This window comes from Rutidosis leptorrhynchoides, chromosome 7 (assembly GCF_046630445.1).
Source record: "Rutidosis leptorrhynchoides isolate AG116_Rl617_1_P2 chromosome 7, CSIRO_AGI_Rlap_v1, whole genome shotgun sequence".
Taxonomy (NCBI): domain Eukaryota; kingdom Viridiplantae; phylum Streptophyta; class Magnoliopsida; order Asterales; family Asteraceae; genus Rutidosis; species Rutidosis leptorrhynchoides.
The window spans coordinates 47,539,858-47,611,946 of NC_092339.1; the positions used below are offsets into that span (position 1 = coordinate 47,539,858).

A 72,089-nucleotide genomic window follows, 5' to 3' on the forward strand; every position below is an offset into this window, starting at 1 on the left:
AATTCGAATGGAAGTCAGAGTTGATTTGTTGAAGCTGTGACAAAATTGGCTAATTTGAAAAAGAGTTGCAATGTTATTTTCGGTAGTAACAATGCCAAAGGAGCTAGCACAGGTATGTGTTAAACGTTTATTCAGATTCCGAGTATTTACAGGTGTATAACTATATGCATCAATCTTTTCTTTCGTAAATGAAGTGCAGTTGGTTCGTACTCTCGATTGAAGTGTTTTCAAGAATCAGGAAAGGTTTGAACGCAGATTGTAATCGTCATGATATAAATGAGGTTTAAGAAGAAATAAAGTGGCAACTTGAAGAATTGTTTAGTTTCATATGTTATAATTGTAGTGACCCGAACTTTTCCATGTTTATATATATATTAAATGAAATTGTTATTTACATGATTAAGTGTTTCCAACATGTTAAGCAATCAAACTTGTTAAGACTTGATTAATTGAAATAGGTTTCATATAGACAATTGACCACCCAAGTTGACCGGTGATTCACGAACGTTAAAACTTGTAAAAACTATACGATGACATATATATGGTTATATATATATAGTTAACATGATTTTATTATAAGTATGTATCTCATTAGGTATTTTAATAATGAGTTATATACATAAAAATGAGGCTATTAATTTAAGAAACTCGAAAACGATATATATAACGATTATCGTTATAACAACGTCTTACTAGGTACATATGAATCATATTAAGATATTTATACACTTGGTTAATTATGTTAAATGATAAGTAAATATATTATTAAGTGTATTAACAATGAAATACATATGTAAAAATAAGACTACTAACTTAATGATTTCGAAACGAGACATATATGTAACGAATATCGTTGTAACGACATTTAACTGTATATATATCATACTAAGATATATTATATATCATAATATCATGATAATATAACAATTTAACATCTCATTTGTTATAATAAACAATGGGTTAACAACATTCAACAAGATCGTTAACCTAAAGGTTTCAAAACAACATTTACATGTAACGACTAACGATGACTTAACGACTCAGTTAAAATGTATATTCATGTAGTGTTTTAATATGTATCCATACACTTTTGAAAGACTTTAAGACACTTATCAAAATACTTCTACTTAACAAAAATGCTTACAATTACATCCTCGTTCAGTTTCATCAATAATTTTACTCGTATGCACCCGTATTCGTACTCGTACAATACACAGCTTTTAGATGTATGTACTATTGGTATATACACTCCAATGATCAACTCTTAGCAGCCCATGTGAGTCACCTAACACATGTGGGAACCATCATTTGGCAACTAGCATGAAATATCTCATAAAATTACAAAAATATGAGTAATCATTCATGACTTATTTACATGAAAACAAAATTACATATCCTTTATATCTAATCCATACACCAACGACCAAAAACACCTACAAACACTTTCATTCTTCAATTTTCTTCATCTAATTAATCTCTCTCAAGTTCTATCTTCAAGTTCTAAGTGTTCTTCATAAATTTCAAAAGTTCTAGTTTCATAAAATCAAGAATACTTCCAAGATTGCAAGTTTACTTCCAAGTTTTCTAAATCCATTCCAAGTAATCATCCAAGATCAAGAAACCTTTGTTACTTACAGTAGGTTATCTTTCTAATACAATGTAATAATCATATTCAAACTTTAATTCAATTTCTATAACTATAACAATCTTATTTCGAGTGGAAATCTTACTTGAAATTGTTTTCGTGTCATGATTCTGCTTCAAGAACTTTCAAGCCATCCAAGGATCCTTTGAAGCTAGATCTATTTTTCTCATTTCCAGTAGGTTTATCCAAGGAACTTGAGGTAGTAATGATGTTCATAACATCATTCGATTCATACATATAAAGCTATCTTATTCGAAGGTTTAAACTTGTAATCACTAGAACATAGTTTAGTTAATTCTAAACTTTTTCGCAAATAAAAGTTAATCCTTCTAACTTGACTTTTAAAATCAACTAAACACATATTATATATCTATATGATATGCTAACTTAATGATTTAAAACCTGGAAACACGAAAAACACCGTAAAACCGGATTTACGCCGTCGTAGTAACACCGCGGGCTGTTTTGGGTTAGTTAATTAAAAACTATGATAAATTTTGATTTAAAAGTTGTTATTCTGGGAAAATTATTTTTATTATGAACATGAAACTATATCCAAAAATTATGGTTAAACTCAAAGTGGAAGTATGTTTTCTAAAATGGTCATCTAGACGTCGTTCTTTCGACTGAAATGACTACCTTTACAAAAATGACTTGTAACTTATTTTTTGACTATAAACCTATACTTTTTCTATTTAGATTCATAAAATAGAGTTCAATATGAAACCATAGCAATTTGATTCACTCAAAACGGATTTAAAATGAAGAAGTTATGGGTAAAACAAGATTGGATAATTTTTCTCATTTTAGCTACGTGAAAATTGGTAACAAATCTATTCCAACCATAACTTAATCAACTTGTATTGTATATTATGTAATCTTGAGATACCATAGACACGTATACAATGTTTCAACCTATCATGTCGGCACATCTATATATATTTCGGAACAACCATAGACACTCTATATGTGAATGTTGGAGTTAGATATACAGGGTTGAGGTTGATTCCAAAATATATATAGTTTGAGTTGTGATCAATACTGAGATACGTATACGCTGGTTCGTGGATTGATTCAAGATAATATTTATCGATTTATTTCTGTACATCTAACTGTGGACAACTAGTTGTAGGTTACTAACGAGGACAGCTGACTTAATAAACTTAAAACATCAAAATGTATTAAAAGTATTGTAAATATATTTTGAACATACTTTGATATATATGTATATATTGTTATAGGTTCGTGAATCAACCAGTGGCCAAGTCTTACTTCCCGACGAAGTAAAAATATGTGAAAGTGAGTTATAGTCCCACTTTTAAAATCTAATATTTTTGGGATGAGAATACATGCAGGTTTTATAAATGATTTACAAAATAGACACAAGTACGTGAAACTACATTCTATGGTTGAATTATCGAAATCGAATATGCCCCTTTTTATTAAGTCTGGTAATCTAAGAATTAGGGAACAGACACCCTAATTGACGCGAATCCTAAAGATAGATCTATTGGGCCTAACAAACCCCATCCAAAGTACCGGATGCTTTAGTACTTCGAAATTTATATCATATCCGAAGGGTGTCCCAGAATGATGGGGATATTCTTATATATGCATCTTGTTAATGTCGGTTACCAGGTGTTCACCATATGAATGATTTTTATCTCTATGTATGGGATGTGTATTGAAATATGAAATCTTGTGGTCTATTGTTACGATTTGATATATATAGGTTAAACCTATAACTCACCAACATTTTTGTTGACGTTTAAAGCATGTTTATTCTCAGGTGAATACTAAGAGCTTCCGTTGTTGCATACTAAAATAAGGACAAGATTTGGAGTCCATGTTTGTATGATATTGTGTAAAAAAACTGCATTCAAGAAACTGATTTCGATGTAACATATTTGTATTGTAAACCATTATGTAATGGTCGTGTGTAAACAGGATATTTTAGATTATCATTATTTAATAATCTACGTAAAGATTTTTAAACCTTTATTTATGAAATAAAGGTTATGGTTTGTTTTAAAAATGAATGCAGTCTTTGAAAAATGTCTCATATAGAGGTCAAAACCTCGCAACGAAATCAATTAATATGGAACGTTTTTAATCAATAAGAACGGGACATTTCAGTAATCAATATTTTAATTCATTTTAATTGTCCAATGTTGGCAGTCCACAGTCGATAGTCCACAGTTAACAGTCCAATAATTCATACATAGTTTAATATATAATATTCGAATTAATTAATTCATATCGTGACCCGTGTACATGTCTCAGACTCGATCACAACTCAAAGTATATATATATTATTTGAGAATCAACCTCAACCCTGTATAGAGAACTCGATCATTACTGCATATAGAGTGTCTATGGTGATTCCAAATAATATATATAGATGTGTCGATATGATATGTCAAAACCTTATATACGTGTCCCGATATTTAAAGTGCGTAAAAATAAATAACAGAAATTTAAATGACGATAAATAAAGTGCGTAAAGTAAATAACTAAAATTAAATGACGATAAATAAAATTGCGAGAATGTAAATTGCGATAATTAAATTGCGATAAATAAAATGTAATCAGTTAACTAGGAACAATTAGCTAGGAACAGTTAGCGTGGATTCTTAACAAAATTTCTCATAGTTAATTTGTTTGTTTCTAACAAATTTTATTTTGTCAAATGTTTTCTTCATTATGCCACTTGTTAGATTCTGATAAATCAAAATCCAAATATAAAATTGGATGAATATGGTTATTCTGTGGTGAATGGATTTGTATATCGGTGGATGTAAGTAGGATAGTATATGACTGTTGAAACAGATTCGAAGAACGTACAATGTAACTTATTAATGTGAAATTTAAATATTCCTCGGGTATTACCTACCCGTTAAAATATTTTCACCATTAACAGTTTGTACAAGAGAATTTTTAATTACAATCTTTATGAAAACATATATACATATATATTTTATTCAGATGTATTCATGGATTTAATGAGTTAATATGATATTAAACTCATTTGCTTTTCGGTTGGAACTAGAATAAATAATCTCTAAAACTTTAGAGATTACATATTCGCCATGTCGAACGAAGATAAATGAGGTAGAACGATACGTAGAATGAAGATCATACTCAAAGTACAGATGATGATATTGAAGCATGGATTGTTGATGGTACTGGTGCTGTTATTGATGGTACTGTTGGTGCCGGTGATGTTGCTGAAGCTGGTACATTTTGCATCATATTCTCCGAATTGATTATTCGAGCGCGAAGTTCGTTGACTTATTACTCCAGGATGATTGTCGGTCGGAACGAGCGGATGAATAAGGTTCAGAATTGTGGATAGAATATAATCTTGTCGAGTTACCCTGGAAATGAGACTAAAAATGGTGTCTCGAACAGGTTCGCGGTAAACGCTTCAGGTTCATTGTCAAGAGGTGAATTCGGTTGGTGGAAGGGATTACCTTCTGCGCGTTTCCATTAATTAAGTTGACTACGAACCCATCAGATGAATTGATAATGGCTGATTGGTTGATTCATGCCGATGACGCTGTTTTCGGAGCTTAGGTGAACATCTATGTCGGAATAGCTGTCGGAATAACTATCGGAATAACTATTGGAATCTGAGGGACTCGAACTGGTTGCAGGATTCATCTCGTACGATCAGATGAAGGATTTTCGATAAGAAATAGATTATAGGATGTAGATTAGTACCCTGCAATACATAATTTAAATATGCATATATAATACTAAAATCCCATAAGTTACGGAGGAATCTGCAGAAGTTGTCAGGCAAAGTTACAGTAACAGATACGCTAAGATATGAAGTAGCAGATACGCTAAGATATGAATTTTGTCTATACACTATTCATGCAGTCAATGCAGTAAAACGTGTATAGACTAAGAATGATAAGCAAGTGATTCTCTAAGAATGATAAGCAGGTAATTTTTGACACAAAATGATAAGCAAAACTTTTGACATGCAGACACGGTCGAAGTCCAGACTCACTAATGCAACCTAACGACTTATCAGTTAGACACACTAATGCAGACATGGTTCGCTAAGACCACCGCTCTGATACCAACTGTGAAGACCCGTCCTAATCCATCCGGACGAAGTCCATATCGATTATAAATGATTCACAACAGTTGATTACATTGCGAGGTACTTGACCTCTATATGATACATTTTACAAACATTGCATTCGTTTTTGAAAAGACAATCTTTCATTACATTGAAAGTTGACGGCATGCATACCATTTCATAATATATCTATCTATAATTGACTTATTAATAATCTTGATGAACTCAAAGACTTGAATGCAACGTCTTTTGAAATATGTCATTAATGACTCCAAGTAGTATCTCTAAAATGAGCAAATGCACAGCGGAAGATTTCTTTCGTACCTGAGAATAAACATGCTTTCAAGTGTCAACCAAAAGGTTGGTGAGTTCATTAGTTTATCATAAATAATCATTTCATAACTTTTAATAGACCACAAGATTTCATATTTTCATTTCTCATAAACATACGTCCCATACATAGAGACAAAATAATCATTCATATGGATTGAACACCTGGTAACCGACATTAACAAGATGCATATAAGAATATCCCCATCATTCCGGGATCCTCCTTCGGACATGATATAAATTTCGAAGTACTAAAGCATCCGGTACTTTGGATGGGGCTTGTTGGGCCCGATAGATCTATCTTTAAGATTCGCGTCAATTAGGGTGTGTTTGGACAAAACTATCGGGAGTTAGAGCTTGTAGTTGGAGCTGAAGCTTATGATCAGAACTGAAGCTTATTTTTGTAACTTGAAACTAGAGCTTATTATTTTCATAAGTGTTTGATGAAGTAACTGTAAATTAACTAAAAAGGATCACATTCATAATATAATACTATAACAATATAATACTATAACAATATAAATGTTCTAGGAAGACTCTATAATAATAAACAAGAAATAGAAGTCAAAAAACTAACAGCACTGATATGTAATAATCTATTGCATAAAGTGATTTATAAGGTTGCTTAGGTTGACCCGAAATAGTTTTTGTCAAAAAAATAATTTTTAATAATATTAAGTGTGTAAAAACTTATTGCAAGCACTGATTTAATATTTAATAATCTATTGCATAATAAAGTGATTTATATGGTTGCTAGGTCACCCATACTAAGATAAATATAGAATCTTGCTGTGAATGAAAGTTAAGTAAACTAAGTATATGAAACAAACGATTGAAAATAGAATGTGTATTAGATTTATTGTATTGCCTTCTTCAAATGGTTACATGCTTAAATACTATGTTAAAATGAGAAAAGTAAAGATATACTTACAAACCACATTAAAGACACACACATGGCACATACTACACACACACATCATAAAACACACATGACACATACTACACACACATCATAAAACACACATGACACATACTTTAATCATTTTGCATTACTTATTTTAACACTCCCCCTTAATGCAAAATCCCGATCAACTATCCCTAACGCCTCTCGAAACTCTATGAACTTGGTCTTCCTTAAAGCTTTAGTAAAGATGTCGGCTACTTGAGCATTTGTCCTTACATTTTCTAGTTCGATTTCCCCGCTAAGAGCCTTTTCACAAATAAAATGATATCGCATTTCTATATGCTTAGTACGAGCATGAAAAACAGGATTCGAAGCAACCTTGATTGCACTTTCGTTGTCACATTTTAGTTTGACAACATAATCTACTTCTTGAAGTATATCACCAATCAATCTTCTTAACCAAGTACATTCTTGAGCTGTCATAGTTGCAGTTATATATTCCGCTTCCGTGCTAGACAAAGCAACCACATCTTGCTTTTTACTACACCATGAAATAACAGCGGAACCTATGTTGAAACAGTAGCCCGAAGTTGAATGGCAATCATTGACATCACCCATCCAATCTGCATCCACGAAACTAGTCAACAAATAAGCATCACACCTTTTGTACCACAAACCGTGACCAATTGATCCTTTCACATAGCGAAGGATCCTTTTAGCTGCATCAAGATGAACATTAGTTGGACATTGCATGAATTGTGAAACAATGCCAACTGAGTAAGCAATTTTCGGCCTTGTGATGGTTAGATAGATCAAACTTCCAACCAATTGTCGAAACAACTTTGCATCCTTGAGCTCCTTTCCTTGACCTTTCTTCATCTTGAGGTTTGGTTCCATTGGAGTGGTCATAGGCTTTGACTCACCCATGTTGAAACGTTCTAAGAGACTCCTTGCATAACCTCTTTAAGAGATTAAGTAACCATTTTCTAGCTTATCAACTTCCAAGCCAAGAAAACAACCGATCTCCCCCAGATTTTTCATTTCAAAACGAATCGAAAGATCATCACTTAAACGAGAGATTTCTGACTCGTTTCCTCCGGTGATAATCATGTCATCAACATATAATAACACCAAAACATGGAAACCTGATTCTTTCTTTACAAACAAACTAGAATCCGTATCAGAAATCTTAAAACCACAAAAGATAAGGTATTGTGCAACCTTACCATACCAAGCTCTCGGAGCTTGTTTCAAGCCATAAAGAGCTTTCTTTAACCGGCACACATATTCTGGAAATTGATTTGAAATGAACCCAATAGGTTGTTCCATGAACACCTCACGATCAAGTTCTCCATATAGAAAAGCATTCTTCAAATCAAGTTGCCACAATTTTTACCCTTTGTAAGCCGCTAGTGAGATTATTGTTCTCACCGTTACCATTTTAGCCACGGGGCCAAAAGTTTCCTCATAATCAAGCCCATAACTTTGATAAAAGTCACGAGCCACCAACCGAGCCTTGAACCTATTAATGGTTCCATCTGAGTTCTTCTTCAAACGGTAGACCCATTTGCAAGTAATCGGTTTACATGCTTTCGGTTTCTTGACAAGCTCCCAAGTTTCATTCTTTTCCAATGCATCAATCTCCTCTTGCATTGCTTTTCTCCAATTTGGAGAATCTTTAGCTTCTTCATAACATGTTGGTTCTTCGGTTAAGCCACCTGAAAAGAAATAAGTTGTGACTGTGTTCACCTCATAGTCACTTAGATGTCTTGGTTGTCTCTTTTCTCTTGTTGACCTTCTAACTTGAGTTGGTACTTCTTCACTATGTGTCTCTTCTTGAGTTTGAGAAACACCATCATTCTCACTTTCTTCTTGAGTGTCAAAGCTAGGAAACATAAATTTGTAATCTCTATTTTCTTCACCATTTTTGTTTGATTCAGAAAATTGAGAAGACACTTCATCAAATACCACATCTCTTGAAGTGGTAAGCTTCTTTGTTTCTTGATCCACATACCTCCAACCTTTCCTGTGATAATCATAGCCAACAAAAATACACTTTCGAGCTTTTGGGTCAAGTTTGTTTCGGTTAGCTTTTGGAACATGAACATAACAAATAGAACCAAACACCCTAAAATAGCTTACATTTGGCTTTTGACCATAAGCTAGCTCAAAAGATAATTTTTGTGTACCTGGTCAAGATGGTAACCGATTATACACATGACAAGCACATTGAAGTGCTTCCGCCTATAGCTCCCTAGGCAACCCTTTGTCATGTAACCAAGATAAGCATATTGAAACAAGATAAGCAATCTTTCTTTCTGAAACCCCATTTTGTTGTGGAGTGTCCGGACAAGTCATTTGGCGAGAAATACCATTTGTTTTACAATAAGTAAAGAAATCATTTGACATGAATTCTCCACCATTATCACTCCTAAGAGCTTTTATCTTTCTCCCAAATTCTGATTCTACCGCGTCTTTGAACTCTATGAACTTTGATAAGGCTTCACTTTTCTCCTTTAGGAATTTCACCCAAGTAAACCAGAATAGTCATCAATTAATACCATTACATAGCAATGACCGCTATAACTTGGTGTTTTTGTTGGCCACATTAAGTTCGTATGAATCAAGTCAAGCAAACCTTGTTTTCGATTTGTTGACTTCTTATATGGAAGTCGGTGTGACTTTCCATATTGACATCCTTGGCATATTACTTCCTCACGAACATTCTTTAATTGAGGAATTCCATCAACTAGCTTATGTGAGAATATCTTTTGCAACATTTGATATCCCACATGGCCTAGTCTAGCATGCCAAATAGCCCCATTGTCGGTTTGACTTGTTTTCTTCACAAAAGCCTCACCTGCGGACAACACAAACAAAGAACCTTTCTTTTCTCCCGTGAAAAGAACATCACCCACAATCTCCTTGACATTTTCAAGGACTTTCACATCCGTTGGACCAAAAAGAACATGTTTTCCAGATTTGGTAATTTGAGGTACCGAAACTAGATTCTTGGTCAATTTAGGAACGAGATAAACATCTTCCAAAGTAAAAGTATTATTATTAACATCAATAATAGCATTACCTTCCTTTTAACCGGATGAGTTAAGTTGTCGGCCGTGATTACAACTCGATTTTGATTGTGATCTCTAACGTCATGAAGAAGAGTTCCATCACCGGTCACATGATGAGAGCAACCCGAATCAATAATCCATTGATTCTTCTTAACAACAGTATCAACGGTAAAACATTGCTCCCATTTGACTTCATCATCATCGTTGCTTGAACAAACAACGTTTTCTTTTGTGACTTAGAACGACAATATCTCTTGGTGTGACCAACCTTCCTGCACTTGTAACACGTGGGAGGTTTCTTCTCATAGTTACTTTTGTAACTAGTTTGCTCTTCTTCTTTTTCTTTGCTAGAAGAACCTTTCTTGAAGTTCTTCCCTTTTGAAAACAATACCGCGTCATTTTCAAATCCTTTGAAAACAATACACTTTGTATTATAAACTCACAATTATACCCTTAAATTAATCTAGGGAGTTGAACTTACATTATTTTTATAAGTAAAAGTAAGGATATAATAGTACATTAAGTGTGTGTGGATAAAAAATGATGTGTGAGGATCATCCCTTCAACAGAAATGTAAAACTGATACCGAACATTAAATTCACTAGCTCGGGTCATGTTGCACAATGGAAGGAACTACAGTAGGCTAGGAAGGAAGTACGAAGGGGAAGAACATAGTGCTCAAAAGACTGATCATCTTAAGATGTCGAATAAAACATGGTAACTTCAAAAGCTTAATCCGCATATTATACTCCACAACTATACGTGACAGGTGGCACTAGAAGAAAACAATATCATGATTAAGTGGAATCCAAATGAAAACTATGCAACAACCATGTTGGAAGCTTCGACGAGCCCAACACACCCACTATAGAGGATCTAGACTATACTAGACTCACTACACCAACACTTTGACGTTGATTAGCCTTTAATTTTATGAATTCTTAGTGCACAATAGTACTTAGGCGACAGTGTCGACCATATATCATTTAGGCAGTATAACCAACCATGTATCACTTAGGCGGCAGAGCCGGCCATATAATAAGAACAACACAAGTGCACTAAGAACTTAAACACAAACTAAGGCTTAACCGGGAAACTTAACAAAGAACACTTTTATTAATACAAAATACAATTACAATATTACTTACTTACAAGCTTTTCTTCTCTACTCACACTCTTCTCACTTCTTACTTCTTCTCTACTTCTCAACTCACTCTTTTCACAACTTACTCACACCTTACACAAATGAACCCATCACCTATATTTATACTACTCCATGGAAGTTTCTAGAAACTAGATATTTCCATGGATATTTATAAATATCTAGATATTTTTATACATATAAATATCTAGATATTTCTTACACATATAAATATCTAGATTTTTCTTTACATTTTAATATCTAGATAATTTTCATATACATATTAATATCTAGATATTTTACCCATATACATTTACTAATTTCATATTATTCTAAATTTGCATTGAATTTTAACACTCCCCCTCAATGCAAATTTTCTTCTAACGATGTCTTGCAGATCATTCCAAGTGCTTCTCTGAATTTTATAAATTTTGGTTTACTTAGGCTCTTGGTGAATATATCTGCAACATGTTCATCTGTCTTTGTTGGCATCATCTTGATCTCCCCTTCAACGACCTTCTAGCGAACATAATGATAGTGCACTTCTATATGTTTTATTCTTGCATGAAAGACTGAATTCTCTGCTAGTCGTATAGCTGATAGGTTATCGCAAAGAAGATTTACTTGATAATCTATTGATTGATGAAGATCTTCCATTAGTTGTTTCAACCAAGTAATTTCTTGTGTCGTTGATGATGCCGATCGATATTCTGCTTCAGTGCTTGATAAGGATACTGTTGGTTGTCTCTTGCTGCACCATGATATTACTCCTGATCCAAGACTAAACATGTATCCAGTTGTTGACCGTCGTGTATCATAGTCTCCAGCATAATCGGCGTCACAATATCTAGTCACATGACATTCTTTTGTTTTCTTGTATAAAATACCAAAGTTGATAGCGCCTTTAACATACCTTAAGATGCGTCGTACAACATCAAGGTGAGGCTTCTTCGGATTGCTCATGTATCGACTAACCACTCCAACTGCATAAGATATGTCTGACCGGCTTAGTGTGAGATAAATAAGACTTCCGACCATCTTTCGATACATGGTAACATCTTGAAGAATTTTTCCTTCATCTGCTCGTATTTTTGTATTCGGATCCATCGGAGTTGAGATAGGTTTGCAATTAAGCATTCCGTACTTTTGTAAAAGATCTCGCGCATATTTCTGTTGTCCCAGAAATAATCCTTCTCTTTTCAGCTCTATTTCGAGTCCAAGAAAATGTTTGAGTTCTCCAAGCTCCTTCATATGAAATCTGATAGACAGATTCTCTCTTGTTCTTTGGATCTCCTCACAGTGATCTCCCGTGATGATTAAGTCATCCACATATACTAGCACTATGGCTAGTTTTCCTTGATCTTGTTTCACAAATAAACTAGAATCTGAAGGAGCAACTGTAAAACCACTTTGTACCAAGAACTCACCAATTTTCCCGTACCAAGCTCTTGGAGAATGCTTCAAGCCATATAGTGCCTTCTTTAATTTACAGACATGGTCAGGATGGAACTTGTTCTCAAAGCCTCTTGGTTGCTCCATATAAATGTCTTTGTCAAGTTCTCCATGTAAGAAAGCGTTCTTGACATCCATCTGCCACAACTTCCAAGATTTGCTAGCGGCTAAAGCTAGTAGAGCTCAAATCGTTGAGATCTTCGCCACTGGACTAAACGTTTCTTTATAATCCAGCCCATATTGTTGAGAAAAACCTCTAGCAACAAGTCGAGCTTTATACCTTTCAACGGAGCCATCTGATCGAGTCTTCACCTTGTAAACCCATTTACAAGATATTGGTTTTACATCTTTTGGCTTTGAAACTAAACTCCATGTCTGGTTTTCTTTTAGTGCATTAATTTCTTCTTCCATCGCTTTCTACCATTCTCGACTTTGCACTGCTTCTTCATAAGTAGAAGGCTCAATAGGTATTGATTCATCCACATGAGCAGCATTGGCATACCTTGGATTAGGTTGCCTCGGTCTTGTTGATCTCCGTAATTTTTGTACATGCTCTTCGACATCCATTTGGCTTGGATGAACCTCCTCAGATACAGATTGATGCACACCAGTTTTCCATGGACTCGTTTCCTTAGAGTATGACTCTTCCCCTTCTTTAGTTGGATCCACTATTTGCTCTTTACGTTCTTCTTTTTCTTCTGAAACTTCTTCTAATCCATGAGATTCTGGAAGATCTATCTTTTGAGGTGACCACCATGAAGAAGATTCATCAAATACCATATTTCTTGAAGTATGGCATTTTCCAGTATTTGGATCACAACATCTCCATCCTTTTCTTGATTCATCATAACTGACAAAAATGCATCGGATTGCCTTCTTATCAAATTTTTTTCGTAGGTGATCTGGTACGAAGACGTAGCATACACATCCAAAAACTTTGAGATGGTTGACAGTTGGCTTGATCTTCCATAATCTTTCATACGGTGAAATATGCCCCAACTTTGTTTGTGGAAGCCTATTTATCACGTATGATGCCGTTCTCATACATTCGGCCCAAAATCTTCCTGGTACATTCTTACCATGAAGCATACTTCGACAAGTTTTGACAAGGTGGTGATTCTTGCGTTCCGCCACTCCATTCTGCTGTGGAGTATTGGGGCAAGTTAATTGCCTTCTGATTTTGTGCTTCTTAAGATACATATTGAACTCAGTCGATAAATTTTCTCTTCCATTATCTGTGCGTAAGCACCGGATCTTAGTATTGAGCTCACTTTCTATCTTCTTCTTAAACTCTTTAAACTTCTGAAAAGTCTCCGACTTCTCCTTCATGAAGTAAACCCACACATACCTTGAGAAGTCATCAATGAATGTCACCATATACTTCATTCCTCCAATTGATGTTTGTTTCACTGGGCCAGAGACGTCTGAGTGTATGAGCTCTAGTGGTGTCTTAGACTGATGTTGTGACTCCTTGAATGGCAATTGGTGAGCTTTTCTAAATTGACATCCAGCACATATTGTATCTGTTCGGATATCAATTTGAGGAAGGCCATTTACTATGTGTTTCACCATCATCTCATTTAACTTGTTGTAGCCCACATGCCCAAGACGTTCATGCCAAAGATCAGTCGTCTCATTCTTTCGAGTCTTATCGACATATGCCGTTTTAGCAGATAATAAATAGACCGATTCTATTCTTCTTCCATGCATAACTGGATTGCCAACCACCTTTACTCTCTTGAATACGGACACATCTTCTGGTCCAAAAAGCACATAATTCTCTTCTGCTGTCAATTATGGTACTGACAGTAAATTCTTCTTTAGGCCAGGGACAAGATACACCTTCTCGAGTTGGAGCTTATGAGAGCCGTCTTCATTTGGAATTATTGTCTTTCCAATGTGAGAAATAGACAACCTTGAATTGTCGGCTGTCAACACGACTCTCTTTCCTTTGTAATCATCCATTTCTTGCAGCTTCGTCTCATCATTGGTCATATGATTTGAGCACCCAGAATCGATGATCCAATCATCTTTGTAGTTTATTGTTGACTTTAAGGTTGCTGCAAGAGCTTGATCATCCATGCCAGCTTCAACAGAAAATCCAGCTTCTGCATCCCATGTTTCCTCATTAATGGTTGCTTCAAATGTGACCTCTTTCTTCTCATCTCTTGCGGTGGCCACATTTCCTTCGAAAGTTCGCCTTCTGGGGAATCTACAATCTCGAGCAAAATGACCCTTCTTTCCACAATTGAAGCATTCACCATTCTTTCTCTTATCATTTTCCCCGTATTGTTGGCGATGATCTCTTCTTCCTTGTTGAGCTCCCCCTGAAGCGTTGCCTTTTGATTTTGGGTGACCCTTCCACCCATATGTCTTACTTTCTTTCATCGCCTCTTGTCTTCGAGATGTTGCTTTCTTCTTATTGGTGAAGAGTACATCTTCTCCGTATTTTATGGTTACTTCATTCATCTGCTTGGCTAATGCCTCTTGATTAGCCAATAAATTCTCCAGCTCTATTAATGATGGTTGAGTAGGCCATCCTCTCACAGCTGCTATAAATCCATTATACTCGGATCTTAAGCCGTGGATGATAATTCTCTTCATCCTTGCATCACTCACTTTCTCTTCAGGAGCAAGTTGAGATATCTCACGACAAATAGATTTCACCATGGTGAAATACTGAGAAATAGATAGACTTCCTTGTGAGATAACTACGAGTTCATTTTCCAAGAGCTGGAGGCGTGCTTCATTCTTCTTTGAAAATAATTTTTCAAAAGTTTCCCAAGCTGCCTTTGGTGTTTTCTCGTCACGGATGTGCTCCAATAGATCCTCCTCGATTGTAGTCTTCAATATAAATAAAGCCTTCCCGGCCTTGATGTTCCATTTTCTCAAGGCTTCGGCATTTTCTTTCGGTGGAAGCGTTGTGTCACTGCCAGCAACTATTTCCCATAAATCCTGTCCTTGTAGGTAGGATTCTATGCAAGTCCGCCAATAACCATAGTTGTGGTTATTGAGACTCTTGATTCCAGTGCTCGTACTTGCAAGATCTGCCATTATGACGTCCAACGTCCAATAAGCTTGGTCCCAGATCGATGAGCTTTCACAGTTCCTAACTGTGCTCCGACAGAATCTCCCTTAGAGCCTTGGTGAAAACAAGTCGATGTAAACGTCCAAAGTTTACCGATGATTTCCTCCACTAGAGATGGTCCCGAACGATCCGCTCTGATACCAATTGTTGGAAGCTTCGACGAGCCCAACACACCCACTATAGAGGATCTAGACTATACTAGACTAACTACACAAACACTTTGACGTTGATTAGCCTTTAATTTTATGAATTCTTAGTGCACAATAGTACTTAGGCGACAGTGTCGACCATATATCATTTAGGCGGTATAACCGGCCATGTATCACTTAGGCGGCAGAGCCGACCATATAATAAGAACAACACAAGTGCACTAAGAACTTAAACACAAACTAAGGCTTAACCGGGAAACTTAACAAAGAACACTTTTATTAATACAAAATACAATTACAATATTACTTACTTACAAGCTTTTCTTCTCTACTCACACTTTTCTCACTTCTTCTCTACTTCTCAACTCACTCTTTTCACAACTTACTCACACCTTACACAAATGAACCTATCACCTATATTTATACTACTCCATGGAAGTTTCTAGAAACTAGATATTTTCATGAATATTTATAAATATCTAGATATTTTTATACATATAAATATCTAGATATTTCTTACACATATAAATATCTAGATTTTTCTTTACATTTTAATATCTGGATATTTTTCATATACATATTAATATCTAGATATTTTACCCATATACATTTACTAATTTTATATTATTCTAAATTTGCATTGAATTTTAACATTCCCTACCATTACCATAATCCTTAAGCTCCCACACTCGATAACTCAAATCTTCCCAAGAAAAATTAGCATACCTAAGCAAACCATTTGTGATACGAACAAGGGTCAAAGAAAACGGTTAAAGAAGTAGCATAGATAGATATGTTTATACGCATGGGCGTTAATATTAAGGGGTAGAGGGGGGCAGTCGCCCCAAGTGAATTTGCAATTTTTAGTGTAAAATTTTTGAATTTTTCGATTTTGCCCTGGGTGAATTTTTTATTTTGCCCATAACTCTCCATAATTTGCCCCAAAAGCCTCCATATTTTGCCCCAAAACCTCTAAATTTTGCTCAAAAATTTCCAAATTTTGCTCAAAAACGTTCAAATTTTGCTCAAAAATCTCCATATTTTGCCCTAAAAATTGCTACGCTTTAAAAAAAAATTCGCCCCCTGTGAAAAAATTTGCTGCTTCCGCCACTGTTTGTACATGTGGACAGTGGGTTATGATCAGACACGTAGATCATACATGCTTCCCTACGTTTCCATTCATGCACTAAGTTATTCGTTATTTTGCATTGTAGTTTATTAATTGTTATGCATGCATTATTAGTAGTTATTAGAAGTTATTTTTACCTAGTCAGTAACCGTTGTTTTAGAGTATAAGTATGTACTTTTGGTTTGTTTGATTATGAAAAGTTTGGTTTAGTCCAAAGACTCTCTTCTTAATCTATTGTTCTTGGAAGATTAGCCATTTCAAATTGGCTTCTATCACTGGAGTTAACGGTCGACTCGAATAGACCGTATCAATTTGACAGCCTTAAGAATTGTAATGGCTCACTTGTCTCATGTGGAAGCTCAATGGTTTTACATTGACCATTGTGAGGATCGTAAGTAAAAATACTACAAGTTGAAAGTGTATCCTAATGTAACAACCCATTCCACACGACATCACTATGTGATCGAAAATTGCAAAAGGTGTTTACAGCGATTCGCCAGCAACGAGGGGGAATTTGTTGATGCATATTTTATATTACCTTCGCTGGGCGAATAATTTATTAACGTTTATCATTATGTTGTACACATTGAAAGTAATACACGTGTGAAACTGATCAATTACAGGAGCATATGTGATATGTGACTGTTGGGTCATAATGTTCATAGGCCCATTTGGGTGACTCAAGCCTAGGTCTATATATATATATATATATATATATATATATATATATATATATATATATATATATATATATATATATGTGTGTGTGTGTGTGTGTGTGTGTGTGTGTGTGTGTGTGTGTGTGTGTATATATATCAGTTTACATGCATCCATTAGGGTTACTGTGTTGACGATCCATTGCTAAGGGGAGATCATGCTCGATCTCCCCTAACCAACCGATGTTTCTCTGTTTAAGTCGATTGTAATTTTAGTGTTTATTTATCTCTTTCGTCTTCGATTTTGCAATAACAAGTATCTGTCGATGCTTAGAAACAGATATTTTTTGGAAAAGTTGATGAAACCATATGATGAATATTATTTAACGAGCTATTATATATAACGAGTGTTAGACTCAAAGACTGGCCTTGTTTAGTTGGTAGAAAGTAAGAGATGATCCATGTATTTTCAAAAACATAAGGACTATCGGTGTAATTACACGTAAACCACAGAAGCCTACACTATAATTTATTATCCTCGTCTAGCTTGTTGCCACCCTGGAGGAGAATGCATGTATGTGATGGATACTTGAGGTAGTAATATCTACCCATTTACATACAGATAAGATTGATTCAAGCATTGTTTCTCTAGAAATTCAAGTTGGCAAAGAAATACGGAGTAATCAGCTAAAAAGAAACAGGTCAAACCGGCCAGTTGAAATGCATGAGAACCTCCTAAATCATTTTATGAATAATACTAATACTGTTTTGGCCGACCAACCCATTTCAGTAAGTACCAAAAATTGCCACTTATACTTTTGGTGTAATTCTTTCATAGTACTACCTCTAGTTCATATTCATATTCATATTCATATTCATATTCATATTCATATTCATATTCATATTCATATTCATGTTCATAGCTATCTCAAATGGAAAGTAGAAAACTACTGTGAAGACATCAGAACTTTATCTTATTATGAAGCAACATTACCATGGTAAGAGGTAAGTGTTTTATTCAAACATGAGTCTAATATGAAATCTTATTATTAGATGTTGATACTCGTATTTAATTCGACTAATAAAGTTTCAAATTTTCGGTCTTATGGCCGCACCTTTCACAAGTAAACCTCTCTTCCAAACTCCGCCTTCATACTCATACAAGGAAAACTCAACACATCCTCCCCTTTCTTCTGCTATAAACTCGCCCACCGGGATCTCAAACCACCTGGATCTTGGCTTTTCCATCAAGTATTCTTTATGTTGTTGTTTATTTCCATCTGGTAGAGTGAGTCTGATATTAACTGGAACTTCCCACCCATAAGCAGGATCTTTCAGCATCACTACAAACACAACCTCATACTTGATTCCTGGTGTTAATTTGGTCATTTCGAATCTTCCATGAATTTCCAACCAGCAAACATTTAGTATTTCAGCAGCATCTATTACCACTTCACTGCATTAATAAGGGAAATTTGTATTTTAGTGACAACACTTTTGAAATTCTTTCAATATGTATTTGTCAACTATAAATTAAGATATAAGAAGGAACTCATCGAATGGGGAAAACATGTCCAAAAGATCGAAAGCGACAATCCCCTTACTGTACTGTGTATATATATAAATATAGAGTGTGTAGTACTGATATTTTGTGGTTGGCGTCCTAAGTTCCTTGGAATAGATCTCAAGTTCGAATCCTGTCTAGGATGAATACTTTGTGGTGACCAAAGAAGGGTTGGAAACAGCCAGGGAGTAATCATGTTGGGCTGCGTACATCAGTACGAGGTCGGATTACTCGCTCTCGATCTTAGGTAGCCCGAAGAGGGAAAACCTTTTACCTTTTACCCTTTTATAGTGTGTAGTAGTCATACAACCTTGTACAGTGGTTTATTCAAAATGAATTATTAAAGTTAACTTAGTGCAGAAAATTAGCCAACTTGATCCGTTGTAAAGTCAACCATTTGTTTAATGCTTTGTTACTTTACTAATCTGATAAATAAATATGTTCAAATTTACATTAAATGATATAGTTTCACTGTCATGTGTCATGTTCCCAAACTGATGACCTGACCCTTTAGATCAATTTCAGTTATGAATAAAGTCACCTTGTTTCTTTGATGTTGGGCCATTGCCAATAACGATTGTCTTCGCCCCAGGTGATGGAGAGATCTCGTGCAAACACCATGAAGCAGTTGGCATGCGATACATTGTCAACCCAATACTTCTGCTTCGTCCAAAAATAATAGTGCATATGAGAATACTTTTCGCCTTTTTGCTAGAAAGCAAAAACGAAAATAACGCACAATATTTCGATCTATCTACTGATAGATGGACTTGATATGAGTTATATTAACTTTATTATAGCAGTTAGATATTAATTTTGTTTTTTAAATCATTTTAAAACATTATTTTCAACTAAAAAAGGTGTTAGTGACCAAAGGGCTTCTGGCCTAATGGAATCAAGAGATCTAATTAATCATGAAGTTGTGAGTTCGAGTTCCGTGTAGAAAAAAATGGTGTGTGTGTGTTTATTTGTTGTTAAAAAAAAGGTTAGTGTCCATGTCTAACGCTATCCAATTTTGACATGTTACCCAAACTGCATATATTGGCTCGACTATTTACATGATCCAACAGTTTATTTACAGCAAAGATAGTCAACTTTCATGTAGGATGACTAATTTTAAATAAAAAACATTCGAAAATTGAAATAGGAAAACTATAAAAAAAAACTAATGAGATTTAGATTGAAACAAGACTACCTTTCTCTTTTTGTTCAAGAATACACCAGCATAGAGCTGGTCAATTGATGACTTGTCAACCACAGTATCTGCATCCTTTAAAATGGCTTCATAGTCATGAGGTAAGTTACTCAACTGTGTGCTTGTAGATGTAACTGTTGTTTTCTTATCATGATGGTTTTCATGAGCTTGTGACTCGGCTTCCGTGGACGATACTCCAATGTGTTGTTGTGTATCTGCAGCTTCGTGTGACAATCCGGAGCCCATAATGATTTTGTATTTTAGGTACTGACCGAACGTTGAATTACTCTGTTCGACAACTTCTTTTTGTAGAGCACAGGGTCTGGTATTTGTCACAATCACTTTAGCCAAGAGTTGCGTTCTATTTCTTAAGGGAATTGGATTCCATAAATCAGTAGGAATGTTATGCTTGAGGGAATATCATGGAATATCATTCTTTAGAGCTAGACCTGCCTAATTAGAAAAAGGTACCCAAACAATATGAAATTCATATTGTTTCATTATACATTATTCCTTTTGGATAGAGATGTTCAAAATGGCTGTGTCCTAGGGATGCAAAGCGGTTTTATAGTTAGATGCTACTTCAATCTTACGAAGAGCAATTAACATACAAAAAATTCTCAAAGAAACCGAATAGTTGTCATATCATTATATTTAAACTATTCTTTAACTAAGGCAACACTCCTAGCTTGTGAAAACAACTATTTCTTTAATCAAAACGACACTCCTAGCTTTTTAAGAAAAAGTTGTTGAAACTCTTTATAATCAATACTCTCCAAAATATCATTATCACTAGTTATCGACGTCAATCCGTTACCACTCTTAATTAAATTATCAAATGATCATTGAACACGTTTACATGAGTAAAAACTTAATACACCATCAATTAACGTGATTTGCACATATCTTTTTTTCTTCTTCATAATCTTTGAGTTGGTCTCCAACTTTTCTATTAATTGCGCAAAACTATTTTAGAATTGATGTATTTTTAAATTCAATCATGGAAAGAATAATATATGGATGTTTCAAAAATTTAGGCCCTTCAAAAATTTTAGAACCTTCGAAAAGTTTGGACCAGGCACACTCGCACACCTTTTAAGAGGCCCCTAAATTTACTGTATTTTGTTTTATATGTGGCTGCCAGAAACTAGACAAGTTAGATAACAGTCAATATTAGAGGAGGAAGGAAGAACATATCACAACATATTTGATGGAGGACTTGAAGAGTAACTAAAGTTACCTGGCAATATCAATTTTAATATTTTGTACACTATACATAATATATACAGAGTATTAGTTTTAACGAGGTTTGGGGAGATCCGCGCATTGCGGAGTAAATGTATTAATATGCACAGACGGACTTCATTGTTGGTTACTTCAATTTGGTCAGATATTCTACTACGTATTATATATATAAAACTGCAATACACAAAATGGTCACCCTTAAAGTAAAATTACAGTAGTTACAATATCAAAGTTTAAGGCTAATTAAACACTTCATACATACCATTCACTCTAGAGTGAAACTGCAGTATAACTAAAATATAAGTACATACCAAATCCATAAATTATTTAACAAAAGAATTAACACCCATGTCCAAATTATTTATAAACATAACTCATTAGATGAGTTGATCCTCATAAAAATGCATGGTCATAATAGTCCTGCAGCCTCATGTGCAATGGAGTTTCTCGTTACTGCAAAGGAGATTAATGTTAGTGATGCTGTTAATTAATCAACGTTATGGGGCCGCATTCTCATAAGCTGTTGCAACGTCGCCTCTCGATCTTGATGAAGATAATCTGGATTGTTACAAGAACCCTATTACCGACAATTGTAAAAAACCCAAAAAATGCACATCTCCAAGAATTAATGAGAGCCAACGAGCCACAAAAACTACAAAACCCAAAAACAAAACCAGACAAAATGCTAGCATAAAATTCTTTACTTGTAATCTTGTCATCAAATTCTTGTTCAGCAATATCTTCATGCTTAGGACTACTACCTCTTGCCTCATCACCTGGGCATCCATTGGGCAATGGGAGCCCACAAAGTGCTGGATTTCCAGTATATGACGCCACGTCAAAGCTCTGTAACTGTGTGCTTTTCGGAATTCTTCCTGACAAGTTGTTAAACGACAAATCCAAGACGCCGAGATTACTCAACTGTGAAAGGCTTGTAGGGATTGCACCAATCAGATTGTTTCTCGATAAATCAAGGAAATCCAACTGTCTCAGTCGACCAATGTCTTTAGGTATTTGTCCGGTTAACACGTTTCTTGAAAGGTTCAAGGCGACTAGAGACAAAAGACTTGTGATTTCACCTGGTATCTCACCGGTTAATCTATTGCTAGAAAGATCAAGGCTAACGACTAGACCCAACGTCTTTTGGTACGTGGTTTCCTTTCCTTTCCATTGCAGCAATGCTTTGAACACATAACGGGCTCTGGTTGTTAGTCGGGTTCCGGCTAAACCGACGTCATTGTACTCGATACTTGCATCTGGGCTAATCTTTTCTTTTAAGGCCATCGCCGAAACATTATTGAGACAATTCGGGATGGCCCCGGAAAAATTATTAACCGATAGGTCTAAAATCTGCATATTCTTGAGCTTACATAAGCTTGTAGGAACGTTTCCATTGAAACGATTTGATGATAGGCTAAGAACAATCAACATCGACAAGCTTTCACCAACCCATGCCGGTATCGTTCCTGACAGTTGATTTTCTCCAAGATCAAGAAGCTGCAACGATGTGCAGTTCTTTAGCGACAATGGCAGCTCTCCTGTTAATCTATTGCCTCGCAAACTCATCATACCAGTATAAACTAGAGCTCCCATTGAGTCAGGAATTGTCCCAGTGAATTGGTTAAATTCGAGGTTCAGAACATATATCCGATAGATTTCCTTCCAGCAATTCGGAAGCTTTCCCGAAAGTTTGTTATTTGAAAGATCAACGATATCTAACTTAGTCAGGTTACACAAGGAAGCAATAGACCCAGTGAACATGTTATCATTGAGTGATAGTGAAACGGTGTCAAAAGGAAATAAAGGTATGTTACCTGTGAAGTTATTCGAGCTGATATCAATCATTGGTGAATTCCCCAAACTCAAATTTGGTATATTCACCGAAATCAAATTTGGTACCGTCCCACTGATTTGGTTTAGAGAAAGATTTAAATAACCAATACCCACCAGATTTAAAGATTCCCAGAACCAAGTGGGAACAGAATCAACTATTTCAGCATTAGATATATCAAGTACGGAATAGTTCTTTTGATTTTTTAGCCATCCCGGGAAAGAACTCCCGAGTTTGCATGAAGATAACGAGATGATGTCGAGTTGAAAAGTCGGAGACCATTCAGGATCAATATCTAAAGCTAAAGAGTTATATGCAAGATCAAGGTAAATTAAACGAGAAAGATTGGTAACATGTGATTCAGTGATTGTACCATGAAAAAGGTTAGAAGATGCACCCAAGAATTCAAGCTTGGAAAGTGGGCCCAACTTTTCAGCTAAAGTTCCGTTTAAGAGGTTTCTTTCAAAATATAACTCCCGTAAGGAAGCAAAAGAAGAAAGATTAGGGAGAAATCCGTTAATACGGTTATCAGCCAAATCAAGAATCAAAAGATTTGATTTTTGCTCGAATTTTTCCGGGAATGATCCACTCAACTGATTTGATACTAGGTATAGTTCCTTCAAAGCTGTGAATTCTGTAAAATCGGGTAAAGAACCACTTAGTTGGTTCCCTGATAAATGCATAACCTTCAACGTTCTTTCAAAAAGGTTGTCGAAGAAACTGGGAAGATCTTGATTCAGATTGTTCCCAGATAGAAGAAGTTCACGTAAGTTGACCAAGTTCCTAAATGATCTCGGGATACCACCTTCGAGTCCATTGTTGGTCAAGTCTAAGGTTTGGAGGTTTTGAATTGTACCAAAAGCTTCAGGAATTGTACCAAGTAACTCGTTGTCATATAGGTTGATATCCGTAAGACTCGCGCTGAAGTTAAATAACCAAGGGTATATTGTAGAGGATGGAAGATTGTTAGAATTGATATCAAGAACAGCGAAAGAATACGATAAATTGGTCACTGTACTAACAAATGACTTGGCACTATTATTCGGAAGATAACAGTTTACGAGGTGCAACTCTACTAAGGAAGGTAATACGATGGCATTATTTAGTAGGTTTACTGACTCACTGAGGTCAATATAACTAAGATTTAGGTACTTGAGTGAGGAAAGACGAGAAAGCCACTCTGTGTTCTTGATTGAAACTGATGAATCTGTAAGATCGAGAGTCTGTAAGTTTGAAAGATTACCTAATTGAGGTGGAACTTCGGGTGAATCAAACTCGATGTCAGCAAAGTTTAGGTACTTCAAATTCTTGAAGGAACCAATGAACTCGGGGATACGAGTGAAGCTGTTTCCGCTCAGGTCTAAATTTTCTAACGATCTTAATGAAAGCAACGAAGAATCTATTTCACCTTTGAGACCAAGGAAACTTACATCGTCTTCAGACAAAAATCCAGGAAGAACAAGTTTAATGACTTCACCTGTGCCATTTCTGCAACTTACACCTCTCCATTGGCAGCAATCTCGTGAAGCATTAGAATCCCTCCATGAGTTAAGGAGGGCGTAATCGTCCGTAACCCCTTTTTTGAATTGCAAGAGTGCTATTCGGTCCTGCTCAGCGCACCTTGTTTCGGCGTAGTTTCTTCTGGGAATAGCAGAAACAAGGTTAATGCTGCTGCATATGAAAATTGATACTAACAAATACAAAGAGAGGGGTTGTGGAATCATTATATTAAATTGCATGAGTGCTGAATTTGGTTTTAAGAAGATAAAAAGGCTTATAGTATCAAATGCTTTTACTTACCAGGTTTATATAATGTTTAAGTCTCAACCTGGTATCATTTAAGGTTATGTCTTATTATATATGTAGGGTCAACCCTTAATTTAAGAAAACTATCAGCAATATATATCATTTACAAATATAATTTTGAATATGTACTCAATAATGTCAACATTTGGCACTGGAACTTCGGCTATTTTTAATATTTAGAAGAGGCCTGCAACAACAAAAAAGTCCTTTTCATATAGGTTGGTCTGCGGAAATTTAAAACCTTGTGGTATTTTATTTAAAAATATACGAAAAATGATACATATCATTATTTAAATCATTTGTTGGTTCAAATGTTACAACTCTTGTCTATAGCAACAAGATATAAACAAAACTACATGACCGTTGACCAAAATGTACCCGAGATAACAAAGGATTCGCAGTGCCTGAAAAAAATCGAAGTCTATTTATGTCCTTTTTAGTTGGGGCTTTTCTCAAATTGATTTATAGTCAAGAAGTTAGGCATAATTTTTTACACGTTGGTGAGCATTTGTGTACCCAAACTCACATTTTCTTTGTAATTGACCCTGCAACTCTGCTTCCACAACAGCAGATACAAGTATGATTACAAATATCTGTAAAACTATAACAACTATGAACAATATGTACTTATACACAGGTAAGAACTGTAATCACATATCATATACATATACATCACACGCAGATAAAAAAAAAAACTAGTGATTAATTTATTATGAATTACTGTACAGTTAATCGGTATTAACAAATCTGTAAAAAACAGGCGAAACGCAATGATCAGGTGAAGTAGAAATCTATATACACATAAAATGTGAGAGTTCAAAGCATATATATACATATACATATACATAAAACTATAAAAGGCAATCTGAAATAGATTGAATTTAAAAAGGGAAAAAACTGACAGTTAAGCGGTTGGTAGTAGAAGAAGGGATTGGCAGGACGAAATTGATCGGCAGCAACGAGATTTGCAGATGAATACGCAAGAGAAACCATTGGCAATTAGCAACGGTTAGTACTGTTATAGAATCACAAGGATTGCAGGAGCAGCAACAACAAGTGATAGTACGGTTGATTTTAGGGTTCTGAAAAATAACAAAACAGTTGAGAATGGATATGGATAGAGAGATTATGGACATACAAAAATTTACAAAGATATGAATAATCAACATGAACTACATTAACACACTAAAAATATATCTTTGTTGTAAAAAAAAACCTAATCTATAAAATAGCCTAATCTATAAGAAATCTCGTAGATATGAATAAAAAGAGAGGATAGATAATATATAAGAATGAAAATACAACATTTACATAATTCTCAATCACACAAATACATATAATCAACATGAACTACATTAACACTTTAAAAATATATTTTTATTGTAAAAAAGTATAAATGGACTTATATACAGTATTTAGTACTTATATATAATACGTCTCGATTCTTATTTTTATGTTCCCTGATTATGTTGATGCACCCTTTATATATACCTTTTGTTAATCTTTTATTTCTGTATCTCTTTCTTTAGTACAAAATTAATAATCAAACGACATACTCGCTCGCCTATGGATCTTAATGAGGATAATCTCGATTGTTACAAGAACCCAATTTCCGACTATGGTAAAAAAACCCAAAAAATGCATATCTCCAAGAATCGATAAAAGCCAATGAGCAATAAAAACCCAAAACCCCGAAAGCAAAACCAACCGCAATGCTAACAAAAAATCCTTTACTTATCAACTTGTCTTCATATTCTTGTTCTGCAACACCTTCATCCCTAGGCTTACTACCTGTTGCCTCATCCCCTGGGCATCCAATGGGTAACGGAACCCCACAAAGTGCGAAATTTCCAGTATATGACGCCACTTCAAAGCTCTGTAACTGCGTGCTTTTTGGAATTCTTCCTGACAAGTTGTTAAACGACAAATCCAAGACGCCGAGATTACTCAACTGTGAAAGACTTGTAGGGATTACGCCCATCAGATTGTTTCTTGATAAATCAAGAAAATCCAACCATCTTAGTTGACCAATGTCTTTTGGTATTGGTCCGGTTAACCCATTTCTTGAAAGGTTCAATGCGATCAGAGACAAAAGACTGGAGATCTCACCTGGTACCTCGCCGGTTAATCTATTGCTAGAAAGATCAAGGCTAACGACTAGACCCAATGTGTTTTGGTACGTGGTTTGCTTTCCTTTCCATAGGAGTAATGCTTTGAACAAATATTGGGATCTGGATGTTAGTCGGGATAAACCGATTGCAGTGAATTCGATATTTGCTTCGGGGCTACTGTTTTGCTTTAGGGTCATCGCCGAAATGTTATTGAGACACTTCGGGATGGTCTCGGAGAGTTTGTTAACCGAGAGGTCCAAAATCTGAATATTCTCGAGCTTACATAAGCTTGTAGGAACGGCTCCATTGAACCAATTTGATTGTAGGCTAAGAACAATCAACATCGTCAAGCTTTCACCAATCCATTCCGGTATCGTTCCTGACAGTTGATTTTCTCCAAGATCAATAAGCTTCAACGATGTGCAGTTCTTTAGTGACAATGGCAGCTCTCCTGTCAACCTATTGCCTCGCAAACTCATCATACTAACTCGAACTAAAGCTCCCATTGAGTCAGGAATTGACCCAGTGAATTGATTAAATTCGAGGTTCAGAATAGTCATCCTTTCAAAGTCCTTCCAGCAATTTGGAAGCTTTCCCGAAAGTATGTTATTAGAAAGATCAAGAAGATTTAACTTAGTCAGGTTACACAAGAAAGAAACCGGCCCGGTGAACCCGTTGCCATTGAGTGATAGTGAAACTGTGTCAAAAGGGAACAACGGTATGTTACCCGTCAAGTTATTCGAGCTCATATCAATTACTGGTAAATTTCCCGAAGTCAAATTTGGTACCGCCCCACTGATTTGGTTTAGAGAAAGATTTAAGTAAAGGATACCCGGATTTAAGGATTCCCAAAACCATGTGGGGATAGAATCATTGATTCCAGTCTCAGATATATCAAGTGCGGAAAAGTTCTTTTGATGTTTCAGCCATCCCGGGAAAGAACTCCCGAGTTTGCACGATGATAACGAGATGGTTTGGAGTTGAAATGTGGGAGACCATTCAGGATCAATATTTAAAGCTAACGAGTTGTATGCAAGATCAAGGTAAACTAAACGAGAAAGATTGGTAAAATGTGATTCAGTAATTGTACCATGAAAAAGGTTAGAAGATGCACCCAAGGACTCAAGCTTGGAAAGTGGCCCCAACTTTTCGCCTAAAGTTCCGTTTAAGAGGTTTCTTTCAAAATATAACTCTTGTATGGAAGCAAAGGAAGAAAGATCAGGGAGAAATCCGTTAATACGGTTATCAGCCAAATCAAGAATCAAAATATTTGACTTTTGCTCGAATTTTTCCGGGAATGGTCCACTCAACTGATTTAATCCAAGGTAAAGTTCCATCAAACTTGTGAATTTTGTAAAATCTGGTAAAGAACCGCTTAGTTGGTTCCCATATAAATCCAGAATCTGCAACGATCTTTCAGAAAGGTTGTCAAAGAAACTGGGAAGATCTTGATTCAGATTGTTCCCAGATAGATGAAGTTCACGTAAGTTAACCAAGTTCCTAAACGAACTATGGATACCACCTTTGAGTCCATTGTTGCTTAAGTCTAAGGTTCGGAGGTTTTGAATTGTACCAAAAGCTTCAGGAATTGTACCAAGTAAGTCGTTGCCAGCTAGGTTGACATCCATAAGACTACCGCTGAAGTTAAATAGCCAAGGGTATATTGTAGATGATGGAAGATTGTTAGAACCGAGTTCAAGAACAGCGAAAGAATTAGATAAATTGGTCTTTGTACTAACAAATGACTTAGTAGTATTATTCTGAAAATTACAGTTTATGAGGTGCAACTCTACTAAGGAAGGTAATCTGATGGCATTAATTAGTAGGCTGACTGACTCACTGAGGTCTATATAACTGAGATTTAGGTACTTGAGTGATGAAAGACGAGAAAGCCAGTCTGTGTTGATGATTGAAACTGATGAAAATGCAAGATCGAGAGTTTGTAAGTTGGAAAGATTACCTAATTGAGAGGGAACTTTGGGTGAATCAAACTCGATGTTAGCAAGGTTGAGGTGCTTTAAATTTTTGAAGGAACCAATGAATTCAGGGATACGAGTAAAGCTGTTTCCGCACAGGTCTAAATATATTAATGAGCTTAATGAAAGCAACGAAGAACCAATTTCACCTTTGAGACCAAGGAAACTTCCATTTTTTAAAATTGCAGGAAGATCAAGTTTAATGACTTCACCTGTGCCATTTCTGCAACTTAAGCCTCTCCATTGGCAGCAATCTCGTGAAGTGTTAGTATGACTCCATGATTTCAGAAGGTCGTAATCGTCAGTAACCCCTTTTTTGAATTGCAATAGTGCTATACGGTCCTGCTCAATGCACCTTGTTTCGGCGTAAACAAGGTTAATGGTGCAGCATATGAAAACTATTAATAACAAATATAAATAGAGGGGTTGTGGAATCATTCTATAAACTCGCATGAGTTTGGTTCTAAGAAACTAAAAGAATTAAAGTATCAAATTCTTTTACTTGCCAGGCTTATATATGGCTAAGCTTCAACCTATATCAGTCGAGGTTGTGTATTATATTTAAATTATATATAAATGTAGGGTCAAATCTTAGATTGAGAAAACTATCAGCAATATCATTTACAAAATAATTTGAATATGTACTCAATAATGTCAACATTCAACACTGGAACGTCGGCTATATTTTATATTTAAAAGAGGCCTGCAACACCAAAACTGACCTTTTAATGTAGGTTGGTCTACGGAAATTTAAAACCTTGTGGGATTTTAGATTAAAAAAATGTATGAAAAATGATCATGTCATTATTTAAATCGTTTGTTGGGTCAACTGTTACAACTTTTGTCAAACACTCAATCTAGTATACATGAACACGGCAGTTGACGCAATCTAATAATCAATAATGATCAACAAGAAAAATATGTTAGGGAAAAAAAGAAAAAAAGATGAACACCACCAAATATGTAAAAATGACGTGACAAGATTATGAGGTCAGATGGGCCTGGGTAGAGCTTTATAACATGTCCATACTAATCGACTAGTTGGGTTTGATCCGAAACACTTTTTGTCAAAAAAAAAAAAAAAATAATAATAATAATTTTATATATATTGTGTAAAAACTGATTACAAGAACTTTCCAATTCTGATTTAGCCCGCTTTGAAAGGAATGCATAACCAGAACTAAATTGCAGCCTATAATGTTAACAAAGTCAAATGAATGTGTTACTACTTAACAGTAACAAAAGGGCAACGAATAAGTTCAACTAGACCATATATATGATACCAATCGTATGATAAACTCATAAAGGTATTAAAAAGTATACTTGCATAACTAAGACAACAGAAAAGTAAAATTGATACCGACCATGATCTTAACTAGCTCGGGACTGCAGTAGGCCATGGAGGAAGTACGAAGGGGAAGAACATAGGGCTCAAAAGACTGATCAACTTAATAACATGTTGAATAGAACATGGTAACTTCAAAAGATTATTCCACATATTATACTCGACGGATGGAACCAGAAGAAAACAATATCATGATTAAGTGGATGTGGTAAAAGCAAGTCCATAAAGTCCTTGTTAATGTTTGGAGCCCTAGATTCCATTTCATCCAAATGAAAACTTTGCAACAACAACCACCATTCCCCACCAATAACATAATCCTTAAGCTCCCACACTCGATAATAAGCAAACGATTTGACACCCTAAGAATAGTAATGGCTTACTTATCTCATGTGGTTTTCCAAAGTAAAACCTCGTTCCTTACCACATGACTATGACACATGTAAATCCATCCATAAAACAATTCATAATCAGATCTAGAACTCGACATAAAGTACTCTTCGGTCCATCTTCCTTGCACGGAACAAAATACTTCCATCATCATATATAATCATATTGTGGATAACAGATAAACCCGATATAAACAGTTATAACATTACTATGAGGCAAAGGCAACCTAACATACTGTTTCGTTAACGGAACGGGACTACATAAAGCTGTGCAAGTAATACACAGGCCAGCACTAATCCGTTGTTTGTTATTCGAAGTAAGTATTGCAAAGCGTGTTGCTCTAGTTCATGATTATCATAAGTAACAAAAGATAAGTTAAAACAAGGAGACTCGAAAATGGGGGATTCAGATATCAAATCTATTCTCATGACATAAGGACGGATCAAGTTACGATATCTAGGGTTTGACTGATAATAACGAGCAAAAGGATTGTTGAAAGGATAATGATTCTGATTATGATGATTAATGTAACATTTGATAAAATTGAAATTAAAGAACGAAAACGAGATGAAACGCACTTACAGAGATTGGCTGGTTTTAACTAATGGGAGACGAATTAGGATTTCGATTAATAATAATAATAGCTCGTCATTGAGCTTATCGAATTGTGAAGATGATAATAATAAGATTACGAATTTAATTAAATTATTATTCATGTTTATTTACTAATTGAAGAATTGTTAAACGGTACATCTGATTCCGTCACGACTAGTCTCAACGAATTTAGATTAGATTGGGGGAAACTGCAGAAACCATTTATATTTAGATTTAGATTTAGATAAAACGAGGTAAATAAGAACACAAAGGGCTTTTTTGTAAATTCAAGTATCAAGTATATACACATGATTTGGTTAGTAAAAAAATAAATAAAAGGAAAATGATGAAATGCTGAAATACAAAGGAAATATAATAGTGAATGAATCCACAAAGAACTAAGTGTGTGAAAGAATTCATAGAACTCACAAATTGAGTTTGATCTGTACAAAGATTGAGCTCAATCTTACACAGATTGAGCTCAATCTGCACCTTTGTATGTGAGTTCTCTCTGGATCCTCACCCATAATAATAATTATATAATTAGAATTTCACAAATATACAAACATTAATTTTTTTCGCTTGTGTAAAACATTTAAATCAAACAAGTGAAAATGATATTAATCTACATGATTTCGGGGTTTTAATTGTTAAATCGATATCGGGAGCTCATGTTTATATAGAATATATTACCAATATAACTAATATACAAAATTTGTCTTATTTGTTATGAATAGTACTATTCAATTTTTTATTTTTTACAAACCAACCCCTAACTTTCATTAAAATACAAATCGAACCCCCTACTTTATACATATATTATAAATTATTATTTATCCCATCACTAACACCAAAAACACCCACCACGCTTTACCGGCTTCTACAATGCGCTCAAACAGTAGGACCCACATAGGCCACTACTGTGCTACATTTTTTTTTGTCTCCAATGATAAAAGAAACAACTTTCTTAAAAGAAACAACCCTTCAATGCTACCAAAAGATGTCGAAAATATTTTTTTTTACAAAATAGATCAACTAACTTTAACGCTAAAAGAAGTAACTTTCACAAAAGGAACAACCCTTCAATATTAGATGTCGAAAAAAAAATCTTTTTTACAAAATAGATCCACAAAAGGAAAGACTTTTTTTTAACTCGCATTTAAAACGGAGCTCCCGGCGCGAAGCGAAGGCTCCACAACTAGTTTACAACTGTTTAATACTTGAAAATCTTGTGGTATATACATTTATATATTACATTACACCCATGATCTCACCAACATTATTGTTGACATTTTAAACATGTGTTTCTCAGGTCCCTAAATAGGAGTCTCCATTTTTACAGGTTGGCTTTTGGAATGTGGTCAGGATGTCGAGATGTCTTTTTGATAATATATCATGATGTACTTTGTCTAGTGATGTACTTTGTTTTATTTTGGATGTATTTGGATCCCAACATGTAACCCTAAAACATGTACATGTACATTTTAATAAAAACGTTTCCGCTATCGTCGTTAGTAATCGTTAACTATAAGTGGGATACCAATCACGCCACGTTTCGATGTCCGAAATGGGGGTCGTGATAAGGCTCAACGTCATTATAATTGTAATTGTAATTTAAACGGGTCGGGTATACGTATTTGGGTCAATTTCGAGTATACGAGTCGAGTCGAGTACACGGGTTTGTATCTAAAACCAGACTGGAACCATAACCCGCAAAAAAAATTAAAAACATACCCATACCCGGCTCTGTATCTGAATACCCGGCCCTGGACCCGGCCTAAAAAAATCGAGTTTCGAGTTTTCCCATTGGGTACGGGTTTTTTTCCCCTAGTAGAGCTATGGCCTTGATTCATACCGTGTTTTTCTTTGTTTGGGTGATGAAGATATCGAAGTACTCCTACAGTGAGAATCGAAAATACTTTGGTGTTTGATGTTTGCAGTCTTATATTTAGCATACACTATAATTAATTAATACGTCTTAATTCTCATTTCTATATTTCCTGATAATCTTGATGTGTCCTTCCTTTTTCTTAATTATTAATGTACTATATTTCCTGATAACGTTGATACTATTGGAGTATGGAGACATTTAAACAAAGTTGGAAATGTCGCCACAAAAGATGAGTTAAAGTGTTGCACGGATTTTGCAGATTTTGGGAAGCGTGAAACAGAGCAATGCGGCGCATCACTCTAAGGATGCGGCGCATCCATGCAGCAAAATTGTCCGAAGGTTTTGGATGCGGCGTTTCAAGCTGATATGGCGCATCAAAGGGCAGAGATGCGGCGCATCACTTCTAGATGCGGCGCATCTGGAGCTGGTTCTTGAATCTGCAGTCGTGAAAGCAGGTGATGCGGCGCATCACTCATCAGATGCGGCGCATCTGGTGTCTGACAGCAATTTGGTAAGTTGCAACCTTTACATCCGAGCATGCTTTGGCCTCCTTTCACTTTAGGTGCAAAGTTGATCACTTTACACCTAAAATTAGGGCTGTGATCATGCCAATACAAGGTGAAAAGCATGGCTAGTTGGTTTATCTTTCATGATTGCTAGCACACTTGAAGATCAAATGAAGTTTCATGGTGTTCTTGTTTTCTCTATATATAGAACTCATTGTATGCAATTGTAATATACCACTCTCAAATATTCAGTAAATAAACGATCTCTAGTTGGTCCGTGGACTAAAGCAATCACAACGATTGCATATAACCACGTTATATCTTGTGTCAATTTATTGTTCTTGCATATTATCTTTCGTTCATTAAGTGGGTTGAGTGATCTTGATAGTATCACTACTCGGCTAGTAGTCTTTTAGAATTACTAGCGTTGTTTAGTTCCTAATATCCTAACAACTGGTATCTAGAGCACAAGGTTTCGTTAAGGGAACGATGGCGGAAGATGAAAAGTTTAGAATCGACCGATTCGATAGGAGAGACTTTGGCTTTTGGAAGATGCAAATTGAAGATTACTTGTATCAAAAGAAGCTACACCAACCCTTGTTAGAGACCAAGCCCGAAAGCATGGACGATGCCAATTGGACGCTTTTGGATCGTCAAGCTTTGGGTGCTATTCGTCTTTCATTTGCTAAGAACATTGCATACAACGTTGTGAATGAGAAGACGACGTTTGCTTGCTTGAAAGCACTCTCTAACATGTATGAGAAACCTACCGCTGCAAATAAGGTATTTCTCATGCGTCAATTGTTTAATACTAAGATGAAGGAAGGTACGAGTGCAACGGACCATATCAATGAATTTAATAATATCGTTTCAAGACTTGAATAGGTAGAGATTAAGTTTGATGATGAACTAAAAGCACTTATCTTGCCTTCATCATTACCGGAAAGTTGGTCGGGTATGGTTACCGTGGTTAGTAGCTCTACGGGAACTACTAAGCTAGCGTTTAAAGCCATAAGGGATTTGATTCTTGGTGAAGATACTCGTAGGAGAAACTCGGGAGAATCAACGTCCGGTTCTTTGTTAAGTACCGACAACCGGGGTAGGAAATTTGAACGCGGTGAGAAGAAGGGTAGGAAGAAGTCTAAGAAGAGGAATTCATCGAAAGATAGAAGTGAAGTTACTTGTTGGGGTTGCAATCAAAAAGGGCACTTTCAAAGGAATTGCAAAAATGGTTCCGCGAAAGGTGTAAACTTGGCCGAAGGGGAAAGTGATGATGCACTTTTGTGTAGTGTTGAAAATTCTATGGAGCCTTGGATTTTGGATTCAGGAGCTTCTTTTCATGCTACTCATGTTAAAAGCATGATGAAGAATTTTCGTTCATATCAAGGCAAGGAGAGATTGGCGGACAACAAGCAACTCAACATAGAGGGCATTGGAGATGTTGTTTTGAAGACTACTCTTGGTTCTAATTGGATCTTGAAAAACGTAAGGTACATTCCTAAATTGAAAAGGAAACTTATTTCGGTTGGTCAATTAGATGATGAAGGTAACGCGATTACTTTTGAAAACCGCCAATGGAAGGTGGTTAAGGGTAGTTGTGTAGTGGCTCGTGGACATAAAAGGGGAACTCTTTATATGGTTGAAGTGTTAGATGAAGACACGGTGGTTGCTACGGTTAATTTTGAGTCCGAATCAACTCTATGGCACCGAAGACTCGGGCATATGAGTGAGAAGGGTATGAAGATGCTTGTTTCGAGTGGGAGAATTCAGGATTTGAAAAAAGTAGAACTTGGGTTTTGCGAACCATGTGTATATGGGAAGCAAAAGAAGGTGACTTTTGGAAAATCGAGGAATGCACCTAAGTTGAAGAAATTGGAGCTCGTTCATACGGATGTGTTTGGTCCAACCAATGTAGAATCACATTGTGACGATCGCTCCAAATCCATATGGACGAACACGTCATTCATCGATTTCATTGTGAGGTATTTGACCTCTATATGATATGTTTTGTAAACATTGCATTCTTTTGAAAAGGCACACCATAAATGAATATAAAATCAAAGGTTTTCGACATCTGATGATTTCTACATATAGACAATCACCGTAAATAATAGTTTACAATAGTACTTCTGTTGACAATGCAGTCAAAATAAGATACATGGTGATGATTTGGTGAATGCAACGTTCTCTTGAAAAATATGCCATGTAAGACTCCATGCACATAGCTTGTCTAACATATAAGCAAACAGCGGAAGACTTCTAGGGAACCTGAGAATAAACATGCTAACAAGTGTCAACACAAAGGTTGGTGAGTTCATAGTTTTAGTGTTTTGCATAATCTGTATATAAAAGTGGATCACAAGATTTCAGTTGTTTCATCCAGAAACGTTTAGTAATAGATTATACATAACAGAGCACCCTGGTAACTAAACTTTAACGTTATAATGATAAATACCCCATTCGTTTTAATACACGCAAACCAACGTGTCTTAAACTCAAATAACACACGTCCGTTAAAAGGCTAGTGCTCTAGCTCGGACGGGGATGTCAAGCCCTATGGATCCATATACTGTTATTCGTGCCCACCAGTCCATATCCTATGTATTGGCAGTTACTAGTTACCAAAGCTAAGGGATTTTCGGTTTAAACTCAGCGTAGAATTAAGTATGTACTTGTATCCACTGCGTTTAAATACATTGCATGTATTCTCAGTCCAAAAATATAGATTGCAAAAGCAATTAAAAAGGGAGCAAATGAAACTCACCTTAGCAGCACATAAAGTTGTTCACCAAAACGTGACCGAAACTCAGAATATCAAATAACCGTAGATCTCAACCTAGAAAACATATGTTGGTCAATAAATGTCTATCAAGCTAGGTCAGGTCATAGTGTATCACAATCCTAATGCTCGAGATCGACATACAAAAGTTATCCAAAGTCGTTTCAAAAAGTCAATTTTGACAATAGTTTACAAAACGAGACGTACCTTATATAAGGATTCATTTACTCGGTTGGTAATATTCAAAAATCCAATTTATCAATCTTACAAACAATTTGTTTAAATATTAATTGCAGATTCAAAAGCATTTTCAATTAACGTCAATTATAATTCAGTTGATCATATCTTTTAATCCGTTCATCGAAACTATTCGATATCTAAATGAAAAGTTATTGATTTTTCGCCAGCTTTCCAAAAACATGTATATCATATACCTTTTACCAGTAATATATGTATTTAATTTGTGATTCATTATAAACTGTTTAACGACAAAATTTAGCATACAAGCATGTATCAATATATACACTCGAGCACTAGTCAGGGATATTCTATTAATATATAATAGATAAGGTATAAATGCTTACATATCAATATTGTGATTCAATATTGTAGGAAAGTATGTAGACGTAACAGAGATGATAACACTAGGTTTATCTTGCAAACAATATCCATGAATATTACCCATAGCCCCCATAGCTATAACCCATAATTTCCTTAGTTCTATCCCGCTCGAAAACCTATTTTTGAAAGTGACACGCTCATAACCTCGTCGTAGTATTTTATGTGTAATACTAATTAATAATACTAATAATGATAAGATTAATAATAATATTAGTCTTAATAATAATAATAATAATAATAATAATAATAATAATAATAATAATAATAATATAAATAATAATAATAATTACAGAGGGAGTAATATGTATTCGGATATGTGTGTGTGTTAAAAGTGCAGGAACCAGCTCGATTTATTGATGTTTGCTGAATCTGATGCCCATGCCAGTGCATGGGATTTTAGTTCAAATCTCATGCACTTGCATGAGCTCATGCACTCGCATGGGTTTTATGCCTATTTTCCATGCGATCGCATGACCGTCAGATCCAGCTCACATATTTTTTGTTTTCTTGTTTGTCGACATAATTAAATATAATATATATAATTTAAATAATTAATTATATATTATATTAAATTCATGTGCATAGTTGACTTGTAATTTTCATTCCGATGACTCATACGTTGTCACTCGACTTATGTCCCGGTTCCGGTTTCTCGAACGCATTTTCGTACGCTTAGAAAACTCGCAATTTACGTTTTGTGACTCGTACCTTTGTCAAAATATAGTCTTAAATTATCAATAAACTATATCATTCAAAGTGTATCTTAAACTTTCGAGTGTTTTGGTCATTTACTTCTATAAATCATTGTCTCGCTATTTGTTGACATATATATAATAACAAATCGTTTTATGACCAAGTTAATATATATTTTCAACATTCATAAACACGTTTTAAATATACATCGCAAGTTATTCATACAATTAATATTCCAACTTATCATATATATTCAAATAAATATTTAAACCAATAAGTTTAATGTACGGTATCAAACAATTAATAAATTGTTACGTTTTTAAGTTATAGTATATATATATATATATATATATATATATATATATATATATATATATATATATATATATATATATATATATATATATATATGTATCTTTATACATATAATTATTCGCGAATTGTCAAGAACAACCGAAAGGTATTTGAATATATGAAAGTAGTTCAAAAATTTTGAGATTCGGTTTTACAGACTTTGCTTATCGTGTCAGAAATATTAAACCATATCGAGAATTTGGTTCAGAATAAGTCGAAATTTTTCGGGTCATCACAGTACCTACCCGTTAAAGAAATTTCGTCCCGAAATTTGAGTGAGGTCGTCATGGCTAACAATAAAAATGTTTTCATGACGAATATGAGTCGATAAATAGAGTTTTATCACTGTTTGAATAATATGGATAAAACAATCCAATTATTCGAAGCGTATGAGAGAAGTTATCATAATAGAGTGAAATGGAGATTCGTCTTATCTTTTGACATAGTAACGATTGGTTTCCGGAATTTAAGGAATAGAAAATCTTCATAATAAGATTTGATTCTTCAAAATTTAAGGAAATTACGATTTCCTTTGATTAAATGCGTAATCTGCCTCAATTGCTATGTCTGATATTTCGCTATAAATTAACCACTTCCGTTTCATTATTTTCACCACTCCTACATCTTCTTCCTTATTTCATACTTCAAAAGATTGTGAAATGCTTCATCCAGTTCTGATTCTTGATATACTCTTAACTTTCATATCTGTCATTCTTCTTTTTCATCTACCACCAGAGGAAGTTATTTTCTTCTACCATTACCTTGGGGTTATAGTGTTTTTCATTCTCCCGTGTCTTTATATTGCTATACGCATTGATATACACGGTTTGTAATTTCGGGGTTGTTATAGGGCTTTATATTCTCCATTATATTTCGGAGCTTCATGCTTTCGTTTTCTCTTCCTGACTTCAAGTCAAGCGAATAATAGTCCAAAATTCATAAGTATAGATTTTGAAATGATCATAGTTAATGTTCTAAGAAGGGAATTGTAATGGCACGATCTTGATTTGTCAAATTACCAGAATATCTGGAAAAGACCGAATCATCAAGAAATATATTTTCTTGATATATTTAGAGAGTATATAGAATGAAAGAGTTATGTAACATGGTTCATGATGAGGGTGGGATCTTTGAATCTTTATCACGTTCCATTAGAAACTCAGCATGACTTACTGTAATATAATCACGTTGATCAAGTGTCATTATATTATACTAATTCATGCTTCAGTTCCCAACACTACTTCAAAACATTAAATTTTTTGAATTTTTCAGATGTTAGAAACTAAAATAGTTTGTTTTATGATGTAACACAGATAGCGCGAAGAGATGAATGATTTCGGATGAAGACATCTTCAGAAATATTGAAGATATTTATAATGAAATATATGATAATATCTTAGAATTTCTAATATTCAAGATAAGATGATGATGATGAAGAATATTGTCCGTAAAGGTTTTAGAGTAAGGAGCAAGGTATTTTCTAAGGATTTCAGCAGACACTGAATCATTTGGATTCTTTGAAGGTAGGTTCAGTCTTTATGATTTATCCACGGCCTCCTTCATACTTTGCTCAATCCGTTTTCCAGTTCCAAACCTTCTCTTTTCCTGAGCTTTGCCAGCACACTATTCTTTATTGTTAAGGTCGTTTACAGTTTTTGCTGCTTCATCAACATTTTTCCAATTTCGGAGAACCAGTTTCGCAGTTTGGGATGTTTTTCAGAAACTTCACATTCGAAGTATGTAAGTCCAGGAGATAGACGTTATTTGTACACATATAACTGTTGGCGTAGACGTGCTGCAAGATTTCAAAATACTGATTGCTAATTCTTGGTAGTTGGTATGACAATTATTGTTACAAGACGTGAATGAGTACATGATAGGGTTTCAATGAGTATAAGGATTTCTCGAAAGGTCAAAGATCAATGAAGTTATTAGTAAATTTACTGCTAATGTGGTGGAACATAAAAGGTTCCCCAGTAACAAAAACATATATACCAAAGTTACAAGTCTGAAAGGTCGTCGTTGACTGGTTAAATTGTTGATAATACTGGATACTTTGAAAAGGAATTGCAAGACTATTTTCGGTAAAAACAACGCTAAAGGATCTTGCACAGTTTTGAAGTCAAAGTATAGCTTTGAAAGATGTAGAGATCTAAGAATGATGTCACCGGTTCAGAGTTATGACTTGGATTCTGATCCGTCAATACCAGAATATGTAATTGAATTTGTATGAAAACGATTGTATATCGTTGTGAGCATGATTAATATATTTGTGAATCAAAGTTGAAGAATGTACAGTATAACATATTAATTGTGAACTTATATATTTCCCGAGTATTACCTACCCGTTAAAGATTTCACAATTAATACTTTGTACAAAAGAATTTATATTACCGTTTTTATGAAAATATATGTATGTATATTTTCTTCAGATGTAATACAGATTTAATGAGTTAATATCATATTAATCTCATTTGATTTTCGGCTTGAATTAGAAATGAATAATATCTAAAATATTAAAGATTACATAATCTTTGCGGAGTATTTCGCTAATGAAATCAATACTCCATTATTTATTCTTATTGATATTCCTTGGTGAAGGGTGTTGATATTCGTGGAATTCTTGCAAACTTCGCAAGGTGCAAATGATGTTTTCTAGAAAGTTTCGAGTGCATCGAAGATGAAAGTGTAAAATCAACCATATTATTGAATAATACACTTGGTTTATTATGAAACGGAATTCATTGGATTGAAACAGAGATTGTTGTTAACGAAGGTTAAGTTGTTAACGAAGGATGTACATCATAGCATATTAGTAATATGAATTTAACCGAGTAGTATTTACCCTTTTTCAATTCATACTTAATAGCTTAGTACGAAAAGATTTATGATGGTTTTAAAATTTATATATATAAGATATACAAATAAATTCTTCAGAGGGAATGAGTTAATATATCATAACTCGTTGATACAAATATACGCGTTGTTGACTTGTAATAATATCCAAGGTGCTTTCTTGAACTTGCGGAGCTTGTGATGTTAGAGGTGCTGATGATTCTAATGATGTTGATAGCACTGACTGTGTTGGTGAGGCTGAGAGTACTGTTGATGCTGTTGGTAAAACAAGTATAGCTTATACCTTACGCATCATTCTTGTCAGGGTTACGATTAGAACTGGGATAAATAATCTCTAAGATTTTAGAGATTACATAATCGCCGTAGAATATTTCTTCGATGAAGTTATGAATCAATACTTCATCATTTATTGTTGTTGGCACTCCTTGGTATCTATGGTGCGTATGATGTTGATATCCGAAGTACAGTTTTTAGATGTGATATTGAGGTGTGGGATGCGAATGTGGTTGTTGGTGGTGGTAATGATACTGTTGGTGTTGATGATGGTGGTACAGGTTATGCTGCTGGTGCTGCTGCTGGTGTTTGTAACCTTCGCACCATATTCTCCAAAACCACTACCCGAGTGCGAAGCTCGTTGACTTCTTCTATTATACCGGGATGATCGGTTCGGACGAGGGGATAAATAAGATCTAAAATTCGATGTAGTATATAATCGTGACGAGAAACTCTGGAAATAAGAGAGAAAATGGTTTCTCGAACAGGTTCGCCGGTAAGTGTTTCAGGTTCTTCGCCAAGAGGACAATGTGGTGGATGGAAGGGATCGCCTTCTTCTTGTCGCCAATGATTAAGTAAGCTACGAACCCATCCCCAATTCATCCAGAATAGATGATGACTAATTGGTTGATCCATTCCGGTTACACTGCTTTCGGAGCTTGAGTGAATATCCATATCGGAATAGCTGTCGGAATCTAAGGAATTCGAACTAGATACATGATCCATTTTGTGTAATCGAGGAAAAGATTTTTGGAATGAAATAGATTATAGGACTAATTTGGTACTCCTTAATACATAGTTTACATATGTATTTATAATATCAGAATCCTATAAGTTACGGAGGATTTTACGGAAGATGTCAGGAAAAGTTTACTATAATAGATATGCCAAGATACGAATTTTTGTCTATACCATCTATGCAATTAATGCAATAGGACACGTTTAGACTTAAGATGGTAGACAGGTAATTTTTGATAAGAAATGATAAGCAAAACTTTTGACATGCAGACACAGTCGAAGTCCAAACTTACGAATGCATCCTAACAACTATTAGTTAGACACACTAATGCAAGACCTGGTTCACTAGGACCAATGCTCTGATACCAACTGTGACGATCGCTCCAAATCCATATGGACGAACACGTCATTCATCGATTTCATTGCGAGGTATTTGACCTTGATGTTATGCGAGGTGTATATAAAATAGCTTTATTTTTACAACTAAATACTATTAAATACGATACAATTTTACACAAGATATTTATTTATTTATAGAATGGATATACTTAAACCTTGCTACAACACTTATAGGCAGTGTACCTAATCGTACAGTAGTGTAGTTTTTAGTAAGTCCGGTTCGTTCCACAGGGAAAATCTTTAAACAAAGTTTAACGCTATATTAGTTTTATTTTATAAAAATACAAATATATATATAAGTAATATTATTATTATAAAGGGAGATTTTTACCGTTTAATGACCGGTTTGTCAATTTTAAAACTTAGTCGCAGTTAAAACCTAATGTAAATTATTAAAAATAAATAAAAGACTTAATTTAAAGCGTAAAGTAAATAACGATAATGAAATTACGATAAATAAAAGTGCGATAAAATAAAATTGTGATAATTAAAAAGTACGATAATTAAAAGTGCAATTAAATACAATGACAATAAATAAAAGTGCGATAATTAGAAGTGCAATTAAATATAAAATAAAGGAAATTAAATATGAAATAAAAGAATTATGCTTATTTAAACTTCCGTAATCATGATGTTTGACGTGTTGATTTTAGTTTTATGCCCATGGGTTAATTGTCCTTTGTCCTGGATTATTTAATATGTCCGTCTGGTTTTTGTCCATAACAGTCCATCAGTCATAAATATAAAGTGCGAGTATCCTCGTCAAATTATCCTTATACCCGAAGTCAAATATTCCAATTAATTGGGGACTTAAATTGTAACAAGGTTTTAATACTTTGTTTAATAATTACACCAGGATGTCGACTGCGTGTAACCCAAGGTTTTAATACTTTGTTATCAATTACGCCAAGTGTCCTTGTACATAATTTCACCCATGTTTTAATAATTCCATAGACTATTAATTCATTCCCGTATCCGGTTAAATGAACGATTATTCGTACATATAAATATCCCGCCCATCGTGTCCGATCGAGTGTATATGGTTATTTATAGGGACGTCCAATTTTAAATCTTTATATTAAAATTAATAAACTATCATTTAGTTAAACAAATATAAAGCCCATTAATAGCCCATAGTCTAATTTCCACAAGTGTCGTTCTTTTGTCCAAACCCCAATTATGGTACAAAGCCCAATTACCCAATTTTAGTATTTAGCCCAACATCATGATTACTTCGGTATTAAATAAGCATAATAATAACTTAGCTACGAGACATTAAATTAAAAAGGTTGAACATAACTTACAATGATTAAAAATAGCGTAGCGTTACACGGACAGAATTTCGACTTACACCCTTACAACATTCGCTAACATACCCTTATTATTAGGAATTAAAATTAAAATAAAAATTAAAATATAAATTATATATATATACGTTTACATATATAGAGAGATATGATATATGGATATATTAAAACTCGTCGAATGCGTTGGCTTTTATAGGCAGTTTCAGAATTGGGGACTCCGCGAGTCGCGGCATTTTTGCTCTTCAAACTCCGCAAGTCGCGGAGTTCGCAAAACCAGCTCACACAAGTTTGGATCCTAGTCTGCCGACGGTTTTAATATAAATATAATATATATATAATTTATATAATTAATTATATATTATATTATATTTATATACATAGTTAACTTGTAATTTTTAGTCCGTTGCGTCGAGCGTTGAGAGTTGACTCTGGTCCCGGTTCCGGATTTTCGAACGTCCTTGAGTACAATTTAATATCTTGTACTTTGCGTTTTGAATATTGTACTCTTGTAATTCTGAGACGTTTCTTATCAATAATTGGAACCTCTTTGATTGTATTTTGTATGTAGCGACCCGACAAAATCGTCATTGACGGCTCCGTCTACTTAGGTCCCGTTACGTGGTCATAAGTCTTTAAAACAACGTTTGACCAAAAGATATGTCGCATTCATTTCAAATGTAAAGATTGTTCAAAGTTTACGAGAATAGTTCCACCACAAGTTACGTTACAAAGTTATAAGTACAAATGAAACTTATGCGACACAATTTAAAAGTAGCCAAAAAACTCTCCATGTATGCATATATACTCGTCATCCAATGCAAGTATCAAAATAATGAGCGGAAGCATGTATCATGTATCGTTCAAGGACCTGAGAAAAACATAGAAATCTGTCAACGAAAACGTTGGTGAAATCATAGGTTTAAGTAAGTAAGTACAAGTGAACCACAAGATTTGCATCAATGAAATAATAGTAATACATTCCAAAAGTTTGTTTCACGAGCACCCAATTATCAATGCTTAACATTCCTTCCATAGAACCCCATCACTTAGTGCTAGAACATACACTGTTTCTCGAAAATATATTTCATTCGTAAACGGTAGCGAACCGTTTGAATGAGGGTTTGTCAAACCCATATGGATCCATACAACATAAGTTCTCGCTTACACCCGGCAAGTGTAACTAATGATAATCGAATTGAGGATTTTGTTCTAAACTCGTATGTAGAATGTTTGTTTTCCTGTACTTGTGTTCACTTAGTAAAGAAATGTTTATGTTTTCTCATCCCAAATGTAAGTTCAAAAAGAGTAAAAGTGGGACTATGATCTCACCTTGAGTGCACGAGTAGTAAAGTACTTCAACAAGTAAACGTGTGCAAAGAACAATGCTAGTCTTGACCTAAACAATAGGTTGTATCAATAACGGTAAACACGATAGGTCAAAGATGTTCAATTAGTCCTATGGCTCATTAAGACTCGATCATAATAGCATGTGAATCAAATTGTCATGTTTCATGCAAGGTACATATATAAAAACATGTTAGAACGATTGCACAATTATTTGGTTAAGTTTGATTAAAAGTCAACTTGGTCGGGTCAAAGTCAACGGAAAAGTCAACGGGGTCGGGTTGGGTATCCGACAATTTTTCTAAGTTATATAATCATATATGAGCATGTTGGCCAAGTTTCATGTTAATCGGAGGTCCGTAGCATAGCAAACATTTTTATGTCAAATGACCAAAGCAAACAGCCAGTTTTAGTGTATCAGGACGGTGTCCCAAAATCAGGACGGTGTCCCAGTATGAAGAGTGGGACGGCGTCCCAAAATCAGGACGGTGTCCTGATATGAAGAGTGGGACGGCGTCCAAGAGGGTGGGATGGCGTCCCAAATGGCTTACAGGTCCTGTTTGCTGAATTACACAAGTGCACGACCCAAACTTCAAATAATCATAACTTATGATCCGCAAACAATTAGAACATGTATTTTATATCAACGGAAAGCTCTTTCGACAAGGAACACAACTAGATACATTAACTAAATTAAATTTATCATTTAAGACAACAATAACCTCGTCGAATGTTCGTTAAACGTCCAAAATCAAAGTTTCAAGTTCATCAAGATGCATTTCAAGTTCCGGGAATCCAATTTACATGTATGATATGCCGTTTTGAAGGTAATGAAACATGTAATACAACTAAACACTTATCAATAACATTAACAAGCATTCAATGCATCAAAAGTTCGTTTTAAAGCTATCAAACCCTAACCAAAAGTTCACAAAATCAATAATCGCGTTTATGAAGTTTCTTTAATCAATCTATACATCAAAATGAAGCTAATGATACTAGTAACACTTTTAAAACATGCACATTAACAATCTAATAACATTTGATCATCCAAAATCAAGGATTTAGCAAGTAATTTTCATAATGAACTAGTTACACCAAAAACAACAAATCGAGCATACAAATTACATACACGACATCACAATGAGCCATAGACACTAATTAACATACTTTTAAGTCAAGAACACAAATTTAAAGAAAACTAGTGTTTTAGAAATGTTACCCAAACGAGATGAAGTTGGTACCAAAATGAAGAGGATGAAGAGAGGATCACGAATATGTAATTTATTTTGTTGTAAGCCTCCTAGGTCGAATTTAGATGATGATTGAATGAATTTGGTAAATGTGTGTGTGTTCTTGCTAGAGAGAAAGAGAGAGAGAGGGAGATGGTTGAATGGTGGTGATTGGGGTGGACTAGTTGACCTAGTCAACTAGTTTGCCCCGTGTCAATTTTAGTCCCTCGAGTTTGTAGTCGGGTGCGGAAAATACCTAAACGGAATATTTTAAAACGCGTATTAACGGGAGATGTTATAAACATATAACGGAGTTTAAATTAGTATAACGGAAAAGTAAATGGAAAAAGGCGGGATGTTACATTACCTACTCCTTAAAAGAAATTTCGTCCCGAAATTTAAGTAGGCGTAGTAGTCGTTGTTTCTTCCTCGAGATCTTGCGTTTCCGAATTCACGAATAGATGAGGATACTTCCTTTGCATTTGATCTTGTCTTTCCCAAGTAAACTCGGGTCCCCTTTTGGCGTTCCAACGGACTTTAACAATCGGGATTCGGCTTTGTTTCAATGTCTTGACGGAGGTGTCCACAATTTCAACCGGTTCCTCCACAAAATGAAGTTTGTCATCAATAGTAAGTTCCTCGAGAGGGATGATGATATCGGGTTCGGCAAGACACTTTTTCAAGTTAGATACATGGAAGGTAGGATGAACGGAACTCAGTTGAGGCGGAAGATCTAAACGATAAGCAACGGTTCCAATACGCTCCAAGATTTCGAAAGGACCAATATACCGCGGATTTAGCTTCCCGCGTTTCCCAAAACGGATTACACCCTTCCAAGGTGCGACTTTTAACATTACTCGGTCACCGACTTGAAATTCAAGATCGTTGCGTCGTTTGTCGGTATAGCTCTTTTGACGACTTCGGGCCGTCCTAAGCCTATCTCGGATTTGAATGATTTTCTCGGTGGTTTCGTGAATGAGTTCGGGTCCGGTGATTTGCACGTCGCCTACCTCGGCCCAACAAAGAGGTGAACGACATTTGCGGCCATATAGCGCTTCAAAAGGTGCGGCTTTAATACTCGCGTGATAACTATTGTTATAAGAGAACTCGGCGAGAGGTAAGTGCTTGTCCCAAGCTTTTCTGAAATCAACCACGCAAGCTCGTAACATGTCTTCCAAAGTTTGAATTGTGCGTTCGCTTTGTCCGTCGGTTTGTGGATGATATGCGGTGCTCATGTCTAAATGCGTTCCCAACACTTCTTGCAATGTACGCCAAAATCTAGAAACGAAACGGCCATCTCGGTCGGAGATAATCGATAAAGGTACACCGTGTCGGGCTACGATCTCCTTAATGTAAAGTTGTGCAAGTTTCTCCATTTTGTCCGTTTCTTTCATGGCAAGGAAGTGTGCGGATTTGGTGAGACGGTCAACAATAACCCAAATGGTATCATAACCGCCCGTCGTTTTTGGTAGTTTGGTGATAAAATCCATCGTTATTCTTTCCCACTTCCATTGCGGGATCTCGGGTTGTTGAAGTAGTCCGGACGGTCTTTGGTGTTCGGCTTTGACTTTGGAACATGTCAAACACTTGGAAACATAAGTAGCTACGTCCCTTTTGATGTTCGGCCACCAATATAGTTGTTTAAGGTCGTGGTACATCTTATTGGCACCGGGGTGAATCGAGTATCGTGACTTATGGGCTTCATCTAAAATAAGGCTTCGTAGGTCCCCATAACTAGGCACCCAAATCCTTCCAGCGTAATATCGGAGTCCGGTCTCCCTAATTTTGAATCGAGAGACGAGAATGTTCAAGAGCTCGTGTGAAAGGTTTTCATCCTTGAGGGCCTCATCTTGGGCTACACGAATTTGACTATTGAGGTTGGTGTGAATGGTGATGTTTAAAGCTCGGACACGAAGAGGCACCGCTCTTTCTTTTTGACTTAAGGCATCGGCTACTACGTTTGCCTTCCCGGGATGGTAACGAAGCTCGCAATCGTAATCGTTCAAAGTTTCAATCCACCGTCGTTGTCTCATGTTTAGTTGCTTTTGATCGAAAATGTGTTGGAGACTTTTGTGGTCGGTAAAGATAGTACTCTTGGTTCCATAAAGATAGTGTCTCCACATTTTAAGTGCAAAGACAACGGCTCCGAGTTCGAGATCATGCGTCGTGTAGTTTCGTTCATGAATTTTGAGTTGTCGAGAAGCATAAGCAACGACTTTCGTTCGTTGCATCAATACACACCCAAAACCATGTTTCGAGGCATCGCAATATACAACAAAGTCATCATTGCCTTCGGGAAGTGACAAGATAGGAGCAGTGGTTAGCTTCGTTTTCAAGATTTGAAACGCGGATTCTTGCTCGGTCGCCCAAATGAATTTCTTTCCCTTGTGAGTTAATGCGGTTAGAGGACGTGCAACCAAAGAGAAGTTTTCGATGAATCTACGATAGTACCCGGCGAGACCCAAGAATTGACGAATGTGAGTAGGAGTAGTAGGAGTCTCCCATTTACTAATGGCTTCGATCTTCGTGGGATCGACTTTAATGCCTTGATCACTTACAACATGACCAAGAAATTGAACTTCCTTCAACCAAAATTCACACTTGGAGAATTTGGCATAAAGTCGTTCTTGTCTTAATAGTTCAAGCACAAGTCGGAGATGTTATTCGTGCTCTTCTTCATTTTTAGAATAGATCAATATATCATCGATGAACACAATAACGAATTTATCGAGATACGGTTTGCACACGCGGTTCATAAGATCCATGAACACCGCCGGTGCATTAGTGAGACCAAATGGCATGACGAGGAATTCATAACTACCATAACGAGTCCGGAAAGCGGTTTTAGAGACATCTTCCCCCTTAACCCTTAATTGATGATAACCCGAGCGGAGATCGATTTTCGAATATACACAAGACCCTTGTAGTTGATCAAAGAGGTCATCGATGTGAGGAAGAGGATATCGGTTCTTAACCGTCAATTTATTTAGTTCACGATAATCAATGCACATTCGTAGGGATCCGTCTTTCTTTTTAACAAACAAAATCGGAGCGCCCCAAGGTGAATGGCTAGGTTGGATAAAACCACGGTCAAGTAGTTCTTGGATTTGACTTTGCAATTCTTGCATTTCGGATGGAGCAAGTCTATACGGTGCACGTGCTACGGGTGCGGCTCCCGGAATAAGATCGATTTGGAATTCAACCGGTCGATGATGTTATGCGAGGTGTATATAAAATAGTTATTAATTTTAGCAGGAAATACTATTAAATACGATACAATTTTACACAAGATATTTATTTATTTATAGAATGGATATACTTAAACCTTGCTACAACACTTATAGGCAGTGTACCTAATCGTACAGTAGTGTAGTTTTTAGTAAGTCCGGTTCGTTCCACAGGGAAATCTTTAAACAAAGCTCAACGCTATATTAGTTTACTTTTATTAAAAATACAAATATATATATAAGTAATATTATTATTATAAAGGGGGATTTTTACCGTTTAATGACCGGTTTGTCGATTTTAAGACTTTAGTCGCAGTTAAAACCTAATGTAAAATATAAAATAAATACAAGACTTAAATTAAAGCGTAAAGTAAATAACGATAATGAAATTGCGAATAATAAAAGTGCGATAAAATAAACTTACGATAATTAAAAAGTACGATAATTAAAAGTGCGATTAAATAACAATAAATAAAAGTGCGATAATTAGAAGTGCAATTAAATATAAAATAAAGGAAATTAAATATGAAATAAAAGTATTATGCTTATTTAAAACTTCCGTAATCATGATGTTTGACGTGTTGATTTTAGTTTTATGCCCATGGGTTAATTGTCCTTTGTCCTGGATTATTTAATATGTCCGTCTGGTTTTTGTCCATAACAGTCCATCAGTCATAAATATAAAGTGCGAGTGTCCTCATCAAATTATTCTTATACCCGAAGTTAAATATTCCAACTAATTGGGGATTCGAATTGTAACAAGGTTTTAATACTTTGTTTAATGAATACACCAGGTTATCGACTGCGTGTAAACCAAGGTTTTACTACTTTGTTAACAATTACACCAATTACCCTTGAATGTAATTTCACCCCTGTTTTAATTATTCTAGTGGCTATTAATCCATTCCCGTGTCCGGTTAAATGAACGATTATTCGTACATATAAATACCCCGCCCATCGTGTCCGATTGAGTGTATATGGTAATTTATAGGGATGCCCAATTGTAAATCTTTATATTAACATTAACAAACTTTCATTTAGTTAAACAAATATAAAGCCCATTAATAGCCCATAGTCTAATTTCCACAAGTGTCGTTCTTTTGTCCAAACCCCAATTATGGTACAAAGCCCAATTACCCAATTTTAGTAATTAGCCCAACATCATGATTACTTCGTTTTAAATAAGCATAATAATAACTTAGCTACGAGACATTAATGTAAAAAGGTTGAACATAACTTACAATGATTAAAAATAGCGTAGCGTTACACGGACAGAATTTCGACTTACACCCTTACAACATTTGCTAACATACCCTTATTATTAGAATTATAATTAAAATTAAAATATAAATTATAAATATAAATATAAATTTTACGTATGAATGAGGAAGAAAAAGATGATGGTTTTTGATCAGAATTCGGTTGGCTTTATAGGCAGTTTTCAAATTTAGGGCTCCGCGACTCGCGGCAAAAGCCTCTTCAAACTCCGCGAGTCGCGGAGGTTACTTTTACAGCTCAGTCCTTGGAGTTTTTCTCTGCCGACGGTTTTTTATTTATAAATATAATATATATATAATTAATATAATTAATTATATATTATATTATATTTATATACATAGTTAACTTGTAATTTTTAGTCCGTTGCGTCGAGCGTTAAGAGTTGACTCTGGTCCCGGTTCCGGATTTTCGAACGTCCTCGCGTACAATTTAATATCTTGTACTTTGCGTTTTGAATCTTGTACTTTTGTAATTTCGAGACGTTTCTTATCAATAATTGGAACCTTTTTGATTGTCTTTTGTACTTTTGAGCTTTTTGGTCGTTTGCGTCTAAAATTCTTCGAATCTGTCTTTTGTCTTCACCTTTTATTATACAAACGAATATCACTTGTAAATAGAACAATTGCAACTAAAAGCTTGTCTTTCTTGAGGAATAATGCTATGAAATATATGTTCGTTTTTAGCATTATCAAATATTCCCACACTTGAGCGTTGCTTGTCCTCAAGCAATATTGTCTTGAAATACTAGAATCACTTCTTTATTCTTCACACTTTGTACATCAGTGATTTCTATACGGCGGTATAAACAATGGTAGTAACGATATGGTTTACAGTCCCACATGACTATAAAAATTTAGATCCATTAAGGAAATTGGATCTTTATGAAAACATTTGATCTTTTGAAATCTAGTTTTTACCCTAGATAAGTTTTCCGGAATAACCCTTTACCGGTGTTTGCAAAATATTTTTGTGGGTTTGGTGGGTTTCAGATTTGAAAATTTTAGCTCAAAACTTGCGGTTTTGTGTCACCCACTTGCTAACCTTGTATTTGGAAAGCAACACGTCCAGTTTACTTGTCCCGTATATTACCTTTCGGTAAACTACCGTCCGGTTGAAAGGAAAGCGTTGAACAAGCAACTGTTAAGGCAATGTCCCGTGACATGCTTTTGATTATGGTCTATAACGTGTCGGACGCAATTACTATCCTTGGTAGGAGCAATAGTAAAGCTCACCCTTATAATTTTTCGGCCTGGCACAAGGTCCTGTCTTTGACCATGCTATGCAACCACCGTTCTTACGGTTGACACCCGATTTAGTTCAGGTGACCTAATGAATTCCAGGTGAATTCCTAGGATTTTACGTTCAATGGTAATGAACGCATTGAAAATAGGGTTTTCAGAAAACAAATCGGTTTATAATTTTGATCAAAATATTTTCTCGTTTAAGCTCGAGTTTAGATATCATCGAATTCCATGAGTTTGTAATTCTCAATCTTTAAGGTCAATCTCTAGGATTGAGTAATATCAGTCTTAAAAGCTGATTTTTAATCTTTAAGGAGATTATCCTTTCTGGGGATCTGATTCATTAGTCTTATCCAGCTAATTTGCATGGTGCCCCCCCCATTGTACGAGATAAATCCTTCTCATGGTTAGGATAAATCTGACCACTTGGCGACCCTGTTTAATGCTGAGGTCCGTGGATTTCCTGCTGATTTTAGTGATGACTTTTCTAGATTTTTCGTCAACCTACAGCTGGTCTGGACGACAACTTCATGACCTAAATCAAGAAGCGCGTGTCTTTTTCGGAAGACTTTACTTCCTTTTAATGATGGAATTGATTCATCGTGTAGATCCATCTTTTCTTTTCTTTCATCGGGTAAAACAGTTTAGTTTAGTCCAAAGCAAAAGTATTTTCAGTTATTTGTTACAGATATATGTGACATATGTTTAAGATAACTTGGTAAATTTTCCCACACTTGGCTTTTATTTTCCTTTTTATCGTCCTCTATTCCATTTTAAATGAATTTTAACATTTTAGTTTGTTTCTTAATTTATGTCCTTTCCGAGGTAACAATAATTTCGGTGTTAAAACCTAGTTTTATCGTTCATAAATATGTATAAACATGATTTTGAATTCATTTAATTGAAAATTTTGAAAATTTTTACTAGAATTGGGTAGTCAGTATATAAGACTAGGGCTGTTCTTTTTTATCAGAGAGCACTAGATTCTAATACAACTACTGCTTTACTAGTATTTTTAATGGTAACCAAGTGTATAAAGTAAAAATTTTTAAAATCCGAAAGAATTTAACCCCTTCCCACACTTAAGATCTTGCAATGCCCTCATTTGCAAGAAATCAGTAACAATTTAAATTATTGAGGGTGATTTGTGTGAAAATGATTAAATTTTACCAAAGTTTCCAAATATATTGGCGTTTGTTTGCTGAATGATAAATGGTGCACATCATTTGTTCATTCCGTCTTGTTGTTATTTCACATATATTTTGCATCTTGTCGTCAAAATTAGTTGCTTTTGCTGAACTTAATGCCAGTCTTTGAAAATGCGTTGTTTTACCCTGTTGTGTACATAAGATAAACTGCAAACATATATACATATTTTTGAAGTTTGGTATATTACCCCACATTCAAAAATTATTAAAATCTAAGAATAAAAGTTAGATAATTATAAAAATGATTACAATATTAACAAAAGTATTAAACGTATCAATAATTACAAATTACAAAATAAAAATAAAATAATAAGTAAACTAAGGATGATATTGGTACCAATAGGGGTTCCAGGCATAACCATAAGTGCTATAGAATGCTTCGGCAGGGTCATACGTAGGATATGGTGGCTGCATCTCTATAGACCAAGGAGGGAAGATGGGTTTCGGTGTAGGAATATAGTTTCTACCTATATGTTGGCAATGAGCTATGATTTGGTTCTGATGAACTTGCCAATCTTCAAATGCTCTCTGTCTAGCATTTTCGTATTCCTGAGAAGCTATAAACCTATGCATTTCTTGCATCTCATTCCCCCCTCCTACATTACCTTGCTGCTGGTTTCTCTCCACCTGTTGATGTCTACCATGGTATCGTACTGCGGCGTTATTTCGCCTCTTCAAAACTTTCGCACCATGGTATACATTTAAACCTATAGTATCGCGGGGTTCCGGCTCTTCTAGTAATAATCCCCCCCGACTTATATCCACACCGAGATATTCACCAATCAAAGTAATAAAAATACCACCTCCTATTATGCTATGTGGTCGCATCCCCCGAACCATAGCTGATAAATAATAACCCACACAATATGGTATACTTACAGCGCTTTGTGGGTCTCGAATACACATATGGTAAAACAAATCCTGTTCATTTACTTTTTCTTTGTTCTTACCCCTTTGTGTAATCGAATTAGCTAAAAACCTATGTATCACTCTTAATTCGGCTCTATCTATATCCAAATAAGAGTAATTTCCCCCTTTGAAACGGTGATGGCTTGTCATTTGACTCCACACACCGTGTGTATCAAAATTCTCATCTATCTTTCTACCGTTTAGTATCAATCCTCTACAATCGGCAGACGCTAACTCCTCAGGCGTATATATACGTAAAGCCTGAGCCATGTCCAGTAAAGACATGTGGCGCATCGAACCGCCTAACAAAAATCTAATAAAAGAACGATCGGTTAAACTAGCTACCCGATCATTCAACTCTATACTACATAACAATTCTTCACACCATACTTTATATACAGGTCTACGTATGGTGAATAAACATACCCAGTCATTAAAAGAAGAATTACCATACCTCTGTACAAGTAATTCCCTAATTGGCCCGGCCAATTCTACAGCTTCTAAGGGTCCCCATTCTATGACCCTCGGTACCTCAACAACCTTAGAATGAAGAGTATGCAAACCCCTTTGATATTTTGGATAATCTATCCAAAGTCTGTCAAATCTCAGGTTCGGGTGCAACTCTTCCAAGTGCATATCGGAAAAGGTCATGACTGGATGAGGTATATCCTGCTTGTAGTAGTTATCCACCTCCTGTTGTTCCAAATTCTCAGCAGGAGCATTGCGGGCTTGGGATGAAGATTCACCCCTTTCATTCTGCAAAACACATCAAACACAATTTTTGTGCATCCAAATATGCATTAGTGTCAGCAAAATCATCAATCAAAATAATTACAATGACATTATCAATTTATATCAAACTTAAGCTCATTTTCACATTTTTATCAAATCTACACATTTTCATATAAGCATATACGAAAATGTTCGCCAAGTTCATAAGCATTCAACTCAAATAACATGTCAAAATAATCATTACTAGCAATCAAACAAGTCTCAAATGGCATTATCTTTCAAAAATCAAGTTCATGAATTTTAGACTTGAAAAAGTCCACTTTAATTCTCAAAATCATGTTTAGGCTCAAAGTTTGGATCATTTAACTACCTAGACATGTTACACTACTCAATTTAGCAACAATTCATGACAAAAATCGGCCATAACCTGTTTATATCAAAAAGCCCCAAATTACTCAAGAACACAAACCCTAGATTACTCAAAATTTGAAGTTTAAGGCTTCTAATCATGTTAAACAACATCAATCTAGGTTATACAAGCATAATACATAAACAATTTAAGCCTAATTACACTAAAAAGCATCAAAATCAAATTGGGGACAAAATTGCTCAAGAACATCAAATTTCGAATTAAATGGTGTTTAGGTGTAGAAATTTACCGTTTTTCTTGAGTAATTCTTAGATAGCATCCTTCTCAACATGATTTTAGCAAAAAATTTGGTGATTAACGGTTAAAAATTGGGATTTTTGGGGGTGTTTTTCGTGTATTTTCGGGGTTTTTTCGCTGTGTTCTTCGCAGTGTGTTTTTGTGGGGAGTAAACTGATCTGTTTTTACGTTTTATTTTTTTTCTGGGTTTTGGTCCCTCCGCGAGTCGCGGAGTTTGGTATTTTTTTTTTTTTTTATAATCATTAACTTATTAAAACAATTAAGTAATTAATTTTAAAATTTTGTTTCCCTTGTTATTTAGGACGAGGTCGTTTCGGATCGATGTCCTAGTCCGTCCTTCGACAAAATTTTAAAATTTTTCTTTTAGTAGCGATTGTTTTAAAAGCTAAGATTTTTGGGTTTTTTCAATGTTTTTGGCATACTTTAAATCAATAAGATTAAAAATAATGATAATAAAGTTCTCGTCCCTCCCTTGGGTAAAGCAATTTCGGTTCAAAGACCTAGTCTTCAACTTACGACGAATTTTAAAAATCATATTCTTAACTTAATGAGATAAAGTAAATTTTTGTTTTTAAATTCACACAAATTAAATATAAAATTCAAAATTAAAAATTAAAAATTAAAAATTCACACCAAACTTAAAATTTGAAATGCATAAAATTAAAATTCATATTTTAAAAATTAAAAGTTCACACCAATCTTAATTTAAAAATTCATATTATAAATTCACACCAAACTTATATTAATTTTTCAAATATTTACAATTTTAAATATATTGTTTTTACAAAGTTTACAATATTAATTTAAGATTTAAATATTAAGATTAAAAACATGGTAAAAATAAAATTAAAAATCTTTTTGTCTTTTTATCCCACTTTAATCAATCAAATATTATCAAAAATATGCGCCCCTCTTTTCGGTAAAGTAATTTCGGTTCCAAGACCTAATTTAACTCATGACGAATTTTTGAAATATTTTGGGTTGATTGTTTAAAGATATTTATACCTTAAGAATAAACGTTAAATTTCGCAGTGATGTAATAAATTTTTGAATGATATCAATAATTTCGGTCGCCAAACCTAATTTTATTCAATACCAATTTAATACTTTTTAGCGAACAAATTAGCGTTTATTATCAAAAGGTTAAAAATAAAAATAAAAATAAAAACTGTACAGACATACCTGTGAATTAGATTTCTTAGTTATATGATCTATCCCATTCATAAGATAGTCGGTTTAATTGGTTTTCCATGGCTACATAGGCGTAACCTCGAGCATTCAGTGTCTTTTCTTCTAAACATATGAACGGTCCGTCTCTGCATAAAGTAACAAATTCGGTATTTGAATAGGTTTGATTATTTGAACATTTACCTCCATGTGACCATTTTCCGCATTTGTGACATCGTTCTAGGTGTCGTGCTCTTCTTTTCGCTGCGGATTTTGATTTTCCTTTACCAAATTGTAACTTATTATCTTCGCATCTGGATTCTTTTCTAACTCCGTCCATTCTTTCTCTGATTACTGATACTATTTCACTCGGTAGTATGTCATTATTTCTTTTAGTGATCAAAGCGTGTAGCATTAGACCATGGTTTAGTTCACAGGCAGTCTTCATTTTGTAAGAACCTAAAAAAAATAAAAATTCAGAATGGGGGGAGAAGACTAGTTCTTTAGGGTCTGCTAGGGAAAGACCATTCGGGTTCCATTTTCGAGAACTACACGAAAACAGACAATCTAACTCTAACAGAAATACATATTATCCTTTAAAGACTTGATTCTCCCCACACTTAGTTAGCTGTGGTGTCGAAATTGTGATTAACTTCGTTGTCGACTTCCATCGGACCATGTATGTAATGTTTAACTCTGTGACCATTAACTTTAAATTCTATCCCATTTGAATTTATTAATTCTATCGTTCCGTATGGGAAAACTCTTTTGACTATGAATGGTCCAGACCATCTTGATTTCAATTTTCCAGGAAATAGCTTGAATCGTGAATTGAAAAGAAGAACTCTGTCTCCTTCTTTAAATTCTTTTGAACTTCTGATTCTTTTATCATGCCATTTCTTCGTTCTTTCTTTATAGATTAACGAATTTTCGTATGCTTCATGTCTTAATTCTTCTAATTCATTTAGTTGACTTAATCGTAGACGTCCGGCTTCATGTAAATCAAGATTACATGTCTTCAAAGCCCAAAATGCTTTGTGTTCAATTTCTACTGGAAGATGACATGCTTTTCCATAAACAAGTCTAAAAGGTGTGGTTCCAATTGGAGTTTTGTAGGCTATTCTAAAAGCCCAGAGTGCATCCTCCAATTTAATGGACCATTCCTTCGGATTTGATCCTACAGTTTTCTCTAGAATACGTTTTAAAGCTCGGTTGGTATTTTCAACTTGTCCACTTGTTTGTGGATGATATGCGGTGGAGATTTTATGAGTTACTCCATATCTTTTAAGAACTTTCTCAAGTTGATTATTACAGAAATGAGTACCCCGATCACTTATTAAAGCTTTCGGTGTTCCAAACCTTGCAAAAAGACGTTTTAAAAAGTTGACTACAACTCGTGCATCGTTAGTTGGGAGAGCGTGTGCTTCCGCCCATTTAGATACATAATCAATGGCTACGAGTATATATAGATTATTATGAGATTTTGGAAATGGACCCATAAAGTCAATACCCCAAATGTCAAATACTTCACATACTTGGATGACATTTTGTGGCATTTCATCACGTTGACTTATTTTTCCGGCCCTTTGACATGCATCACAGGATTTGCAAAGAAGGTGTGCGTCTTTGTAAATTGTAGGCCAATAGAATCCAGCTTCATAAACTTTTCTTGCTGTTAGTTGAGGCCCATAATGCCCTCCTATTGGTCCTGTGTGACAATGGTTTAAAATTTTACTAGCTTCATCTCCAAATACACATCGGCGTATTATTCCATCGGGACAACTTTTAAACAGATGTGGATCTTCCCAGAAATAGTGTTTTATATCACTGAAGAATTTCTTTCGTTTTTGGTACGATAATCCTTTTTCAAGGAATCCACATACTAAATAATTTGCATAGTCTGCAAACCATGGGATTTCTTTATAATCTATCTTCAATAGATATTCATCAGGAAAGTTGTCTTGTATGGCTGATTCATTTAGAACTTCTAATTCGGGATTTTCAAGACGAGAAAGATGATCAGCGGCGAGATTTTCTGCTCCTTTTTATCTCGGATTTCAATATCAAACTCTTGTAAGAGTAAGATCCAACGGATTAATCTTGGTTTAGCATCTTGTTTTGAAAATAGGTATCTAAGAGCAGAATGGTCTGTATAGACCACCGTTTTTGCTAGAACGAGATATGATCGAAATTTGTCAAAAGCAAAGACAATAGCAAGGAGTTCTTTTTCAGTAGTTGTATAGTTCGTTTGTGCTCCTTGTAATGTCTTACTAGCATAATATATAGGTTGAAATCGTTTTTCAATCCTTTGTCCTAAAACGGCTCCCATTGCAAAATCACTTGCATCGCACATTAGTTCAAATGGTAGATTCCAATTTGGTGTTATCATGATCGGTGCATTAGTGAGTTTTTCTTTAAGAATATTAAAAGATTTGATACATTCATCTGAAAAGATGAATGGCGCATCCTTTTCTAGGAGTTTATTCATAGGAGTGGCAATTTTAGAAAAATCTTTTATGAAACGTCGGTAAAAACCGGCATGCCCTAGAAAACTCCTAACTCCTCTAACATTGGTGGGATGTGGAAGTTTAGCAATTACATCTACTTTAGCTCTATCCACTTCAATTCCTTCTTTTGAAATTTTATGTCCAAGAACGATGCCTTCTTTAACCATGAAATGGCATTTCTCCCAATTAAGTACTAGATTTGATTGTTCGCATCTAATTAGCATTCGTTCCAGATTAACTAGACATGATTTAAATGTATCACCGAAGACTGAAAAGTCATCCATGAATACTTCCATGCATTCTTCTATCATGTCGTGAAAAATCGCCATCATACACCTTTGAAAGGTTGCAGGGGCGTTGCAAAGTCCAAATGGCATGCGTTTGTAAGCAAAAGTACCATAAGGGCACGTGAATGTGGTTTTCTCTTGATCTTCGGGTGCTATTGAAATTTGAAAATATCCGGAAAATCCATCTAGAAAACAATAGTAACTATTTCCGGCTAATCTTTCCAACATTTGATCTATGAAAGGTAAGGGAAAGTGATCTTTTCTGGTGGCGTCATTTAATTTTCTATAATCAATACATACACGCCATCCTGTTACAGTCCTAGTAGGAATAAGCTCATTTTTCTCATTTGTAATGACAGTCATGCCACCCTTCTTAGGTACGCATTGAACTGGGCTTACCCATGGACTATCAGAAATTGGATAAATTAAACCTGCATCCAGCAGTTTAATAATCTCTTTCTTAACTACATCTTGCATATTAGGATTTAGTCTTCGTTGGCGTTGCACATACGTTTTATGACCTTCTTCCATAAGGATTTTATGTGTGCAATACGAAGGACTTATTCCTTTAATATCATGAATCTTCCATGCAATGGCTGGTTTATGAGCTTTCAACACAGAAATGAGTTATGATTTCTCATTTTCAGTAAGAGAAGACGATATTATTACAGGTAATTCAGATTCACCATGTAAATAAGCGTATTCCAAATGGTTTGGAAGTGGCTTTAACTCTAATTTCGGAGGTTCTTCTATCGATGATTTATATCGATATCTGTCTTCTTCTTTTAGCATTTGAATTTCTTCTGTTGTTGGTTCATATCCATTAGCTATAAGTGTAGCTAACATTTCAGCTTCATCAATTGGTTCATTACCTTCTCCTAAAGAACATTCTCCTGTTCCTTGTAATTCTGGAAATTCTTCTAATAATTCTGCATGTGCATCTATAGTTTGAATATAATAACATGTATCATCTGCAGATTGTGGTTGTTGCATTGCTCTATCAACTGAAAAGGTAACACTCTCATCCTCTATACTTAGGGTCAGTTTCTTACCGAACACGTCTATCATTGCTTTAGCCGTGTTTAAGAATGGTCTTCCTAATATGAGAGGAACTTGAGAATCTTCTTCCATGTCCAAAACAACAAAATCTACTGGAAATACTAAAGTACCAACTTTAACTAGCATGTTCTCCATTATCCCTCTAGGATATTTTATTGATCTATCGGCTAGTTGTATGCTTATTCTGGTTGGTTTCAATTCTCCAAGGTCTAGTTTAGTGTATAGTAAATACGGCATTAAATTTATACTAGCACCTAAGTCTGCCAATGCTTCTATTGAACTAAGACTACCCAAAAAACATGGAATTGTGAAACTTCCTGGATCAGATAGTTTTTCTGGTATCTTATTTAACAGCACTGCTGAACAATTAGCATTCATAGTAACAGCCGAGAGTTCTTCCATTTTCTTTCTATTTGAGATTAGATCTTTCAAGAATTTAGCATATCTTGGCATTCCTGAAATCACATCAATGAAAGGAAGATTTACATTTATCTGTTTAAACATATCCAAGAATTTGGATTGCTCGGCTTCAAGTTTCTCTTTCTTCATTTTACTCGGGTAAGGAAGTGGTGGTTGGTATGGTTTAACATAAGGTTTATCCTTAACTGTGTTATCTTCATTAACCTTTTCAACTACCGGTTCTTTTTCCTTATCTTGATCAGGTTGTGGTTCTTGTGGAGTAGGAATAGTTTCATCAGAAGTTACAGGTATTTCAGGTGGTTTAAGTGTTGTACCACTTCTTGTGGTAATAGCTTTAGCTGTTTCATTTCGGGGGTTAGCATTTGTATCACTAGGTAGACTTCCCGGTTTTCTTTCACCTATTAACCTTGCTAGGTTACTTACTTCTTGTTCCAGATTTTGAATAGAAGCTTGTTGATTTCTAAATGCTTGAGCATTTTGTTCATTGGTTTGTTTTTGAGATGTGAAAAACTACGTTTGAGTTTCAACTAGCTTCGTCATCATATCTTCTAAATTCGGCTTTTTATCATCGGTTTGTTGTGGTGGTTTGTTTTGAAAATTAGGTCTTTGCTGATTGTAAGTATTATTGGATACTTGTTGATTGCTAGGACCTTGTTGGTTGTTGTATGGAATATTTCGGTTATAATTCTGGTTTTGATTGTAAATCGGTCTTGGCGGTTGATAATTATTCTGATAATTATTTCCAGGCCTTTGGTTTATGTATGAAATATTCTCTCTTTGTTCCATTGTTAATTCAATACTGAGACAATCTTTTGTCAAATGTGGTCCTCCACACTGCTCACAACTAATTCGTATTGAGTGAATATCCTTAGTCATCTTTTCCATTCGTCTCTCCACAGCATCTATCTTTGCGGAAATGGAATCTAAGTCATGACTAGAATCGGCTCTAGCTGCTTTAGATGATCTAATGATATCTTTTTCTTGGTGCCACTCATGTGAGTGGGAAGCAGTGTTATCAATAATTTTGTAAGCATCAGTTTCGGTTTTCTTCATAATAGAACCACCAGCTGCTATATCTATGTCTTTTCTTGTAGTGATGTCGCATCCTTGGTAGAATATTTGTACTATTTGACAGGTGTCTAAACCATGTTGCGGACATCCTCTTAATAACTTTCCATATCTTGTCCACGCCTCATATAGAGTTTCATTTGGTTTCTGTGTGAACGTAACAATTTCTGCTTGAAGTCTTACGGCTTTAGATGCAGGAAAGAATTGTTTAAGAAATTTGTCAATTAAAACATCCCATGTATCAATCGCCCCTTCAGGTAACGATTCCAACCAATCTTTGGCTTCTCCCTTTAAAGTCCAGGGAAATAACATGAGATATATCTGTTCATCCTCCACTTCTCGGATTTTAAATAGTGTGCAGATCCTATTAAAGGTACGTAGATGTTCATTTGGATCTTCCTTCGGCGCACCACTAAATTGGCATTGATTAGTCACCATGTGTAGAATTTGTCCTTTGATTTCATAATCTGGCGCATTAATGTCTGGATGAGTAATTGCGTGACTTTGGCCAGTGCGTTTAGCTCTCATTCGGTCTTCCATACTTAAAGGTTCCAGATTCTCCATAATTGAATTTGTTGAATCGGTATCACTAGATGATTCTGATTTAATAGTTCGTTCCTCAACAATCTCTGTTTGAATGATTGGTGGCTCCGGAGGAAAGTTTAATGGTTCAGGATCTACGAACCGTTCCTGAATATTTTCCGGATTCTCAATTGTGAGGTCGGGTTCAAAAAATGGATTATCAGAAATTTGAACTGAAGTACTTGGTTGACTAGATGACGATTCTAAAGAAAAATCAACGGCGGTTATATTTGCTAAATGTCTTGATCTAGTTACAGGTGGTGAACGTACAAAAGGTGATGAACGTCTTGCTCGGTGCATTCACTGAATATCCTATTAGTTTTTAAAAGGAAAGAAAAATTATAATAAGTTATCCAATCAATAGACTTTTCTGATTTTGCCCACGTTTCGAATAGCCAAAAGATGCAGCAGAGGGGCAGGATTCGTTTGGTCTCAATATAATTGAGGACTGTTTGGCTCCAATAACCCGGTCCACGTACAAATCCAACTATTACTACGAACCAGAAAATTTTGATGTCTATCAATTTAACCACTCAAAATAAATTTTCGTAATTTTAAGAAATTTAGATAAGAAGTAGAATAAAAATCTATGTCCTAAAACTAGAATAGCGAGAAATAAGAGAGAAAAAGAGTTCGTCGCAAAAGGTCGAAAAAGAAAAAAAATGGTTGAAAAATAAAAGGTGACGGAAAAATAAAAGAAACTTATAAAAACTTAAAAATACTTTACTAACCTAACCTTATTACTACAACTAACTTAAAATTATAATCGCAAATTGAAATTACTAATTGGAATGATAATTGATACATAGTAAAAGGTCTAAAAATATTAAAGCTTACAGGAGAAACTAAATCCCAAATGGAAATAACTTAAAAAGAAACTAAAACTTAAAAAGGCGTCGCAAAATTCTAAAGTACCTAAATCTTAGTCTAAAGAAAAAGCACTTAAGGAATTCTACGGCAAAGCCTAAAAATCTAGGAGTAAAAATAACTATAGCAAAAACTAAGTTTAAAATTAAAAATGAGCTAAAAATACAAATATTACGCTACAACGATTAAAAAGGGACAAAATATAAAAATATACAAAAAGTTGTAAAAAGTACAATTTTTATAAAAATATTATTTTTATATTATTTATTTAATAAAACTACTAATTTTACAATTTAATTAAAACTAATTAATACTAAATACATAAATTAAATAAAAAGTAAAAGTTAAAGTAAAATTAATTATAATAATAATAATTAGGGTTAAATAATAATTATAATTAATAATAAACCGTAATTAATGCTGAATTAGGGCTTCCTGTTCGTGTGTCAGATGGTCTCCGCGAGTTGCGGTAATTAATACATCAAACCCCGCGACTCGCGGGGTTCAGAAATTCAGTTGACAGATTTAAATTCGACGCGTTTTCTTTATTTATTTTTTTTTATTTTCTGTTTTCTGTTTTTTTTTTCTATATATAAAAGATATTTAATAAAAGTTATATTTTTATAAATTAAAATAAAGATAAAGAAACTTATAAAACTTAAATATTTAACAAAATCTTAAAAATACTTATATTTTTGTTTTTCTTTTTATATTTTTGAATAATTAAAACGTATTTTTACAAAAACGAATTTTTAATAAAAGTAAACTAAAAATCTTTTTTTTTTTTTATATTAGCGTTGCGCTTCCGGCTTTTAAGATAAGTTCCCCGGCAGCGGCGCCAAAAATACTTGATGTTATGCGAGGTGTATATAAAATAGTTATTAATTTTAGCAGGAAATACTATTAAATACGATACAATTTTACACAAGATATTTATTTATTTATAGAATGGATATACTTAAACCTTGCTACAACACTTATAGGCAGTGTACCTAATCGTACAGTAGTGTAGTTTTTAGTAAGTCCGGTTCGTTCCACAGGGAAATCTTTAAACAAAGCTCAACGCTATATTAGTTTACTTTTATTAAAAATACAAATATATATATAAGTAATATTATTATTATAAAGGGGGGTTTTTACCGTTTAATGACCGGTTTGTCGATTTTAAGACTTTAGTCGCAGTTAAAACCTAATGTAAAATATAAAATAAATACAAGACTTAAATTAAAGCGTAAAGTAAATAACGATAATGAAATTGCGAATAATAAAAGTGCGATAAAATAAACTTACGATAATTAAAAACTACGATAATTAAAAGTGCGATTAAATAACAATAAATAAAAGTGCGATAATTAGAAGTGCAATTAAATATAAAATAAAGGAAATTAAATATGAAATAAAAGTATTATGCTTATTTAAAACTTCCGTAATCATGATGTTTGACGTGTTGATTTTAGTTTTATGCCCATGGGTTAATTGTCCTTTGTCCTGGATTATTTAATATGTCCGTCTGGTTTTTGTCCATAACAGTCCATCAGTCATAAATATAAAGTGCGAGTGTCCTCATCAAATTATTCTTATACCAGAAGTTAAATATTCCAACTAATTGGGGATTCGAATTGTAACAAGGTTTTAATACTTTGTTTAATGAATACACCAGGTTATCGACTGCGTGTAAACCAAGGTTTTACTACTTTGTTAACAATTACACCAATTACCCTTGAATGTAATTTCACCCCTATTTTAATTATTCTAGTGGCTATTAATCCATTCCCGTGTCCGGTTAAATGAACGATTATTCGTACATATAAATACCCCGCCCATCGTGTCCGATTGAGTGTATATGGTAATTTATAGGGACGCCCAATTGTAAATCTTTATATTAACATTAACAAACTTTCATTTAGTTAAACAAATATAAAGCCCATTAATAGCCCATAGTCTAATTTCCACAAGTGTCGTTCTTTTGTCCAAACCCCAATTATGGTACAAAGCCCAATTACCCAATTTTAGTAATTAGCCCAACATCATGATTACTTCGTTTTAAATAAGCATAATAATAACTTAGCTACGAGACATTAATGTAAAAAGGTTGAACATAACTTACAATGATTAAAAATAGCGTAGCGTTACACGGACAGAATTTCGACTTACACCCTTACAACATTTGCTAACATACCCTTATTATTAGAATTATAATTAAAATTAAAATATAAATTATAAATATAAATATAAATTTTACGTATGAATGAGGAAGAAAAAGATGATGGTTTTTGATCAGAATTCGGTTGGCTTTATAGGCAGTTTTCAAATTTAGGGCTCCGCGACTCGCGGCAAAAGCCTCTTCAAACTCCGCGAGTTGCGGAGGTTACTTTTACAGCTCAGTCCTTGGAGTTTTTCTCTGCCGACGGTTTTTTATTTATAAATATAATATATATATAATTAATATAATTAATTATATATTATATTATATTTATATACATAGTTAACTTGTAATTTTTAGTCCGTTGCGTCGAGCGTTAAGAGTTGACTCTGGTCCCGGTTCCGGATTTTCGAACGTCCTCGCGTACAATTTAATATCTTGTACTTTGCGTTTTGAATCTTGTACTTTTGTAATTTCGAGACGTTTCTTATCAATAATTGGAACCTTTTTGATTGTCTTTTGTACTTTTGAGCTTTTTGGTCGTTTGCGTCTAAAATTCGTCGAATCTGTCTTTTGTCTTCACCTTTTATTATACAAACGAATATCACTTGTAAATAGAACAATTGCAACTAAAAGCTTGTCTTTCTTGAGGAATAATGCTATGAAATATATGTTCGTTTTTAGCATTATCAGTCGATGAGGTGGAAGACCCGGCAGTTCGTCGGGAAATACATCAGAAAAGTCACTAACAATTGGCACATCATCGATATGCTTCTCATCGTACTCGACTTTCTTAACGTGGGCAAGGATCGCAAAACAACCCTTACGGAGTAGTTTTCTAACTTTAAGGCACGAAACGAGGTTGAGTCTGGTGCAACTCTTATCGCCATAAACAATCAAAGGTTCACCATTCTCGATAGGAATTCGGATTGCGTTAAGATCACAAAGGATGTGAGATTTCATTTTGACTAACCAATTCATACCGATTATTACATCAAAGCTTCCTAGTTCCATGGGTATCAAGTCAATTTCAAATTCCTTACCCAAAATGTTTAACGTACACCCCCGGTAATATGTGTCGGCACTTAATAGTTTCCCGTTAGCCACTTCAATGGTATAAGTGGTATCTAATGGAAGAGGTGGAGTGCTAAAAGAATGAGTCAAAGTCTTGGATACAAAGCATTTATCGGCACCCGAATCGAATAAGCAAGAGACATAAGAATTGTTGAGAAGAAACGTACCCGTGACTAGTTCAGTGTCATCCCGGGCTTCCTCGGTGTTGATGTTGAAAGCTCGGCCGCGCGTATTGGGGTTATCTTTCCTCTTTGGGCATGCATTTCTATAATGGCCCATTTGACCACATTCGTAACAAGTGCCCGTCTTTGGTGCATTGGTCCACTTTCGAGCGACGGGAGTGGCACTTTTACAATCGTTGGCCTTATGACCAATTCCTTGGCACCGATGGCAAATTAGCTTACTACATTCGCCAAAGTGATGTTTGTTGCATTTGTTGCAAAGAGGTAGAATTCCGGCATAACCCTTCTTGCCGTCGGAGGTGAAAGATTTCTTGGCAAAGTTGTTGTTGCTTGGCAAAGAATAGATGGTATGGAGAATAAGGAAATGAAGGGGGTGAATTTATAGTGAAATATCCGACAAAGAAATCAAAACAGATTTGCCAAAGAAGATCCTGATCGCCAAAGAACCAAATCTTATTACGTAAGATTTTCCCTAAATCCCTTAAAATTCTGGAAATCAATTCTAGTCACGTCATCGGTTAAAACAATTTCATATTCACTCATTTTATTCTTTTGTGATAGCTTCACTCGTGCGCATCACATGATCGAATTCGTTTTATCCATATCTTCCAATAATGATAAAGCTCTATTATTAACTCATATTCGTCATGAAAACATTCCTATTGTTCTTTATGACAACCTCTACCAAATTTCGGGGACGAAATTTCTTTAACGGGTGGGTACTGTAACGAAACGAAAATTTCCGACCAAATTTAAACCTTAATCTCTATACGTTTCCGACACGATAAGCAAAAACCTTAATGTTGAGTCTAGAAAGTCTGAAATCTATATCTGGATAATTAGTTACCCTCTTGACTAAACCTGACGATTCACGAACACTTATTAAATGTATTTATAATAGGAAGTATAAATATTAAACATATGTTATATATATTGTATAATTAAAAGTATATAATGTTAATATATTAAATCTAATTATAAGTTAAGATATAGTTATCGTAATAATGATACTATTACTTATTTCTATTAATATTATTATTAGTATTTTATTTTATTATTAACAGATTTTAATAATATAATTTTTAAATTCTGTTATTATTATGAATACATTTATAAATAAAGTTAAATATATAATTAGTCAATTACACGTAAATTATATCATATCACTGTCAAAATAGTTTCCTGTATTCTATTACGTCTGTGATTAATAAACCGACACCTGCCATATATAATTGATCCACTTATTGAAAAAAAAAAAACCATTCAATTCCTCATTAAACAGCAACCTGGATCAAATATATATGCATATAATGCATTCACAAAAATCACACACCCACTTCATTCTCCTCTCTTGTTATTCTTTTTCTTTGTAAAACATCAACTGTCAACACCATCATGGGTTCCATCACCCTTTTCATTTGTCACCATCATCCATGAACCCCAAGTAATTTTTCTTCATCACTATCGAGCCACCACTTTCCCTCTTCTCTCCTCTTCTTCCGAAAAACACCTACAACCCAACACAAACTCCATATTCGATCACCCCTTATTACTACTTCATTTACTGTTAACCGAGAACACCACCAAAACAACCCAACCCAAACACCACTTTTCGGTTGTTAGTTATTATTGTTATTGTTTACTTCTAATTCGTGAATAACTGAATCCACAACAACTATTTTTATCAACAACCCAACGTCATCACCACCATTCTTTTATTCTATTCTATCTGTTTCTGTTACTAATCGAAATCATCATGAAACCACCACAACAAACCCTTGTAGCTGCTGTAAACCGTCACCAACCCGTCATAAACCACCATTTCAGCCACCACCGTAAACCTGCACACTGCTGCTACTGCGTTTCTGTTTCCATTATGAATCACCATGAAAACCCAAATGAAACCACCCTCACTTTCGTATTCCATCCAACAAAGGAACCCCCGCCATCACCACCTTATACTTCGGTTTCGGTTCCAAACTCCAAACCCACCATTAACTATTATACTTCCTTGATTACTCGATTTAAATCTCCTAGTTTCTTGTACAAATAGTTGACATACAAAGTCACCCATGAACCACCTTCTTCATCTTATTTCTTCTTTATAAACCCACAAACCACAAACCACCACTTGTATATGTTCCCATAAAGAAACCGACGTTTTCCTTTTTCTTTCTACCCCATATGTTAATATATATCTGTTTCGATCTCAACCTACCCCAAAACCAAACACATTCGGCTATATATCTTGCATGATTGGTCAATAAACTAATGATAATACATATTCTATTTTTTCATCAGTGGACGACAAAAGAAATAACTCTCACTTGTCCACTTGTTCATAAAAGTTGGTTTCGATGCAATAGATAACGAATAAGAAAAACGTTTTGGTGATAAGGACAATTAACAAATGATAGGGAATCCAAGGAAAAATGAATTTTTCATTTACTTTTTCAAGTGCCAAAATAATTAAGGAAAGGTAATGGATTTGGTGAGAACACAGTGGGAATACTTTAAACAATCAATGATTAATCAATTTATCTTGGTTCCTGATCGAAATAATAATTAAACTGGGTTTCGGTATTCGTTTTAACAAATAGGATATACATGGGCCAAAAATGAATATGGGCCGAGGTCTCTTTAATGCTTAAGTTGGGCATATGACCCGTAAGAATACTATGACGGATTAAATTAAAACGGGACCGAATTAAAACACCGAAGTAGTATTGGAGTAGATTGTCAGGGGTGTTTTGAATGAGACCGAGAGGTCTCGGGTTCGACCCCGGGCAGCAACATTATTTTTGGAGATTATTACTTTAAAGGTAGTATTATCTATATTACTATAATTATTATCATTATTGTTATTATTATTATGATCATTATTGTTAATAAACAAAAATAATTAATATTTTTATCAAATTATTATTTTGATCGTTATTATTATGAAAACTATTAATTTATTATCATTAACACTAAAATTATTTTTTTTAATAAAAGTATTATTTTAATGGAAACATTATTAATATTTTATATTACTAAAATTATTATTATTACATCTATCAAAATTATTATTATTATTACTATTACTTTTACCACTTTTATCATTATTTTCATATAATATTTTTATCATTTTATTATTATTATTAATGTTAAAGGTATTATCATTTTTATTATTATAATATTTAATTTTTAACAAACAAATGTTATCTATATAAAAATATATCACAATACAACCAATATGATATATTAATATGTTTTTCTTAAACCAATATATATTACCATATATATATATTGATAAAATTTTAAGTAGAATTATAAACCATATAATTACTATAAATATAATTATATTTAAGGATACAAAATTTAATAAATCATAAAATATAAGTAAATTTAGTTGATTAGATAAGATATGTGTTAATATAGATATACAATTGATATAGGTTCGTGAATCCAAGGCCAACCTTATACGTGATTAATGGTGTTATATGTATTTTTACTACAAAATACATTATGGTGAGTATATAGTCCCTTTTAAACTCTAAATTTTGGGTTGAGAATACATGCACTGTTTTTATAAATGATTTACGTTATGGACACAAGTGATAAAACTAAATTCTCGATTGAGTTGTACCATCACATATCTCTTTATACTTGGTAACTGCTAATTACGTGAGGAGCGTAAACGCGAATCCTGTTGATAGATCTATCGGGCTGACATCCCCAACCGGGCTGGACGACCAGCATTTAACGGTTGCACAGTACTTCGTTCTCGTTACTACACTTGGTACGGTGTAGGGTTTATTTAAGAGTATGCTGCTGTGACTTTTAGTTAAGTATGGTTACCAAGTGCTCAACTGCTTTTCTATACACGAGGAGTGTATTATGTATAAACTTAAAATCTTGTGGTCCATAGTTATCACGCTGCTAGCATCAAACCTATATATCTCACCAACTTTATGTTGACGTTTTAAAGCATGTTATTCTCAGGTACGAATTAAGTCTTCCGCTGTGCATTTGCTCATGTTAAGGACATTACTTGGAGTCGATCATCGCAATGGAACCAAATGTTGATGACTTTGTCCAGGAGGATAAGGACGGGTCTTTACAGGTGGTATCAGAGCGTTGGTCTTAGCGAACCAGGCCTTGCAATAGTGTGTCTAACTAGTAGTTGTTGGGATACATTAGTGAGTCTGGACTTTGACCGTGTCTACCTGCCAAAAAGTTTTGCTTATCATTTCTAGTCGTAAATTATTTGCTTATCATCCTTAGGGAATTGCCTGCTTATCATTCATAAGTCTAGACACGTCTTACTGCATTTAGTGCATCGATAGTGTATAGACAAAATTCATATCTTAGCATATCTGTTACTTTGGACTTTAGTTGACATCTTTTCAAAGATTCTCCGTAATTTACGGGATTTTGGTATTATATATACATATGTAAAGTATGTATTGAAGAGTACCAAATCTAACTTCTATAATCTATTTCATACCAAAAATTCATTTTTCCGATTATACAAGATGGATTCCGCATCTAGTTCGAATTCCTCAGATTATGACAGCTATGCCGATATGGATTTTCATTCAAGCTCCGAAGGCAGCGTCACCGGAATGGATCAACCAATCTCCCATCATCTATTCTGGATGAATTGGGGGTGGGTTCGTAATATACTAAGTCACTGGAGACATGAAGAGGGTGATCCCTTCCATCCACCAAATTGCCCTCTTGGCGATGAACCTGAAGCACTTACCGGCGAACCTGTT

At 34.7% G+C, this 72,089-nt stretch overlaps 3 protein-coding genes and 1 pseudogene across 3 annotated transcripts; all 4 read right to left on the reverse strand.

Moving 5' to 3' along the window:
- Positions 1-16,523: 16,523 nt before the first annotated feature.
- LOC139859180 (uncharacterized) lies at positions 16,524-31,837 on the reverse strand (annotated as a pseudogene).
- Positions 18,615-20,713, reverse strand: LOC139857769 (lectin-like). The gene is made up of 3 exons (XM_071846606.1): positions 20,421-20,713; positions 19,767-19,885; positions 18,615-19,117 (listed from the first exon to the last, which is right to left on the reverse strand). The coding sequence occupies exons 1-3, from the start codon at positions 20,664-20,666 to the stop codon at positions 18,751-18,753; spliced, it is 732 nt and encodes a 243-aa protein (XP_071702707.1). The 5' UTR covers positions 20,667-20,713; the 3' UTR covers positions 18,615-18,750.
- On the reverse strand, positions 21,869-25,344 carry LOC139857768 (receptor-like protein EIX2). Its single transcript, XM_071846604.1, has one exon. The coding sequence runs from the start codon at positions 25,233-25,235 to the stop codon at positions 22,179-22,181; it is 3,057 nt and encodes a 1,018-aa protein (XP_071702705.1). The 5' UTR covers positions 25,236-25,344; the 3' UTR covers positions 21,869-22,178.
- LOC139857800 (receptor-like protein EIX2) lies at positions 26,719-29,827 on the reverse strand. Its single transcript, XM_071846638.1, has one exon. It carries the CDS (start codon positions 29,825-29,827, stop codon positions 26,876-26,878), a length of 2,952 nt encoding a protein of 983 aa, XP_071702739.1. The 3' UTR covers positions 26,719-26,875.
- Positions 31,838-72,089: the final 40,252 nt, after the last annotated feature.

Bases quoted from the DNA above. Each gene is read 5' to 3' on its own strand.
- LOC139857768 (XM_071846604.1), bottom strand. From the start codon at position 25,235: ATGCAATTTAATATAATGATTCCACAACCCCTCTCTTTGTATTTGTTA.
- LOC139857800 (XM_071846638.1), bottom strand. From the start codon at position 29,827: ATGATTCCACAACCCCTCTATTTATATTTGTTATTAATAGTTTTCATA.
- LOC139857769 (XM_071846606.1), bottom strand. From the start codon at position 20,666: ATGGGCTCCGGATTGTCACACGAAGCTGCAGATACACAACAACACATT. The intron at 19,886-20,420 runs GTAGTCTTGTTT...TGGACGAAGCAG, and splicing joins TCTTGAACAAAAAGAGAAAG to AAGTATTGGGTTGACAATGT. The intron at 19,118-19,766 runs GTGACTTTATTC...TTATTAATGCAG, and splicing joins CCCAACATCAAAGAAACAAG to TGAAGTGGTAATAGATGCTG.